The sequence below is a fragment of the Musca domestica genome, unplaced genomic scaffold (genome assembly GCF_030504385.1).
Source record: "Musca domestica strain aabys unplaced genomic scaffold, Musca_domestica.polishedcontigs.V.1.1 22, whole genome shotgun sequence".
NCBI lineage: Eukaryota > Metazoa > Arthropoda > Insecta > Diptera > Muscidae > Musca > Musca domestica.
In genome coordinates, this window is record NW_026712262.1 from 10,843,848 (window position 1) to 10,915,936 (window position 72,089).

The window sequence follows — 72,089 nt, forward strand, 5'->3', positions numbered from 1 at the left end:
TCACGATTTTATTTGTGAGAGTTGTGGATAAGCTTAGAATGTCCCTGTTCAGTAGGGTACTTTACTTTCTCTACCTGAACCAATCATTAATGAACAACCAATCTCGATAGTGAATCGGTTTAGGAAAGTCCAAACACTTGCTTATCACTTCTGTATCCGTTGGAATATCTGAAAAATTTGCATTTGCGGTACAAGAGAAAGCAAGGAAGGGAATCAGATATGGTTGGTTTAGTCGTTTTCGGCGAGTAAATCTTATTGCGATCACGTGTAAGTATGGTCGTGATGAAAATGGACGGACATGTTCGTATCTGCAAAAAGTTTTGTATATGGTTCAAAATCTAATTTGGTCATTCCGACAGACCAATCAGCGACTGAAGAAAATTAAAATATGTTTCCTTCTTAGTGTAATGGATGCTCGACAACGTATTAGAGAGAGCGGATGAGCTATCTGTTACCAAACACATATTGCATCCGAAATTAACGGAATCCGTAACTGTAGATTCAGTGGTGATACCGACCCTCTTTATATCGCGATGATTCATAATGATCTGTACCCAGCTCGGGTATGGTTCACACTCGTCCGTTTATATCATATTGTTTGGTTTTCACACTGGTTCTGCCCATGTAGATGATCCACTGGTGGCATGAGAATACAGAATGTCGCAGTTCTCAGACCAACATTCTGAAAGGTATGCGTATTCTGCCGCTGCGTGGCACTTTTTTTTGTAGCAGTAGCAGTAGTGTAGCAGGCCGAGCTAAAAATAAGAGAGAACTATTTTATTACTCACTAAACAGAGTATAAATAGTAACTTACATTATAACACCTTACAAATAAAATTAAGAACATAATATAGCGGCTCTTCAGTCCAACAAAAAGAAAAACACCGACGCAACCACTACAAAAACATATCCTACATATTAAGGCAAAGATACTCAATTACCTTGAACCTAAACAGATAATTGGTATAGACAAAAGTACGTAAAGCCAAAGGAAACCGCCCTAACCACAAAGGATCTCTCACCAATGGAGAACGAAAACCTTGGACCCAACACTTGAGGATTTCGATATGATCTACAAAACACAAAGTTGACACGAAGAGGTGAGTCAAAATTGGACATAACACTGCATCATTGCACTACACGCCTGAGGAAAAGTAGATGTCATAAAAATCGAGTAAACAAAATGCAGGAAATAACAGGAAATATATGGAAATATAAGTTTAAAAAACTTTACTGGCACGCCATCAACCCCCACAGCTCCCGACTTAACTTTGTTCAATGATCTTACAACATCAGAATAAAATATGCAATAAAACCGAAAAATATCATCTCCCGCATAACCCTCACTATGAAGAGACTGACCACGCTCACCCGGAAAACCAGGATTCCCACTGCAAAAATAATGATTAGCAGCATTGACATCAATTGGCGGAGCATCATTACCATTACCCAAAACACCAAACGACTATAGAGATTTCCACAGCTGTTTGTTATTCAAAATAATCATTATAGTACTTACGCCTCTCATTCCTCATCACAGTCTTACAACGATTCCTATATATACAATATATTATATATATATATATATATATATATATATATATATATATATATATATATATATATATATATATATATATATATATATATATATATATATATATATATATATATATATATATATATATATATATATATGGGGCTATACGAAGACGTGTACCTGCATTTGCAATTCTTTGTCAAAAGTTGTAGTACTTATTAATACCGAAAATACTGAAAATTGGGAGGAAGCATCATATGACGGGCACGCAATCGACTTAGAATTTTACGCTGAACAAGAATATATACGCTTTGTTGGGTCTGACAAAGTTATTATACTATCCACAGTATCGTGGAGGAAAAAAATGTACATGTTTGTTTCGCAAAAAATAGAGCAAGTGCAATGTTTAGATTTCTCGAAATCTTTTGACAACAATATATATATATATATATATATATATATATATATATATATATATATATATATATATATATATATATATATATATATATATATATATATATAACATTGCTAATGAGATCAAAACAAATAATTACATTACATGACTATATTCCCAAGGCAGGACCCAGCATATCAACAACCAACAGAGCAAGACTAGATGCCGATTTTCCGTAACTTCTTTTAGGGTTACCTTCCCTCTTTTAACAAATTGGCGGATAAGGGAATCTCTTGTCTGAATAGAATTAAACTTCACCAAGACCGCTCTTCGTTCAGATATGTAACAGCACTGCTGCATGTCACCAAGAGATAGTTGCAACCCACACAAATTAGCAACCTTAACAACAAAGCTCCTAGATCTTTAATATTCTCCGGCAAACCTCTTATAATCATATCAGCTCTGTTAAGCCTTCGCTGGAGCACATTATTAAAAGACTCAAGCTCAGAAACACTTTAAGAAAGTTTCTTTTCTGCTAACAAAGCCGTACTTTTAACTTCAGAGACTGTCATCTTCAACTCAACTACGGTCTTTTTAAGCTCAACCACATCACGCATCACTTCACATATTTGTGCATTATAAAGATCAAACAGACAATCAGAGTATCAAATTATCCTGCAGCTCTCGCAGAGCATCAGAATTCTCAACAACATCACACGCAGCAACACCCACTGTCGCATCACCACCATTCAAAGAAGCATCAGCTGTGGCACCAACCCTATTTCCATCAACTGCAGTGTTCACTTTTGTTCCGCGATCGACCACACCAGCATCACCACTACCACCAGAAGCCTGTGTATCTGGGTTGCTTATTTATTTTAGGCTCAGCCTTGGAAATGCCAACGCAATCCAACTGGAAAAAATTTGCATATGATTTGCATATGATATTTGTGGATATGGCATGCAATACTCTTGTGTTGTTGTGAAGACGTTGGAGGTAAGTAAAGCCTCAAGTGTTTAATACTAGCAACTATTTGCGTGGCTTTCGAAGCCGGACCACTCTAGGGCTCGGAACCAATGAGAGTTACGAGAAGTTAAGGACTTTAATGAGATACCCGACTCCCAGTGTATTCAGCTGTTTCAACATAACCATTAAGATTCCGCCCGGCTCCAACGCCTTGTGTGACTAGACGTTCCGGATGACATTTGCAACATCACCCATTATAATATACTTAACTTTATGTATATAACTTTATGTAGTATATTAACTTTATCATTCAGTTTATAACTCCTCGAAATACTCGTTCCAGGCCCAACAAAGCATATATATATTCTTGATCGATTTAGCGATCGACACCTTCCAATATTTTGACCTGATTTGTTCGTTTCCTTACTTTTAATATGTTCACTCGAGAATCCCATATTGAAATAAAAAAATCGGTGAAAAAAAATTTGGGTTTTGACCAGGAAAATCGATTTCTGAACTATTGTTCGAAACATTCGCTTCGCCCTATCGCTCTCAGAGCACTCGATAAATTGTTGTTTATAATAATTAGCGGATGGGGGTATCCTCATTTACCATCCAGAATGTGAAGCAATCAATCCGCTCCGCCAAAACTGATCCATATACAAAATGATTAGCAGAGAATAGCTTAGACGAGATAGGTCTGTATTGCACAGAATTAAGTGATAGGAACACAAATCGGCCACCTCGACTTTTGATGCGACCCTTCCTCAATACGTTGTAATCAAAACAATGTTGTAGGTTGAAATATTTATTGAATTGAAATTGGTTTCTTGCGTTAAATTATCCTTCGATGCATAAATTCCACTGACGGCTCTGATGAGGACGACGAAGATATTGATCCGCTGGGGACTACCCTGATGCAGCACGTTGCGACTTAACTTCTATCGCCGTTGTCTCGCAACCGACCTGTTCCGGAATAATTTAGGAGTGCATCCACTAACTTCATCGTACCGAGACTGATCGTTTATGGAAAACGTTTTGACAACCCAACAGACTCAAGTTCAGAAACACTATAAGCAAGTTCCTTTTCTGCTAACAAAGTCGTACTTTTTAATTCAGAGACTGTCATCTTCAACTCAACTACGGTCTTTTTAAGCTCAACCACATCGTGCTTCACTTCACATATTTGTGCATTATAAAGATCAAACAGAGTATCAGTTTTGGTACGGAATTCGGACAGACATCTAGCCATATTTGTGTCCATTTGTTGCTTCATAGGCAAAATCAAATTTTCCTGCAGCTCTCGCAGAGCATCAGAATTCTCAACAACATCACACGCAGCAACACCCACTGTCCCATCACCACCATTCAAAGAAGCATCAGCTGTGGCACCAACCCTATTTCCATCAACTGCAGTGTTCACTTTTGTTCCGCGATCGACCACACCAGGGTTGCTTATTTATTTTAGCCTCAGCCTCGGAAATGCCAACGCAATCCAAATGGAAAAAATTTGCATAGCCTTTGCAACGAATCTTATGTTTGGATTTGGCAATTTGATCCTTACACACATTACACTCAATTTGTAAATTTCTCCAATTTTAAATATTTAATTATTTCCTTGACAGAGCTCAAATTTAATGCTTGTTCATTGCAGGATCTATAGTTCAGAAGTCATTGTATTCACAAACCACACTTGAGCCACATAGACTTACAGATGTATCATCAGGCCTCGTACAATCATCCACATACATTAAGGCCCTTATACCGTTTGGAAAGCGATCAATTCTTCTGAGTAGAGTTAAACAGTTCCAGAGATATCACCCCAACTTCGGGAAATCCCCTTTTTATCCGGAGCGTAGTTTTCTTCACATCCGCAAACTGTGTGACTTGATTGACTTTATCCAACGCCTTAGATAAGTCCAGGGCCACAAATATTGTTCTATGAAACGGCTTGTTCTGGATTAATCCTCGTATGATATTTGTGGATATGGCATGCAATACTCTTATGGTGATGTGAAGACGTTGGAGGTAAGTAAAGCCTCAAGTGTTTAATACTAGCAACTATTTGCGTGGCTTCCGAAGCCGGACCACTCTAGGGATCGGAACCAATGAGGGTTACGAGAAGTTAAGGACTTTAATGAGATACCCGACTCCCAGTGTATTCAGCTGTTTCAACATAACCATTAAGATTCCGCCCGGGTCCAACGCCTTGTGTGACTAGACGTTCCGGATGACATTTGCAACATCACCCATTATAATATACTTAACTTTATGTATATAACTTTATGTAGTATATTAACTTTATCATTCAGTTTATAACTCCTCGAAATACTCGTTCCAGGCCCAACAAAGCATATATATATTCTTGATCGATTTAGCGATCGACACCTTCCAATATTTTGACCTGATTTGTTCGTTTCCTTACTTTTAATATGTTCACTCGAGAATCCCATATTGAAATAAAAAAATCGGTGAAAAAAAATTTGGGTTTTGACCAGGAAAATCGATTTCTGAACTATTGTTCGAAACATTCGCTTCGCCCTATCGCTCTCAGAGCACTCGATAAATTGTTGTTTATAATAATTAGCGGATGGGGGTATCCTCATTTACCATGCAGAATGTGAAGCAATCAATCCGCTCCGCCAAAACTGATCCATATACAAAATGATTAGCAGAGAATAGCTTAGACGAGATAGGTCTGTATTGCACAGAATTAAGTGATAGGAACACAAATCGGCCACCTCGACTTTTGATGCGACCCTTCCTCAATACGTTGTAATCAAAACAATGTTGTAGGTTGCAATATTTATTGAATTGAAATTGGTTTCTTGCGTTAAATTATCCTTCGATGCATAAATTCCACTGACGGCTCTGATGAGGACGACGAAGATATTGATCCGCTGGGGACTACCCTGATGCAGCACGTTGCGACTTAACTTCTATCGCCGTTGTCTCGCAACCGACCTGTTCCGGAATAATTTAGGAGTGCATCCACTAACTTCATCGTACCGAGACTGATCGTTTATGGAAAACGTTTTGACAACCCAACAGACTCAAGTTCAGAAACACTATAAGCAAGTTCATTTTCTGCTAACAAAGTCGTACTTTTTAATTCAGAGACTGTCATCTTCAACTCAACTACGGTCTTTTTAAGCTCAACCACATCGCGCTTCACTTCACATATTTGTGCATTATAAAGATCAAACAGAGTATCAGTTTTGGTACGGAATTCGGACAGACATCTAGCCATATTTGTGTCCATTTGTTGCTTCATAGGCAAAATCAAATTTTCCTGCAGCTCTCGCAGAGCATCAGAATTCTCAACAACATCACACGCAGCAACACCCACTGTCCCATCACCACCATTCAAAGAAGCATCAGCTGTGGCACCAACCCTATTTCCATCAACTGCGGTGTTCACTTTTGTTCCGCGATCGACCACACCAGGGTTGCTTATTTATTTTAGCCTCAGCCTCGGAAATGCCAACGCAATCCAAATGGAAAAAATTTGCATAGCCTTTGCAACGAATCTTATGTTTGGATTTTGCAATATGATCCTTACACACATTACACTCAATTTGTAAATTTCTCCAATTTTAAATATTTAATTATTTCCTTGACAGAGCTCAAATTTAATGCTTGTTCATTGCAGGATCTATAGTTCAGAAGTCATTGTATTCACAAACCACACTTGAGCCACATAGACTTACAGATGTATCATCAGGCCTCGTACAATCATCCACATACATTAAGGCCCTTATACCGTTTGGAAAGCGATCAATTCTTCTGAGTAGAGTTAAACAGTTCCAGAGATATCACCCCAACTTCGGGAAATCCCCTTTTTATCCGGAGCGTAGTTTTCTTCACATCCGCAAACTGTGTGACTTGATTGACTTTATCCAACGCCTTAGATAAGTCCAGGGCCACAAATATTGTTCTATGAAACGGCTTGTTCTGGATTAATCCTCGTATGATATTTGTGGATATGGCATGCAATACTCTTATGGTGATGTGAAGACGTTGGAGGTAAGTAAAGCCTCAAGTGTTTAATACTAGCAACTATTTGCGTGGCTTCCGAAGCCGGACTTTAATGAGATACCCGACTCCCAGTGTATTCAGCTGTTTCAACATAACCGTTAAGATTCCGCCCGGCTCCAACGCCTTGTGTGACTAGACGTTCCGGATGACATTTGCAACATCACCCATTATAATATACTTGACTTTATGTATATAACTTTATGTAGTATATTAACTTTATCATTCAGTTTATAACTCCTCGAAATACTCGTTCCAGGCCCAACAAAGCATATATATATTCTTGATCGATTTAGCGATCGACACCTTCCAATATTTTGACCTGATTTGTTCGTTTCCTTACTTTCAATATGTTTACTCGAGAATCCCATATTGAAATAAAAAAATCGGTTAAAAAAAATTTGGGTTTTGACCAGGAAAATCGATTTCTGAACTATTGTTCGAAACATTCGCTTCGCCCTATCGCTCTCAGGGCACTCGATAAATTGTTGTTTAAAATAATCAGCGGATGGGGTATCCTCATTTACCATGCAGAATGTGAAGCAATCAATCCGCTACGCCAAAACTGATCCATATACAAAATGATTAGCAGAGAATAGCTTAGACGAGATAGGTCTGTATTGCACAGAATTAAGTGATAGGAAAACAAATCGGCCACCTCGACTTTTGATGCGATCCTTCCTCAATACGCTGTAATCAAAACGATGTTGTAGGCTACAATATTCATTGAATTGAATTTGGTTTCTTGCGTTAAATTATCCTTCGATGCATAAATTCCACTGACGGCTCTGATGAGGACGACGAAGATATTGATCCGCTGGGGACTACCCTGATGCAGCACGTTGCGACTTAACTTCTATCGCCGTAGTCTCGCAACCGACCTGTTCCGGAATAATTTAGGAGTGCATCCACTAACTTCATAGTACCGAGACAGATAGTTTATGGAAAACGTTTTGACGACCCAACAGAAACATGGAGATGGGTATTGTATACAACAAATTTCAATAACAATAACAAGTATAAAACCAGTAAGTTCCAGCCGGATTGAACTTTTAATACCCCCACCCTTTGGAAGAAACATGAAAATAATAAAAAAAATCTGACAATTCCGCTTAAATGAAAACCGTTATATGGGGCTATACGAAAACGTGTACCTGCATATGCAATTCTTTGTCAAAAGCTGTAGTACCTATTAAGAACTTTTTATAAAAATACCGAAAATTGGGGGAACCATCATATGACGGGCACGCAAAATCGTCTTATAATTTTACGCTGATCAAGAATATACATACTTTGTTGGGTCTGACAAAGTTATTATACTATCCACAGTATCGTGGAGGAAAAAAATGTACATATTTGTTTCGCAAAAAATAGAGCATATGCAATGTTTAGATTTCTCGCAAATCTTTTAACAACAAGGGAAGACAAGGCCAGAATTCGCATCCTTTTGTGGACAGATGGATTAAATGTTAAAAAATCAAATTTAAAAGTTGAATCTTGTAACTTTAAATTTACTAATAACAAATTCAACAAGTTGTTTTGTTTTTTTCACACTTTAAATGATCGGACGTCCTTCATTGTAATTCGATGTATTTCCGCAGTGGACGTGCACGGAGTTCCACCTCAAGGAAGCATTGTATACTTGCTTGTTCGCTTGTTTCAAGCTCACTTATCGTTTTATGTCCAGCCGCTGCGGCTCCTGCTTCTTTTACTGCTAACGAGGTTAACAGTTATGATATCACCCCATCGCGTCCTAATTTAAATGGTTACCTTTCTTAAATAACATACACGCGTTTCCTGTTCTTCATGCACTTGTTTCTTTATTATTTTTTTGTTGTTGTAATTATTTGTTGTGTGCTTACTTGTTGGAAATATAATTCAGCACACTTATGCTGTTGACCCCAGAAATTGCAACTTTAGGGCGAGGGCGAAGGAGCTAATCAAGTAGCTCTTAACAACAGGAGATCTGCTCTGGACATCTTTAAAAATAAGATGCCAGAGCCAATGCGAACAGTATTAGCTTGTAGAAATCCTGAAACTTTAGAATCCGTGATGGATATCCTATTTGAAAATGGTTATGAACGTATGGGAAAGGACGGCCGAATTCTAAAAAAGACCGACAAAATAAAAAAACATAATAGTGAAGAACTAGACGGTAACCGCGGATCAATGGGAAATAAAACAAATAATAATAGAAAACAATACTTTAATAAATCTAACAATCGTAACAATTATCATCGAGATACCCAATACAATTATAGACAGGACAATCAAAATAGTTATTACCAACGCAATACGGATAATTACCACCAAAATCATCATCGCAACGGCGAAAATTATAACCAAAACCATAACCAATACCAACACCGTAATATGCATAAATATAATCAACCCCAAACAGTAGAAATGGAAATGGAAATTAATAACATACAATGGAAATTAATAACATACAATATTTTCAACCGACATCCTCAACTAAGGGTTACCAATGTCATTACAATCAGGACAACAAACAGAAGGGAACAAATACAAAAAAATGTCCAAAATTTTCAGCCGAAGGCCTCGACGGAAACTTACCATATATAACAATAAAAACCAAACTAGGAAGTCTAAAATTCCTAATTGATACGGGAGCAACATATTCCATAATTAACCCTGGAATCTGAAACCCTAAGTGGAAGGTACCTTGTAATGTCACAAACATTAAGACCCTCCAACACACTATTACAATTTCAGAAAAAGTAGCCATACTAGCATTTAAAGAATTTGGAACAAATGTAGATACAAAAATAGAATTCCTCGTTTGTCAATTCCATAACCAATATGATGGAATAATTGGCAATAATATATTAAGACAAATTAAATCAATAGTAAATCTGAAGGACAACTTTTTAGAAACTGGAGAAATTAAAATACCTATTCAATATACCAATGACGGTGTTGAATACTATTTCGAAAAAACGGGTTTTCAGAAAAACGGACTTGTATATAACCCCCAAACCATATATGACGATAAGAATATCGAAATAATAGAAGGTGTATATAAAGCAGAAAATTATAAAATTAATGCTTTCATTAAAGTTAATGGAAATTTACCAAAACGAGTTATTTTAGAAAGCCAGAACACAAAAGAAATAACCTCTGAAAATTTGTATATATTTGATTTTGGCGATAATACAGACAAACCAATATTAGAACAAGTTCGTTTGGACCATCTAAACGAAGAAGAAAATAGAAAACTTGTACCGATTATAAAAAAAATATAAAGATATATTCTACTGGGAAGAAAGTGACCTTACATTTACAAAAGCCATTAAACATGAAATAAGGACCATGAATAACATCCCTATTGCAACAAAAACATACCGATACCCGTATGTGCATAAAACTGAAGTAAAAAAACAAATTGAAGATATGCTACATAAAGGTATAATAAGACCCAGTCATTCACCTTACTCAGCGCCGGTTTGGATTGTCCCGAAAAAGATGGATGCCAGTGGTAAACCTAAATGGAGACTCGTGATAGATTACAGAAAACTCAACGAAGTAACCATAGATGACAAATACCCAATACCAAATACTGATGAAATTTTGGAAAAACTTGGACGCTGTCAATATTTTACCACACTTGATTTGGCGAAAGGATTCCACCAAATCGAAATACATTAAAAAGATATTCCAAAAACAGCATTTAGCGTGGAGGGCGGACACTACGAATTTTTACGTATGCCATTTGGACTGAAAACAGCTCCAGCCACCTTCCAACGCCTAATGAATGAAGTTTTGGTCGATCTTATTAATACAATTTGTTTAGTATATATGGATGACATCATCATATTTTCAACCTCTCTTCAAGAGCATATAGAATCAATAACAAAGGGTTTCCAGAAACTCAAAGAAGTTAATTTGAAAATCCAATTAGATAAAAGTGAATTTATGAAAAGGGAAACGAAATTTCTCGGGCATGTAGTATCAGAGAATGGTATCAAACCAAATCCTGAAAAGATAACTTGTGTACAAAATTTTCCCCTACCGAAGACACAAAAAGAAATAAAGCAATTTCTTGGATTAGCAGGCTATTACCGAAAGTTTATTAAAGATTATTCAAAGATAGCCAAGCCAATGACAAAATGCCTTAAAAAAGATTCTGTTGTTGATATTGAAAATTTAGAGTATATAGAATCTTTTGAATCACTTAAAAGATTATTGACAAATTCACCTGTTCTAGCTTATCCTGATTTTAACCAAAAATTCGTACTTCAAACCGATGCTAGTAAATTCGCTCTGGGAGCTGTTCTATCGCAGAATGGACATCCCATTTGCTATGCTTGTCGTAGTCTGAATGGTGCCGAACAGAATTATAGTACTATAGAAAAAGAACTACTTGCAATTGTATGGGCAACAAAGTATTTTAGACCATATCTCTTTGGAAGAAGATTTTGATCGAGACCGACCATAGACCGTTAGTCTGGTTATTTTCTATAAAAGAACCTAATTCTAAGTTAGTTAGATGGAGATTACGCTTACAAGAATACGACTACGATATCAAGTATAAAAAAGGTATTATGAATGGAAATGCAGATGCATTATCCAGAATAGAAATTAATTTCAATGAAGATGGAAGTGCACCTAGCACTATTTCAGAAACAAATAACCCTCTAAATTTTTACAAGAGACAAATTATAATTCATAAAACACAGTCAGGATCGTTGAAGATAAAAAATGAACAGACTTTTAATAATAACAGGAAGACAATTTATGCTAAAACTTTTGACGAAAATACTTTAATCACTCTATTAAAAACCCATTTTAATCCAGAGAGAACTAACGCAATTTTTGTTAATGATGAATTAGTTTTTAACGAAATGAAAAAGGCTTTTGACAAATACTTTGGGGAAAACGAAAACTTTAAGATCATACGTTGTAAATTTCTCCTTAAGGATATTACAGACGAAAATGAGTTGACGGAAATAATAGAAAAAGAACATTTAAAAAATAACCATAGAGGAATTAATGAAAATTTTGCCGAATTAAAAACCGAAATCTATCACCCACAACTAAAGTTACGTATAACACAGTTCATTAACAATTGTGACGTTTGTAACAAAGAAAAATATGAAAGAAACCCCATTAAACAACAATATAGAATTACTGAAACACCTAATAAACCCGGAGAAATAATTCACGCGGACGTCTTTTATAGCTTAGATAAAACACTATTTCTTACCTTTTTAGACAAATTCTCAAAACATGCTCAAGCTATTAGGATAAAAAATAGATCATGGATCGAATTTAAGAAAGCACTTTCTCAATATCTTTCTGCAGTTGGAAGTATAGAGAAATTAATTATGGACAATGAACTAGGCTTTAAGACAATACCCCTTCGAGAGTTTTTAAGGGAGCAGGAAATTGAAATTCACTATACCTCAAATAATAACCATACTTCAAATGCAGACTACGAAAGACTCCACAATACCATTAATGAACATATCCGAATTTTAAAACATGACCCCAACCGAGAAACAGAAAGTGTTGAAGAAAAAATGTATAGAATCATAATGTATTATAATAATACTATCCATTCAACAACTAATAAGAAACCAATAGATTTTAAAAATGGAAAAATAAGCCAAAATGAATATCCGCTAATTAAAGAAAAAGTAATGAAAACCAAAGAAAGGATCATAAACAAACTAAATGAAAACCGCGAGAATGTAGACATTCAAACAGGTCCAGTCTATTTAAATGTTAAACGTGGTGGGAAAAATCATTCTAAATTTCGAAAAGTTATTTTGACCGAACTAGACTCTGACCATGTAATAACAGATAGGAATCTAAAATATTATAAGTCACATATAAAAAGAAAAAAGAAATTTCAAAACATTAACTAGCAACAGACTTCAACATAATATAATTACTACATTATATTTTTTAGATGAAATTACAAATAAATCTTTTATTACTCACTTCAATTGTGAACATTATCAACTGCCAACTAATGGAAATGCACGACTTATCTATGAATGAAGGATACATCCCAATTAAAGACGGCAACATAAGGATCATCGATCATTACCGAAGAATTTATCATATTATTAATGTAACAGATTACTACAATACTATAGAAATAATAGAAAATAATATTAATTCGTTACATGGCTCACTATTTGAGTCAACGTCGTTATTGGATACAACTATAAATAATTTTCATATTTTGAAAATTAAATTAGGGAATTTATCACCAAATTTTAGAGTTAGACGAGGTTTAATAAATGGTTTAGGCAAAGGGTTGAAATTTATAACAGGAAATATGGATAGTGATGACGAACAGGAAATCAGATCCTATCTTACAAATTTAACGACAATTTCTAATTCTAACTCAAACGATATAGCAAACATTGCGCGCATAAGTAAAATTCTTCCTACACAGATTCAAAACATAACAACTCATATTAATAGACAACAATATATAGTTAAAACGTACATCAATAAGTTCCGTAATGAAATTGAAAATAAGATATCTTCATTAGAAGACGAAATAGATTTTATTAAACACATTTACCAAATTAACAACGACATAAGTTTACTCAGAAATCATATAGATGACATCGCAGGAGTTATATTTACTAGTAAATTATACATAATACCAACAGACTTACTCGACGAACAAGAAATTGAACTAATAGACGACTTTGAAAAATATACTAAGACAAAAGTTGCCGTTTCCTTTGAAAAAGACCAAATTATCATCATCCTCTCCATTCCCCAATTTTCCAAATAATCCTCGAACCAATGCCTAATAACATGAATAAATCAATTCTTCTTAAAGAAAATAAAATTTTAATAGACGATAAGCAAAACGCATATTATTCAAATAAAACTTGTTTATATAAAAACCTTAAAAAAATTACCGACCTATGTATCTCGGGCATTTTAAAAAATAAAACAGCAAATTGTTATAACCCAAACCAAAATGCCTTTCCAATGACTTGGCAATATATTCATATTACAATTATCGTATTCATATTACAATTATCGTACCATCTGTCATTTAGAAAAAAAAGCCACACCCTTCTTGCAAATCACACAATCGATCGTATTTCAAATCATACGATCGAATCAAAAGACCAATAAATAATCATACGATGTATCTAGAATTAAAATAAACAATTATGTATATTGCACTCATTCACAAATAAAGAGTTAGTTCTATTCCAACAGCAAACTTTAATTGACGTGTTATTTTTTAACGCGAGTTTCGCCAAAGGGAGGAAACTCACTTTAGTTTTTAAAAAATATAATACTATAAAGAATGATAATAATTGGCGCAGTCGGTAGGATTACCATGATCGTTTGGTAGTCCGTGAAACGAAATCCTACGTAAAAGGATAAGTCCTCCGGAAAGGGACAATAAACTTAGTGATTAAAGAAACATTTTAGTGAATAGTAAAAAAGAAACAAGTTAACAAAATTACGTTAAACAAGAAAACTAGGAAAAGTTAAAAGTGGACATCACATCCTAATAAGAGAGAAATAAATTTTTAAGATTAACAAATTGTTACAAATTTAAAAAAGCAAATAATTACAATATAAGAAATAATTACGAAACTTAAAAAGTGAAAGTGGTAAAACATTAGAGGAAAACTAAAAAACATTAAAAGACTTACAAATAGCCAAAAAATAGCAACGAAGTGAAATTTGGAACATTAATAAGATTATAAAAAAATTGAAACAAAATGAATAACGCAAATCAACTAGCCCTTAACCCAGCGCAAAACAACATACAATTACGTACGCTAGACATCAATCCCCTTACATATATTGAAAAATTAAGGGAATTTGATGGGAAGAAGGAAGACCTCACAACATTCATAACAAATGTAGATGACATAATTCCTACATTAATGTTATACAACGAACAAGCTCAAAGAATGTGTATGAACATCGTAAAATCAAAACTAACTGGAAACGCCAGAAGAGCAATGGAGGTTCATCCCCATTTGACCCTTTGGACTGACATAAAAGCGATGCTAAATACCAACTTTGGTGGCTTTGCCACTGTGGACCAATTATATCAGGAACTGAGAGCAGCGCAGTATAAAGGAGATACTATGGATTTCTACAACCACATCCAACACAAACTAGCAATTCTTAACCAAAAATGTGGTCAGGAGAATCGATTGGATGAAGTCGATAGGAATATCCAAACTGGTCTGAAGACTTTTATAACACGTCTTCCAATCCATATGAGGACTGTATTATGCGCATTAAAACCACAAAGTATGGAGGAAGCTTTGCATGAATTGAGCTCTGCGGGATTCCTGAACAACGAAAAGAAGAAGGACAAACCACAACCAAGTCCCCAACAACAACATTGGCAACCAAAAATAATGCAGCCACATTACCAACAACAGCAACATTGGCAACCAACGATAATGCAGCCACATTACCAACAACAACAACAACATTGGCAACCAAAAATAATTCAGCCACATTACCAACAACAGCAACATTGGCAACCAAGGATAATGCAGCCACATTACCAACAACAACAACATTGGCAGCCGAGAATTGTACAACCAAATTTCCAGCAACATGGATCGCAACAACCTTACTACAAGCCTCAGCAACCACAAATCAGACAACAGCCTCCAACATCATATCAACAAAAGCATGAATCAATGGATGTTGATGCATCTCAACAATCAAAAAGGCAGACACACCACCAGGAGCAGAAATCATGTAAGAATTTAGAAGGTATTAACAATAAAATAGAGATAAGCGAAATGTATCAAGATGATTTGTATCAAGACAGTGTATATCAGGATAATAAAGAAGATCAATACAGTTCTGAATATGAGTATGGTACTAATGAAAATTTTGAAGCCAAAGCGGAAAATTTTCGGTTAGTTCCTTACAAGGAGCCACCGGACTTCCCTATACCATACTCAAAGGAAGATCAAGGAAAACAAGATTACTAATTGACACGGGTTCCACAGAAAATCTAATATGTAAAGATCATTGTCCTCCACAGTATATAAAAAATTCTCACACTCCAATATACATTAAAACTGCAGCAGGTGTCATTACGGTTGACCGCAATGCCCATTTTCCAAAAAATTCTATTAAGATTCCCCTTAATTCAGGTACAACATTTAGGGTGTATACCTTTCACAAATTCTTCGATGGAATATTAGGCAACCAAACATTACAAGAAAATTGTTCTGTAATTGATTATAGGAAAAAAGAAGTAAGTATTAACGGTCAAAAGTTCAGGATATATTTTGAAGGAGATTCTGAAGATGACGAATTTTCACTACAAACATTGCCAGAACTCCATCATATTAACATACTAGGAATTACTGAGCAGCTAAGGACAGACCACCTAAATACAGAAGAAAAATCAGAGCTCCAAAGATTAATAACTAAATATGAAAATGCCTTTTACCATCCGGGAGATGATCTGACCTTTACCAATGAGATAAAGCACAAGATAGAAACAGGAGATCATGGCCCTGTATATACGAAATCATATAGGTATCCAGCAATACATACTGAAGAGGTAGATCGACAAATGAATGAAATGCTAGAACAAGGTATAATAAAGCATAGTTCATCTCCATATAATTCTCCTATCTGGGTAGTACCCAAGAAGGAAGATAAAGTAGGAAACAAGGAATGGAGAATTGTTATAGACTATAGAAAATTGAATGCTATCACTGAAGATGATAGATATCCAATACCAGTAATTGACGACATACTAGATAAACTAGGTCGAGCTAACTATTTCACAACATTGGACTTAACAAAGGGATTTTATCAGATTGAGGTAGATCCAAAGATAGGGAAAAAACAGCATTCTCTACAACAAATGGACATTATGAATTTATAAGAATGCCATTCGGTCTAAAGAATGCTCCGGCAACTTTTCAGCGAATGATGAACAACGTGCTCAGAGAGCATATAAACAGGATATGTGTGGTATACATGGATGATATTTTAGTATTTTCGACTTCATTACAGGAGCATATGGAAAACTTGGGAAAAGTTTTGAAAACATTAGAAGTTGCAAATCTAAAAGTATCCTTAAATAAATCAGACTTCTTGAAAAAAGAGACTGAATTTTTAGGACATGTAGTGACTAATAATGGGATAAAACCAAACCCGAATAAAATAAGATGTATTAAGGAGTTCCCCATACCAAAAGATGTTAAGGAAATACAAAGTTTTCTGGGATTAACGGGTTATTACAGAAAGTTTATCCCAAGTTATGCAAAAATTGCAAAACCCTTGACCATGAGACTTAAAAAAGATGCAATAATTAATACTGAAGATGCTGACTATGTACAAGCATTTAAGAAGTTACAACAGATTCTGATGTCCGATATGGTACTTCAATACCCGGATTTTGAAAAGAGTTTTACTCTGACTACCGATGCTAGTAATTATGCATTAGGAGCCGTCCTGTCACAAAGCAATGGACCAATAGCGTTTGCTTCACGCACTTTAAACCGTCATGAGATTAATTATTCCACAGTTGAAAAAGAATTACTTGCAATTGTTTGGGCAGTTAAGCAATTCAGACATTATCTTTACGGTAGGAAATTCGAACTAAGAACCGATCATAAACCCCTTATATGGCTGGCAAATCTTAAGGACCCTAATTCCAAACTAATCCGTTGGAAAATAAGGTTAAATGAATACGAATTTGACATCAAACATGTAGAAGGAAAGGATAATAAAGTAGCTGATGCTCTCTCAAGAATTAGAGAAGTTAATGCAATCACAGCTAAAAGAAAACATAAATGTGAGATATGTAATAAAATGTTTAGTAAGAAGAATCTGCTTAGGAAACATTTGGATGAACATTTAAAGAAAAGACCACCTTCACCTACTTCTACAATACACAGTGCTGACGAAGATGGCCATAATTTCTTTAAGATATCAGAGAAACCTCTTCAGCACTACAAGAACCAAATAAAAATTGACAATTCCAAGGACAATAAGACGACACATGAACGGATATTTGATAGGAATAGGAAAATATACGCTTATGAAACATTCGACGACGAATTAATATCACGAATATTGAATGAAGCCATGGAAAATAATCTTTCAGCATTGTATTGTGAGGATACGGAAATTTTATTGAAATTACAGGAAAAATATAAAACCATAAAAGATAATCCTTTAAATACAAAACAATTTGAAATCATATTAACAACTAAATTTCTGCAAGATGTTAGATACGAAGAACTCCTAGAAATCATAAATAGACACCACCGATTTGAAAACAATCATCCAGGAATAGATAAAACATATATTGAATTAAAAAGGAAATACTATTATCCGAATATGAAAAAGGAAATTGTTAAAATTATAAATAACTGCGTTATATGTAATTTCAAAATAGAAAGAAACCCCGTCAAATTACCATTCGAGAAAACGGAAACACCACATGGACCTTATGTTCATTACCACTTGGATATTTGGTATCTTAATAACCAAATATTTTATTTGACCATGATTGACAAATTTACAAAATATGCAGCAATGGAAGAATTATCTGACAAAACACCATTACAGGCTATAAAAGCTGTAAATAAATTGTTCCTCATCATGAAGAAACCCCAAAAGATTACTATGGATAATGACCCGACGTTTTCTAATCCAGTATTTACGGGACACCTTGAAGATAATGATATTCAGTATCACTTTACAACACCTCATAGACATACTGGTAATTCGGACATTGAACGTTTTCATAGCAGTTTAAATGAGAATATTAGAATATTAAAAATTAGGGAGGAAAATAATGATGTAGCATACAACTATGATTTACCTTTGCAGGCATTACAGGCATACAACAATAGTTTACATCTTTCTACGAAACAGAAACCCATTGACCTTCATTTTTATAACTCAGATATTCATATGGAAAAAGTTTATAATGAAATTGAAACAGCAAAGGAAAAGATGTTAAAATACAGAAATAAAGAAAGAAAGGATGAAGATATTAATCCTAAATTTGGAAGAACAGCAATCCCTCATAAGACCGAGACTAAAATAAAACAGTTGACTACACGGAAAATTAATGACAAAAAATATAAATTAGATAACCGAAATACAATACTTCATAAAGACCAGTTCATTAAAAGGAAATGTCTTTCCAGGTCTCTGGAAGTCCTTGCTGGCGATTTTCTTGATGATATCCCCAGTGGTAGCGCAGAAGCTCGAGGTAGTCGATTTGAATAAAGGCAACGGATATGCAATGATACAACTTAATGACAAAATGTTAATAGATGACTATATTAAAATTCTTCACATATTTAACACCACAAAATATATGGATTTTTTGAATGAATTGGGAGAGGAAGTTTCGCATATTAATGATTCATTTTTATCGCATGAAATCGAGCACATACATTTACGACTTAAAAGTATTATTCCCCATCAAGCTAGAAATAGAAGAGGTTTAATTAATCTTTTTGGTACAGGATTAAAATATCTATATGGTACAATGGATAATAATGATAGAGAAGAGATTGAAAGACAACTGCAAAATTTGGAGAAGAATGAACATAATATAATAACGCAAACTAATAATCAAATACACATAAATACACAATTTGACAATCAATTAGCTAACTTAACAAAATTATATAATGACCAAACAAAACTGTTGATTAAGAGCATGTCAAACGTTAAATCAATTAAAGATAACACAGCAAAAGCTGATAAAGTTTACCGTCTTAAATACCAAATTGATCATATGGGCAAATTATTAGATAAAGTAAGAGACCTAATCTTGGCTTCCAAATTAAATATTCTCACTCGAGATATCCTGAGTGATGAAGAAATTAGAATATATAATATAACCATAGATAAAATGAAAGAAATTAAGATGAATTTAGCCCTTTACAAAAATAATATAGTATTTGTCTTAAAAGTACCCCAATATAATCCTAAAATATTCCAAGAAGTATATATTCAACCAATACCTAATAAAGAAAAAATGCAAATTAATATTGCAGAAAAATTGTATATCACAAAAGATAATAAAATTTATTATGATGTTAATGAAACACCAAATCTAAGGGAAGTTGAGGATGATTGTATATCCAATCTGTTTAATTATAAGCTCATGAAATGTCATTATATACAAAATACTAAACCAAAAGTTGTCGAAATTGGCTTAAATATTATAATTGCTATAAATACTAATCAAATTGTTAATCATACATGTAACAAATACCCATTAAAATTATCTGGAAATCACATGCTGATCATAGAAAATTGCAAAGTAAAATTGGACAAATGGTACAATAAAGTAATGTTTCAAAACATGTTAATAATTCCAAATCCCTACAGAGACATACATATGATAAATGATTCATATGATTCTTTAGAGGAAATACAGTATCATCATATTAAAAATACCGAATTCATATCAGAAATAAAATTTGAACAGAAAGTAACTAATTACACAGTAATAGTCTTGACAGCTGTAATTATACTTATTATAGCATTGTATCTGTATGTAAAATATAGATCAAGCACAGTAAAAGTAAAAGTAACTATGCCCTTCCCCTCAGCTCCTTTGGAACACGGGAAAGAGTCTTCGTCCGGGGGTGTTATAACCCAAACCAAAATGCCTTTCCAATGACTTGGCAATATATTCATATTACAATTATCGTATTCATATTACAATTATCGTACCATCTGTCATTTAGAAAAAAAAGCCACACCCTTCTTGCAAATCACACAATCGATCGTATTTCAAATCATACGATCGAATCAAAAGACCAATAAATAATCATACGATGTATCTAGAATTAAAATAAACAATTATGTATATTGCACTCATTCACAAATAAAGAGTTAGTTCTATTCCAGCAGCAAACTTTAATTGACGTGTTATTTTTTAACGCGAGTTTCGCCAAAGGGAGGAAACTCACTTTAGTTTTTAAAAAATATAATACTATTAAGAATGATTATAATTAAATTGTATCCTTAAAGATAATAAGAACAAAGAAGTAAAAAAATTGAAGGAAGGAATAATTCTGAAAGAAAACATACTAATATAAGTAAAAACTTTATAATTAAATTCGAAAATTGTTTAATCAATGTTGGAAACTTAACATTTAAAAATGAAAAACTAATAGTTAAAGAAAAATTAATACAAACCTCTCTTTTAAAAGAAATAAAAGAAAATAGAACATATAATGAAATAAATCTAGAAGACCTATATATAAAACAAATAATATATGAAGATAATTTTACCAGAACTCAAGAATTAAACAGAATATATAACATAGCTACAAATAGCACCACAATATCAATATTAATTATATTGCTAATTATTATTCCTATATTTTGTAAAAGAAGGGAAACCATTCTCCAAATTTCGTCGGAGCCTCAATCTAACAGAGGGGGAGTTATGATATCACCCCATCGCGTCCTAATTTAAATGGTTACCTTTCTTAAATAACATACACGCGTTTCCTGTTCTTCATGCACTTGTTTCTTTATTATTTTTGTTGTTGTTGTAATTATTTGTTGTGTGCTTACTTGTTGGAAATATAATTCAGCACACTTATGCTGTTGACCCCAGAAATTGCAACTTAAGCAATTTACCTGGCAAACTAAAATGTTGCGAAATATAATTTAATATAACACGCGTATGCAAGTAATCAATATTTTTGAAATAAAATAATAAACGTGCAGAAGAACAAGAACGCTTAATAAGCACTTTAATTTAATAAATAAAACCGAAATTATGTTTTTCAGTTAGTCTAAGAATAGTACTCAAATAAAGTGGTAGCAGAAGCTACAAGAAAATAAAACAAAAAGTATTTTGTTTTTTTTTTTATTGACTAGTAAAAGTCAAACTAAAAGTGTTAACATCGTTCCGGGACGATGTATTTCCGCCTGGGCACCGAATACACAATTGAGACCGGTTCATCAGATACGGCCTCGTTTTTAACTCAGAAGTCTAGTCCTAGTACTAGGTATTCTGTTGCTTCGGGCATAACTTAAAATCTGACGGACAATCGCTGATTTTCAAAGATGAATTGGGTATGAACCGCTTCTCGTATTTGCCTTTGGGATCCGTCGATCAAGGTATCATTAGCAGCATGTGAAGGGCTTTAAAGCTCCGTGTCAATGGTGTGGGAAGTTTTTCACTGATGTGATTACTGGTGGCTCCAGTGTCAACCGTGGCAGTTAGGAGCTAAACAGAACCTGTTATAGTAGCAACCAGTTTAGTTGTTTTTACGTGGAGGGAAATTATTAACTGAGGGGCAGGCCATTTTCAATGGATCCGTTACCCCTCTGCTCATTCGGATCCCATTGCTGTTTCCCGACATAATCCGGCAACAATCTATAGTGTGCATTCCTCATCGTGCACAATCCCAGCAAAACAGCACCTGGGAACTTCTACAACCCGATGCGAAATGTCCTTCTTGAGAACAACACATACATGCAGTCCTTGGATCAATGCGGTCCTGTTTGTTTCCTAAGTCGGTCGGGTCTATTATCCGGTGTTGTTCGTGCATGGAACCCATTTTGAGTATGAAAGTATCAATGTCTTATATACCAAAGGTTTTCGGGACGGCAAATCTAAAAATCCTTTCGAGTTTTTGGCCTACTATGTGTGCGTCGCAGCGCAATAAGTTTTACATACTTAAAGTATTTGCTTTAAAAGTTTCCCGGAGCTCATGTTGCCTTTTCTGAATCTCGTCCTCCAACTGTTCGAACTTTCTCGAGGCAAAAAGAACCGGAGGAAGTCTTCTCGAAATTGTCTCCATCTTGTCCATTGCTGATTGTTGTTCTGGTACCATGCAAAGGCATTTTTCGTTAATACTTCTGGCTTCATCTGGTGCAAATATTCCGGGTTAACCTCATACATGACGGCCAGCTTTTCTAGTCTTCAATGAATTCTAGGGGACCTCGACTACCGTCATAGCTAATGTTACAGTTTCGGACTTGGACTGCTAGGGCCCGAGGAATGCTACTCGCAAATAAGTATAGTTTATTTCGGATTGTTTGGGGTATAGATTACACGTCCGCCACTTTGACACATCTGTCTCCTTCGCTGTTATTCAATTCAGGATAACGCTCAATCTAAAATCACTTCTAATGCGATTTTCTCCTTTTCCTGGGCCTCTGCATGTCCCCTGATCTCAAAGGCTTTCTATGCTTGCGTTCGTTGGTATGCTTTACCTTTGTTGGTATTGATGCCCAGTGAGTCTTGCTTGTTGTTGTACGTCTATGCACCTATTTTGTGCAATTCTTGTTTCTTGTTCTGCGTTTTTCATCGATTTTGTGCATTGCTTTGATTTGATTGATAACTGTTAGACTTGTTTGTTGTAGGCTGTCTATGCATTGGTGTAATGTTTTGCCATTGCAGTTGAGTGTGGATTAAGGTTGTTAGTTCCTGACTCGCTGCTTCTGCGTGGCCCTGAATATGGCGGTCACTTAACACAACTGTCCATTGTAACAAATCAATTCCAAGGTCTGCCTAGGTAGGGACTATCCCCTTGTATAGACCAGTTATTCGGGTGGCGTACATTTTTTGAATACTACTTTGAAGTAAATCTAATAAGAATTATTCGTTGGGCACAATATACCTAACACTGTTCGAAACTTTTGAAAGTTATAGTGAAGGAGATCGACAGGTATATTATTGGATGGATCCGATTGTTTTCTTGTCATTGCTTCGAAACCCACCTTAAAATTGGTCTACATCTATTACGAAGAAGGTGGGTAGTATTAAAGAAATTGTTGGAAACAATAACTGTTATCACGTTCGACCTAGGATATTGAGGTGTAAACCTTCCAGATCTAGCGTCTAGTTCCCGTTAGTGACATGGACTAAGCGGGGTCAGCCGAAATAAAGCGAGTTGATATATTCGAGAACTAACTCCGCTTGAGATTGCCAGAGGAATGCGTTCGGTGCATTATCATTTCTCATTTTTTCCGTTGACCTTGACATATATTTCAATAAGATACTCGTTATTCTTTTAAAGGACTTCAAGCAGTCGTTTATAAGTTTAGACTTTTGCATCAACACCTTCTCGCTATAGCTGTAGATATTGTTACCCTCAGAAAAGGATTACAACTTTTGAATTTAATGAGGTTCGGTTATTGTTGATAATCATTTCTTAGAAGATTAATTGTGTAATGAATATAAGGATACCTACTTTCTCTACCTGAACCAATCATTAATGAACAACCAATTTCGATCGTGAATCGGTTTAGGAAAGTCCAAACACTTGATTATCACCATTGGAATATCTGAAAAATTTGTATTTGCGGTACAAAAGGAAACAAAAAAGGGAATCAGATATGGTTGATTTAGTCGTTTTCGGCGAGAAAATATAATTGCGATCTCGTGTAAGTTTGATCGTAATGAAAATGGACGGACATGTTCGTATCGGCAATCCGTTTTGTATATGGGTCGAAATCTAATTTGATCATTCCGACAGACCAATTAGCGACTGAAGAAAATTAAAATATGTTTCCTTCTTAGTGTAATGGATGCTCGACAACGTATTAGAGAGAGCGGATGAGCTATCTGTTACCAAACACATATTGCATCCGAAATTAACGGAATCCGTAACTGTAGATTCAGTGGTGATACCGACCTTCAATTCGCAGTTTTCGGAATCCATATCTGCGGATTCATATCGCGATGATTCATAATGATCCGTACCCAGCTCGGGTATGGTTCACATTCGTCCGTTCATATCATATTGTTTGGTCTTCACACTGGTTCTGCCCATGTAGATGGTCCACTGGTGGCATGAGAATACAGAACAACAGACCAACATTCTGAAAGGTATGCGTATTCTGCCGCTGCGTGGCACTTGTATTCATCGCATAGACTTACAAATGTATCATCAGGCCTCGTACAATCATACGTATATATTAAGGCCCTTATACCGTTTGGAAAGCGATCAATTCTTCTGTATAAAGTAAAACAGTTCCGGAGATATCACCCCAACTTCGGGAGGGTAGTTTTCTTCACATCCGCAAACTGTGTGACTTGATTGACTTTATCCAATGCCTTTGATAAGTCCAGGGCCACAAATATTGTTTTATGGAACGGCTTGTTCTGGATTAATGCTCGTATGATATTTGTGGATATGACATGCAATACTCTTGTGTTGTTGTGAAGACGTTGGAGGGAAGTAAAGCCTCAAGTCTTTAATACTAGCGACTATTTGCGTGGCTTCCGAAGCAGGACCACACTGATTATACACTAGGGTTAGGAACCAATGTGGGTTACGAGAAGTTGATGACTTTAATGAGATACCCGACTCCCAGTGTATCCAGCTGTTTCAATCCATTAAGATTCCGTCCGGCCCCAACGCTTTGTGTTACTAGACGTTCCGGATGACATTTGCAACATCACCCATTATAATATACTATTATATTAACTTTATGTAGTATTATAACTTTATCATTCCCTTTATAACTCCTCGAAATACTCGTTCCAGACCCAAAAAGCATATATATTCTTGATCAGCTTAAAACTCTAAGTCGATTTAGCGATCGGCACCTTCCAATATTTTGACCTTATTTCTTCGTTTCCTTACTTTCAATATATTTACTCTAGAATCCCATATTGGAATAAAAAAATCGGAGAAAAAAATGGGTTTTGGCCAGGAAAATCGATTTCTGAACTATTGTGCGAAACATTCGCTTCGCCCTATCGCTCTCAGGGTACTCGACAACTTGTTGTTTAAAATAACCAGCGGATAGGGGTATCCTCGTTTACCATGCAGAATGTGAAGCAATTAATCCGCTACGCCAAAACTGATCCATATACAAAATGATTATAATAATATCGAAGTCATCATTTGAGTTTGGGTTTGTTTTTTTATGAATTAAGCAGATTCGACATTTTCGTATGGTTTGTTTGACTAGCGACTTGAGTCCGAATATCGAGAATTCGGACCTTAATACTCGGGTCATTAATTGATTACCACCATGCAAGGTAATCTTATGAATAAATTCGACTAACAATTTGCTAAGTTTTGCTTCATGTGGTAGTATCATTGGATGATGTTCGCTATATGTAAGGGCTTGTACCAATCTGCCATTTGCTCTAATAATACCGTTTGAGTCTAGAAACGGGTTGAGTGTCAATGGCTTTAATTGACCATCCCAGTCAATTTTGTCTAGACAGATTAGCTACAACAACCACCGGCGCCAGCCATCCACATGGGTCAAATAATTTGGCAATAGTTGATAAAACTTCTCGTTTTGAAGATTTATTTTTATTTTCCATTGAAGGTGGCGTAAAGGAAAAATTATCGCCTGAGATATTCCATCGAATTGCAAGGGATTTAGTAGAAGCATCTTCGGAAATGTCTAGCCAATTGAGTGGTAGTAAATGTTCATGTGGAACATCTTGTATTATTTTGTAATCATTTGACGCCCATTTCATGAGTGTGAAACCAGCAGAGTCTAAAGCGGCAGTTAATTTCCTTCCGAGCTTTTATTGATTCATCTTCAGTGTGGCCGCCAGCTAATACACCATCAATATATAAATTATTCAAAATTATGTTTGCGGCTCTAGGATACGAATCTTTTACATCCTCCGCTAGTTTAAGAAGAGTTCTCAATGCTAAATATGGTGTGCAGTTAACTCCAAATGCAATTGTTAGCAGCTCATAATCTACTGGGTTTTCAGGAGACTGTCTAAATAAAATTCTTTGATATTTTGTTTGCTTTGAATCCAAAGGTATTTGGCGATACATCTTTATTATATCTGCATTGAAGACATATTTAAAAAATCTCCATTTTAAAATTTGCAATACTAAATCTTGTTGCAAAATGGGTCCAGGATATAGTATGCCATTTAGACTTGTTTTGTTTGATGTAGGACAAGAAACATTAAATACGACTCTTAATTTCGTTGTGAGTCGATCGGGTTTTATCACAGCGTGATGTGGTAGATAATAATTTGGCATTTTATCTATTTCATTCGGATTGCTTTTCCTCATATGACCAAGTTCTAGGTATTCAAGTATTGGGGCATCATATTGTTTTTTGATCTCCGGTGTTTTCAAAAGTTTTTTCTCCATTCTGTAGAATTGTTTCGGGAATCCCCCAATTCTTCGCATTTTTTTAAAGGGAGAGTCACCACATACTTTCCATCCTTATTCCGTGTTGTTGTTTCAGTGAAGATTGGTCTTCTTTTGACCGTAAAACTTTTTTAAGGAGTCTCTTCCACCTCCCAAAAAACGTGTAAGTACTTTCTCTATTGAAGTTGTATTTAGAAGTGATATTTGTTTTCGTTGAAGGGTGCTTCCCAGTATAGATCCTCCAACTATCCATCCAAAATTTCGTTGAAGTCTCAGAAACAAACTGACTTAAGCCAGTGACATGAATTAATTTGTTTCGTGTAGGTAACTTCAAAAAGTTTTTCATCTTTTCCGAAAAGTAGTGTTCCTTCAGATTGTCGCTAACAAATTTGCTTATCTTGGAGGGTCAAAGTAGTAATAGTAGTTGGCTCTAGGTTTGTAGTGGACTATATTTGGTTTGGCACCAGCACAAGTACTGTGTGAGTTTCTTTTCCCATGTGTAACAAAGTATTGTGTTTCATAGTACAAATATGGCAGCCAAAGCGACTTTTGCAATCCCTTACTCCGTGAATTCCATCCATCCATCATTAGTTAGAGGGACATGCCAAATAATTTCTCTAGCTTCTCCTGCTGTATGAATAATTTTTCGACATTGCTTCATTTTGAGTTGTTTATGTAAATTGTCTAAAATAGATCTCTGAAAGTTGGCTATTCTCTATAACCACCTTTAATGTGTATGTATCGCATGGAGGTAGCCGCGATACATTAGTGAAATGCACTTCCCTTCCTCGTTGTGACACCTCTGACTCTCTTTTCATTTTTCCTGGGCTTTTCATCCAAAAGATTTTGAATTTGTCCATTTATTGAACTCAGCGCTTTTTTACGATTCCATGGTATCCATATATTGCTTCCTCACTTTATTTTTATCAATCGGCTTTCCTCCCTCTTCTGGAACATAATCCCGGCTGTCTATATATGCTCTCTTGACCTGGTCCCATGCAGAGTCCAACTTCATTCGTGTTGTTTCCAATGTATGTACCGTGTCATCAGGTTTGGTTATTGAAAATATTGAAATATAATCCAAAAGATCGTTTATCCATTTTGAAAGCTGTGCGTTAACTTTTACGAAATTTTGTTGTGTTACAAAAAAGGAAGGTTGCCCAATGAAAAGGACTAACTTGGTTTAGAATTTAAACTTTTATTCAAATTTTTATTTTTAAAATGAGGATAAGTTTCTTTCCCTAATTTTTGTCGACGAAAAGATCGTTTTGTTGTTTTGTGTTAAATTATATTCCGTCTCTTTTCAAAAATTTCCAAATTTTTGAAAATTTTCAAAAAAATGTCTTTGTAATTGACACCGGACTGATTTGATTAAAAATGTTTGTTGGGTTGCCAGAAGGAGTCAACTTTTAGCCAAAATGAGCAAAAAAAAAAGAAAATCAAATCTCTTAAAGTCCACTTACAGGAGGATTTTATTTTTTTAATTCGAGAAATATTTCAAATTTTTTTTAAAAACAGTGAAAACATGATTGTAAAGGCAAAAATTAACAGGGATATTTTGTTTCAATAAACGACAATTTTTTTCCGAAGTAAAAATGTGCGCTGGGTTGTCGAATAAAAATCCAAAATTTTCATCTCAAATCGCTTAATATCCTATGACAGGAGGACTTTATTTTAAAAGCCAATAATTTTGATTATTGCTGTAAATATTTGTTTGATTCAACAAATTTTTTAAATTCGCTAAATTTTTGATCAAATTCGCAACGAGAGTTAGAGAAAATAATTTTGAAAAATTTCTCGAAAATATTTCAAAAAAATTAATTCGGGTCAGAATCCAAAATTTTTCGCAAAAAAAAAACAAAAAGTGTCGAAATGTTTCAAGTCGCAAAAGTAGAAAAACCAGCAAAATATTTCTGCCAAAAATTACAGACAATTTTGGGTCCCAGAAAAATATTAAGCTTTTTAGAGAAAGAGAGGTTTTTATAAATTGTAAAAGACGTTAAAATTATAATTAAAATATGTAGTTGTAAATAGATGGGATCGATTTTATGTCTGTCCACCCGACTTTATATTTTTTTTTCAAAATTTCAAATGAATTTGTGGATTATGTATCACATGTATGTCTGTCTACCAGACTCTTGCTTGTTTTAAATTTTTTTTCTCAAAAATTGTTTAAGAAAATTTAGGTTAATTTTTGTCTGTCCACCAGACGTTTTTTTTTAACGGCAGTTATTTACTTTTTTGTGTTTTCGATAGACGCCAAAATTTTCCAAAAAATATGGCGACTATATATTCGCTTTGTATTTAAATGACGATGAATGTAAATCTCCTTTTTTCAAATATGGCGTTTATGTATTATTAGTAACGCCAATTTTCCAAGTCTAATTTACATAGACACATTTTTTTCTGTTGAATGTCCGTCCAAGATAGCTGCTTAAAAAGAGGTTTTGTGATGTGTGAGTCAAGGCTAGGAGCTTATGGTAATTTTTGAGTCTAAGTCTAGGCAATCTCCAGTTTCAAAAGAAGTCAGCATGTGTGTATGTAATTTATTTTACAAAGCGAGTATAATTTTCAAAGCAAATATCAAGAATTTTCCTGCTCCTTTTATGCCCTTTTCTCTAAAATAATTTAAGAATTTCCACGAGTACTCACTTTGTTGCTGGTTTTGGATCTCAGGTTTGATTGCTGTTGTTGTGTCGTCGCCGCTTCTGTAAATCGGCTGCTATCCACTCTGCTCTCACAAACCGTCTTGATGGGTCTCAATTTGTTTTGTTCCAAATTGTGTCCCTGTATAATGACTTTTACTTTTTTTCTTAAATTTTTGTTAGTTTCATAAATCAATGTTTTTTTTTTCTTTTTTGTGTTTCACTGTAGTGTCACTTCTGTATTCCAATGTATTGTCACTCACGGTATCTATGTATTTTTTGATTTGTATTTTTTTCTTTTTTGTTTTAAATATTTAAAAAAATTATTGTATTTTTTATTCAAATCAATACAATATAATACTGAAAGTCGTCTGTTAACCCTAAAGTTCTATAAAAGTGAGCGCTTGGATAGGGAAATATTGACAGTTCTTTCAGTGAGAGTTAGCAATTTCTTGCTGGAAAAATTTTTCTTGAAGAGAATTCATTTTTTTTCATGAAGAGTAGACAGACGGAATCCTTCCAAAGACCTGCAATCATTTTTTTTTTTCAAAAGAAAACAATTTAACCGCAATAAAAAAGAAATGAAGGAAGTAAAAATTTAATATGAGCCGAAAAACAAAAAAGGTTTGCGATTTCTAAAATAAAGATGTTTTAAAATTGCATGCGCAAATATAGCTCTCCGAAAGGAGAAGAAGAAGAGTTGCAAGTGATTGCAAGAGGAAATTTGCAGTTCTTTTTTTGTTAACTGTTACAATTTTTTTTTTTGGTAACAAGACACACCATATCCTTGATCGATCCAACTATTGGTTTGTTGCAAACATAGACTAAGTTATAGAGCTAATAAAAAGTCAAATTGATAACAAAAATGGTTGTTTCATTATCCTCTTGACCATTCAAAGAATTTTGACTCAGTGGATCATGCACACTTGAGTATGAACACATTTACGAATTCAGCTGTACGACATATAAAATATTATTTAAGTTCTCACTACTAAAAATAGATTTGCCGCTGTCAATGGTTTATTACTGAATCCCGAATAGTCTAAATATTTTCTAATCCTTAAAATAAACAATTCAATCTTCGCGATCTGGATATCGTTATTAATGAGAAAAAAATGATATTGTTTCGCAGGCAAAAAATTTGGGGTCATTTTAAAATATCGGTAACATATTTATTATTAAAGTTAAGTAGCCGGACAAACATGTGCAAAGCTGTATGCGTTATGGATAACACATCCCTTTACTCTAATAAAATATGTTTTCTATAGAATACTAGCAAAAACTTTCCTGGTATGGATGTGAGCTTTTCGCAAATTCTGATTCAGCAACTTAACTAAAAGGTAGCATTTAACAGCATGATTCAATACTTATATCGTATTTTCATTTATTTGATATTTTCACTTAATTGTATGATCCTGCACTTTAATTGTGGGATACATAAACAATGCGAGTTGCCTTCACTAGTAATTGACAAGCAATCATCAGACCATTCATCCAAAATTATGTCCTGTATGTGTTTAAAGCATCTTCTGTTGGCATATATGCCTTCAAGAGTCCTATTAACTGTGGGGTTTTGGTGCTTGATCTACAATGTCATTCTGGGTACTATTTGGATGACCAGGAATGAATTTTAGCAACGATTTAATTAAATATGCATTAAAAATGTTTATAAATTGATTTATGAACTGATTTTTATGATGTTTTGACTTAATTGATAGTATTCCGCTTAAACTATTAGTTATGATGGCTACTTTTGGTAAATTATAATCCCGAACGTTCTTGCTTCGGCAGAACATATACTAAAAATTGGAATGATACAGAGAAGATTAGCATAGCCACTGCGCAAAAATGACACTTAATCGTGGCCTAAAGTAGCACAAAGATAAAAATGTTTTCTTTGTGGATTATAAAGCCGCATTTGTATAAGTTTACGCATAAAAAGTTGTTAGCCCAAAAAAATATAGTTTTTCCCAAAAACTCATTGCACACTCATAAATTCCAATGAAACTGCATTGCAGATATTCGTCTGCCCTAAATATTTTCCCAAAGTTCAATTCCTTTTAATTAGAAGCAAATTAATTTTAGAATTGAATTATAACATAGTTTTAAGTCACTCTTTAATCAGCAGCCAAACAATAAAGTCGGTTTAAATAAAATAATCGTCTTTTATTTCTGGTAAAAAGGCAGATAAGGTTCACAAAAATAAGTTACAAGATTAAAAGTAGTCCGCGATAAAGTTTCGCATAAGGATCAAGTTGATACTAATTTTTTTAAGACCTTAACGCACAAAGGTCTAACTGGCGTCCGAGCAAATCAGTGTCGTGTAAAGTGTAAAGAAAAAGGCCCCGCTTCACCCGCGAATAAATAATTAAAAACAAAGTACTAAGAAATTTTTTAAATAAGAACTTATATTTAAATCTGAAAAAACAAGTGAAATCAATAACATTCTGTTAAAGCCAAACGTTTTTTAAGAAAAATTCATACTAAAAAGATGAGCAAACCGAGGGAAATTATTAAAACTCGGTCGAAGACAAAACGTTTAACATACGAATTACGGCCGAAAAAATACAGAAAACATCTGGAAGGAAAAAAATCTCAAAATTGGCTTAATTTAAAATTACCAAACACAGTCTATGAATTACCAAAAAAACAAAAAGTTTTGGAAAAATAGAAGAAAAAAATAAATATTTTCCCAAATAAGTTATAAAAAAAAAAGGTCTATAAAACAAGAACATAAAAAGTGCTGATTGTGGATTTTACAATATAATGTAATATTAAAGAACCACAACACAACTCAAACAATATTGAAAGAAAACTAGATGCTACACAACGGATAAACAGTGTTTTTACCAATAACAGCCTTGCAAAAGGAGTGCCCACCATGATGATACTATTGTAAGTTATTTTTTTATTTATAATAAATTACAAATAGACATAAAATAACCGTATATAATCCAAAACATACAAAAATATCTGTGAACGATATTGAAAAAGCAGCCCTACATACTTAAATACAACTTTAAACCCCCTGTTAAAAAGAAGAATAAATAGTAATTAAGAAGAATTAAATTCGAACGCTATTCCAACAAACGTGGTAGATAGGTGACTTAGATAGTAGTAGTAGGTGACTTAGATAAAATTCCGATCTTGTCAAATGCCTAAGGGAATTTTCAGGCAAATTAGGAGAGTTTAAGTATTAGAGAAAGAGCGTGGGAAAAATTTTAAGAATATATGAAAATCTGAAAGGTATTCCAAAATACTACGGTATTTTGAACATAATTAGAGATACAATTGTAGGTAACGCAGAAATGGCGTTGGAGTCGTACAACACTCCTTTAGATTGGCTAGCAATTTTCAAGTACCTTACCCTACACTACACCGACAAATGAAATGTATCAACATTAGAATACAAATTGACAGTTTTGATTCAAGGGAACTAAACAGTTCAATAATTTTATAAGGCAGTTTATTCACATCGTTCCTTGATACTTAATTAGGAGGATTAGAAGCTGGAAACGAGGGTCAGGAAAATAATTTTCACACAATGAAACAGAATCAGAACTTGATGACATTCATTTTTTAGAATGACAAGCTCTTCGCTTCCATATTTTTAATGTCGGACTAAGAGCGGGAAAATCTTTAAAATCTTAATAGACACAGAATCTAGTAAAAATTATATTCCACCGGGCTTAGTAAAAAAATAATTTCTAACGAAATTCCATTATTTGGACGACAAACTAAAATTCCTCCTTTAGACGCAGTCATTTACACAAATAAAAATTACTTGATCGTTCATCAGCATACTAAAGTTCGACTTAAACAACATGCCAGTCAAAGTGTGAATACTATAAAATTACGAGATGACTCATATAGTCAGGCAAATAGAAGCCATGAATTGTTAAAGTGGTTGGAGAGATCCGTACGACAAATGATTTTCCAGTGTATACCAAATTTTACTCTTATCCGGCTTCATTAAAGCGCGAAGTCGAGATGCAAGTGCAAAAACTTTTAAGATATGGAATCATACAACCATCAGGATCCCCGTACAATTCACCTGTATGGATAGTAGATAAAAAACCTGATTCCCAGGGGAATAAACAATATAGAATGGTCATAGACTATCCTGAAATATCCGATGTTTTAGGGAAGTTAGGAAATACCAAATTCTTTTCTGTCTTGGACTTGAAAAGCGGATTCCACCAAATTCTGTTAAAAGTCTCTGTGGATGTGGAAAAACTGCATTTTCTATTAATAATGGTAAATGCGAGTTTACTCGCTTACCATTTGTTTTAAAAAAAGCGTCGTCGATATTCTAACGAGCTCTCGATGACATTCTCCGCGAACATATAGGGAAAATATGCTACGTATATATCGATGATATAGTTATATACAGCAAATCCGAAGAAGACCATATTAGTGACATTCATAATGTTCTCAAAACGTTAGAAGAAGCAAATATGAAAGTAGTAGAATTCCTCGGATTTATAATATCCGAGGCAGGCATAAAAACCAACCCAGAAAAGTGGAAGCTATCGCAAAGTTTCCCCAACCCAGAACTATAAAAGAACTTCGACCTTTCCTAGGTCTCACGGGACACTATCGCCGTTTTAAAAAAGATTCGAATATCGAAAAACAATCGTCTAAAATTTCTATAGAATTTAATACAGCGGCGGTAGAAGCTTTTACAATGATAAAAAAATTCTCTAATATCAAGAGATATATTGTTGTACTATCCATTGTTGTACTATCTATTAGAAGCCCTTCGACCTAACAACTGATGCGTCAGGTTATTCTCTCGAATTAGTTTTGTCTCAAGGAGACAAGCCCATTACCTTTATATCAAGAACTCCGAATAAGGCAGAAGAGCATTACGCAGCGAATGAAAAGGAAATGCTCACTATTATATAGACCCTTAACAGCCTTTTCTATATGAAGTGGTAAAGTGAAAATATACACAGACCACCAGCCACTCACATACGCTCTTAGTAATAAAAACAAAAACTAAATCCCTCTGTCATAAATGATTGATGCCATTGATGGGAAAATTTTCCACAGCACTTTGCAAAATATCGCATTAGATATCCAAGTGGAAGATATTAAAGGCAATCACCAACAGGATGAAATAATTATCAGCACAAAAAAGAGCTCATAGAAATGCCAGAGGAAATAAAATACAGATACTCGAAAAATGTTATTTTCCCAGCATGAACAATGTTTGCAAAGAAAATAAATACGAAAGGCATCCACCGAAACCTGAACTAAGGGCAACAACAATACCCTTATATCCTGGCGAAATCTCCATATTGATACTTTTAAAACGGGGAATAAACTTGTCCTCAGGATTATTAAGTCAAGAGTCATTGAAGATATTAAAGAACCTATAACAGAATTAGTTGTTGTTGTTGTAGCAGTAGTACATGCATGTGTTTGCGTTCTGCTAATCTGGTTCCAGCTCCAGGTTTAGAAATTCGGCTACTTTAATGGGCTGTAGCCAGAGATCAGAGAGTCAGTTGGGTAGGTTTGACTGTGCAGTTAAAGAGGTGCAGCATATTGTGCGGGCTTGTATCACACGCCGGGCAGGCGTCACGCACCTTTTCATCAATTCGTGCCTAATACGAATTGGGACGACTACACCATCCTGAACGTAATTGCGCCAAAACTACCCTGGTTTGTCTAGGCAGCTGACGTTCTTCAGGTGCTATGGATGGGGGGGGGGGGGGGGGGGGTGTACTCCGAGGACGGCATTCATTTTATAGTTGCTAATAGCATCTGCCTGATAGACTTGATCTTGAGGTTCTCTCTTGTAGCGCTGGACCACCCTCTCTAGATCATGTATGTCCTTCCTGAGACGCCTGGGTGGGGGAGATTTATCCACCATATGATGGTTGGGATGACTCTCATGGTAACATCCAAGCAGGTACTGCAAAGAAAGCATATGCCCAGTCCTCTACTAATATATGTGGATATGGCGTGTAATGCTGTTGTGGTACTATGTTGTGGATGAAATCCGTGCTGGTGGTTGGCAACTGTATAGCTTTCTCTAATGCTGGGGAGGAGTAAAGCTTCAAGAGTCTTCGCTACTGGTGACAAAAGCGAAATCGGCCTGTACGATTCACCTTTACTGGCTTCAGTTGCGGGACCACCCGGCCCATTTCCATGTTTCGAGCACTATGTGGGTGGCTAGCGACAAATTGAGAACTTTCGTTAAGTACTCGACTCCCGGTGTACTCAGCTGCTTCAACATTACCATTGAGATTCCGTCCGGGCCAACGCTTTGGATGACATAGCGTTACGGATGACATTTGCAACATAACCCATCGTAAACTGTAGTAGTTCCTCCTCGGAGATCATCACGCTCGTTTGCTAATCCCGCTGCCTCTGCTGGGAAGTTTGGTCTTATCTCGGGTATTCGACCAGCAGGTATATAGTAAGCGGCTGCAGCTTTGATGATGTTTCGGCGGTTGGTGAATTCTCTGGTTAAGAAAAGTGCGGCGTTCAGAGGTTATGAAATCGGTCGACCTGCTTATGAAGACGACTATTAGGAGATGGCCTGAGCCAAGAGAAATGAGTCACGTCATTTATCAGACCGGGTGACACTATGGTTAAGTCTGGCGAACTCCTCTTATTCGGGTGGGGGCATCCTCGCTAACCGTGCAGAATGTGGAGCAGTCAATCTGCTCTGTCAGCGCTGATCCCCTCTGGTCATTACCTGGGACGGAATGCCACAACTCGTGGTGGGCATTAAAATCCACTAGTATCAGGCGGTTATTGCCTACCAACAATGGGCTAATATCAGGCAAATAACGCGGTTCACAGCTATTAATCGACGGGATGTACACATTAAGCACCTCTACATCGGCAGTTCCACACTTGACTGCTACCCCCATACATTCTATGTATGGGTCACTAGAGACTAGCTCAAGCGAGATAGGTCTGTACTGAACAGAATGGTGTAACAGGAACGCTAATCCCCCACCTCCATTTCTGGTGTGATCCTTCCTTAGTACGTTGTAGCCATAACAACGTTGTAGGCTGCAATTTTCATTCAGCTTGGTTTCCTGCACCGCTGCGATCTTAATATTCCTCCGACTCATAAATTCGACTATCTTATCTATTTTGCTTCGGGGTCCGTTGCAATTGAATTGCATGAATGAAGCACAATCCGGAGTTGGAACAGCAACATGTGGCGTTAGGGGTTGCGGTGTTGGTTGCTGTTCCGTAGACTGTGGTGGACTCCGACGACGTCTCTGATGAGGACGACGAAGAAGTGGACTCGCTGGGGACTACGTTGCTGCAGCAAGTCGCAACATAATCCCTTTCGCTGTAGTCTCGCAAACGCCTTAGTCCGAAACAGTTCTTAAAGTGCACCCATTCTCTACATCCATTGCATCGCACCGAAACAGATCTGCGGTGGATGACGTTCTGACAAACCGAGCAGAACCAAGGTCCGGGGTTTTCTTCAATCCCGGCGCGGACAAATAAAATCCGGACCAAGCATTCCGGGATATGCTTTCTGAAATCTTTTAATTCAGCTTCAATAATTTTTATTTTACAAGACCAATTAAATATAGAAATCTACAAAGCTCCACCATATACGAGTGTCGTGAACGGTCAGGTTGAGCGATTTCACTCAACCCTAGCTGAAATTATGCGTTGCCTTCGAACTGAACGGACATACCCTACTTTCGTAGAAATTTTAGACAGAGCAATTTATGAATACAATACATATCACAACAGGACAAAGACTATTCGAGAAATTTTTCGGACGATAAGTTGGCATAGACCCCGAAATGCATGATAAAGCAAGAAAAGACAATATCCAAAGATTACGAGACAAACAAATATCTGACCTTAAAACTCATAATAAAATACGGGAAGCAATCAAACAATTTGAGCCAGGTGATGAAATTTATGTAAAAATCCATAAGCGTTTAGGGAATGAATTGTCTCCAAGATTTTAAACAGAAATAGTAAAAGCAAATAACTCTACTACAATTATTACAGAATCAGGAAAAGTAGTAAATAAAAGGAACATTAAGAGCTGAGACCAACTTTATACTTCTTTTTACGGAAACTTAACATTCTTTGCACCTCTTCAGAAAACAACATACATTTTTTAACTTCACACAGTCATACCTTGTACCTATTCACCATGGACTCGCAAAAATACAGGATGGAACATTTAACATTATTCATATCATAGACATAAATAGATACAGGAACCTCGTTAATGACATTCAGAGGAAAAATACACAAACCACAACTAAATTCAATCTTATTTTCCCACTCCTAACACACGAATTATCACAAATACACGATATCCTTGAAACCATAGAACTAATAGAAACATACGGAAAGAAATGAGCCATTAATATGATAGGCATAGCCTGGAAATATATCGCGGGATCTCCAGATAACGGCGACTTTGAATTAATTACAAAACATTTAGACCAAACTATCCGAAATAATAATCAACAAATAATAATAAATCACATTTTTACAGAGAGGTTACAAAACCTTACTCAAATTACAAATAAAATAACAACAGCCATAAAACAAGACAGTAACTATGTAAATGAAGCTGCACTCAGCTTGCATGCTGAAAACTTAGATTTACAAAAGAAGAACTTACTAATATTAAATTTGCAACACAATGGGCAAAGCAAAATATTGTAAATTCCTTTTTGTTAAATTAAAATAAAATGAAAATTGCATTAGAAAAAAACAAAAGATGATAATATTATTGTAACATCAATAGAAGAAGCCCTACAATTAGCAAAAATTAAAGTATTGTATAATTAGAAAAAAAAACTTTATATATTATTGTAATTCCTCTAACTAGCAAAGAAAACTTCCAAAATTTTTTAATCAGAACTGTAAAAAGGATTAATAGAATATTAAATACTAAATTTAATGAAATTATAAAAATAATAATAGTATATACGGCGTAAAAAGCAAATGCGTAATAACAAATTAGTAAACATATCCAATGATTCTTGCATCCACTATTACTACACGGATTAAGTTCATCTTGTCCTAAACTCACGGGTATTATATTCCTCGAATTGAAAATATTTCACCCAGTATTATTTTTCTTAATGATTTTAGTGAACAGTAAATAACAAAAATTAAAACGGAAAATTTTTAATAGAATTCCACAATGTAGCGCTACGTATTAATGACAAATTGTACAAAAACTTAGAAGATTCATTTTCAAAAATTAGTCTTCCAGCAATACAACAAGCACCTGTCGAAGATGAATTCATAAGACTTCTATCCTTCGAAACTATTACATATGGAACTATGTGCATATTTATAACACTAAGTCAATCCCTGAACTTAAGTTATAAACAATTGTTACCAAATTTACCTCTGGTTCTCTATTTTCCATTTTTGCTAATAATTTTATAATTGGGTATTTCACGAAGAAAAAACAAAAAGTAGTCATTCATACAATTGCCCCTAATCGCATATTAATGCAGATCCCAGTCACTCGAACCAAAGTGCAATTACCAGATCCACAAAAGGTCGATAGCCTACGATATTTCTAACTATTGGAGACAATGGTTTTTAAAGGGGAGGAGTTAACGCATAATAGGTTGTTGGTCCAATAAAATATAGTTTTTTCTAAAAACTCATTCCAAACTTATAAATTGCAATGAAACTGCATTGCAGACATTCGTCTGCCCCAAACATTCAATTCCTATGAATTATTTAAATAAAACCCAAAATAAAAAATGGATTTCTGGAAGTTAAATTCGTCAAACCATGCAACCCTTAGTGCGTATAGACAAAATTAACAAGAATTGCTTTTTGGTAACAGCAACTAATTTCTACGCAACAGAGTGGAATGATTTCAGGGAATATAAATTTGTTAAGTAAGCAAATTAATTTTAGAATTGAATTCTCATTTAAAAATTGTAACATAGTTTTAAGTCACTCTTTAATCAGCAGCCAAGCAATAAATTAAGTCGGTTTAAATAAAATAATCGCCTTTTATTTAGGTAAAAAAAAGGCAGCAGTGAAACTTTTGATAAGTTTAACAAAAGTAAGATCAATTATGACAATTGAAAGTTACAAGATTAAAAGGAATCCGCGATCCTTTTTGATAAGTTTCGCGCAAAGATCAAGCTGATCATAATTTTATTTAAGACCTTAACGCAAAGATCTAACTTATACACGGTGTACATGAACATTTACGAGAAGTACAATAATGAATTGTTTTATAATCAACTGTGAGCAATTAGTTCCTGTTGATTATGTTTGATTTCTTATATTTAAGGGAAAAGAAGGGCATTAGATGCTGCATTTTACAATTTTTTTAATAAAACTCTTACCGAATTACAAAATATAAGCATTGAATTCTGCTCATTGGCTGATAGATTTGAAAAATACAAGAGAATGTTAGATAAAACAAACTACTTAGATTAGTTCTTGCAGTCTCTATCCTTCTTGACCATTCAAGGACTTTTGAGTCATACGCACTTGAGTATGAGCACGCTTACGAATTCAGCTGTACGATTTATAAAATATCCTTTTATTTTTTGTCTACAGTCGGTGTTGGTAGGAAATACTACATCAACAACCACTGTCAATATTTTGTTACTGAAATGTTTTCTAATCCTTAAAATAAACAACCAGCATTCGCGATCTAAATATCGTTATTAATCAGAAAGAAATTTATATTGTTCGCACGCAAAACATTTGAAGTCATTTTTAAAATATTGCTAACATACTAATCATTTAAATTGCGTAGCCGGACTAACATAAGTTATATAAGAATATAATATAGCGCACCCACAACAGAGACCTATGCTAATTTAAAGATAAGAATTACAACAATGTATTTCTTCAACTTTGTTGTAAAGTATTAATTGCGACACTTTGTTAATTCACGAAAATCGTAAGGCCACCATCTGTGGCATTCTTATGCATTCACCTTGTTTATCCACGAAAAACGTAAGACCACCAACAGCTCTCTTATGCAATGATCTCCGATCGACACCATTGTAATTACTATTTGATACAATTCCCAAAGTAAAGACTACCAACAATGGCACTTCTGATTACATCGTAAAGTAAAACTGAATGTAGATTCGACTCTGGGATAGAATTGAGTTTATATTTTAATAGTGAGTTTATATTATTTATATTATAATTAATTGAGTTTATATTATAATAATAAAAATTAATTTACTTAACTGTTGAACTTACTTGTGAGTTAAAATTTATCAAGTTACATACCTTTGGGAAATAAACCTGAATAAAGAAAACTTAAATCAATTATTTGAAAAGTATATAAAATTATAAAACCAAAATCTTTCTACAACCCATGTTAGAACGTAAAGTCATGTAATCATATGTCTACAATTTTTTTCCAATTTATACATTTAACAAAATCTTACTGTCAAAATCTATATTCATTAATCCATTGCATAAACATAAAATCAGAGATGGGAACTGTTTCTTATGCATTGAAATTTGACAAGGTAAATTACAGAAAATTAAGAGCTGGGAATACTAATATGAATTGAATTTACCTTTATTTCATTGTACCATGCTACGACCTCTTAATTAGCACAAAACTTTATTGTGAAAATAAAGTGACAAATTAACCCAAACATTATTATAACAGTGCCAGTAACAAGAGTTATACATCTGTCAATAATGACTACAATAGATACAACAATTATGTCGATTCTAATAATGACTCAAACCAACATAATGAGAATTATAAAAGTCAGGATCATATGGATATAGTTAATATTAATAGTGGCGGAAATTTCCATTTACCTCCCCAAAATCCTACTTACCAATAATACCATTATCCATAAATGGAATAAAAGTGAGATGTCTGATAGATTCTAGTGTCGCCACGTCATTAGGCGATAACAGGATGTTTGGGGTACTTGCTTTAAAGCGCGAAATTATATATAATCTAAAGTAAAATACCCTTACGGGCACTAAGATAGTTACACTATCGCCGTTTTAAAAAAGATTCGAATATCGAAAAACAATCGTCTAAAATTTCTATAGAATTTAATACAGCGGCGGTAGAAGCTTTTACAATGATAAAAAAATTCTCTAATATCAAGAGATATATTGTTGTACTATCCATTGTTGTACTATCTATTAGAAGCCCTTCGACCTAACAACTGATGCGTCAGGTTATTCTCTCGAATTAGTTTTGTCTCAAGGAGACAAGCCCATTACCTTTATATCAAGAACTCCGAATAAGGCAGAAGAGCATTACGCAGCGAATGAAAAGGAAATGCTCACTATTATATAGACCCTTAACAGCCTTTTCTATATGAAGTGGTAAAGTGAAAATATACACAGACCACCAGCCACTCACATACGCTCTTAGTAATAAAAACAAAAACTAAATCCCTCTGTCATAAATGATTGATGCCATTGATGGGAAAATTTTCCACAGCACTTTGCAAAATATCGCATTAGATATCCAAGTGGAAGATATTAAAGGCAATCACCAACAGGATGAAATAATTATCAGCACAAAAAAGAGCTCATAGAAATGCCAGAGGAAATAAAATACAGATACTCGAAAAATGTTATTTTCCCAGCATGAACAATGTTTGCAAAGAAAATAAATACGAAAGGCATCCACCGAAACCTGAACTAAGGGCAACAACAATACCCTTATATCCTGGCGAAATCTCCATATTGATACTTTTAAAACGGGGAATAAACTTGTCCTCAGGATTATTAAGTCAAGAGTCATTGAAGATATTAAAGAACCTATAACAGAATTAGTTGTTGTTGTTGTAGCAGTAGTACATGCATGTGTTTGCGTTCTGCTAATCTGGTTCCAGCTCCAGGTTTAGAAATTCGGCTACTTTAATGGGCTGTAGCCAGAGATCAGAGAGTCAGTTGGGTAGGTTTGACTGTGCAGTTAAAGAGGTGCAGCATATTGTGCGGGCTTGTATCACACGCCGGGCAGGCGTCACGCACCTTTTCATCAATTCGTGCCTAATACGAATTGGGACGACTACACCATCCTGAACGTAATTGCGCCAAAACTACCCTGGTTTGTCTAGGCAGCTGACGTTCTTCAGGTGCTATGGATGGGGGGGGGGGGGGGTGTACTCCGAGGACGGCATTCATTTTATAGTTGCTAATAGCATCTGCCTGATAGACTTGATCTTGAGGTTCTCTCTTGTAGCGCTGGACCACCCTCTCTAGATCATGTATGTCCTTCCTGAGACGCCTGGGTGGGGGAGATTTATCCACCATATGATGGTTGGGATGACTCTCATGGTAACATCCAAGCAGGTACTGCAAAGAAAGCATATGCCCAGTCCTCTACTAATATATGTGGATATGGCGTGTAATGCTGTTGTGGTACTATGTTGTGGATGAAATCCGTGCTGGTGGTTGGCAACTGTATAGCTTTCTCTAATGCTGGGGAGGAGTAAAGCTTCAAGAGTCTTCGCTACTGGTGACAAAAGCGAAATCGGCCTGTACGATTCACCTTTACTGGCTTCAGTTGCGGGACCACCCGGCCCATTTCCATGTTTCGAGCACTATGTGGGTGGCTAGCGACAAATTGAGAACTTTCGTTAAGTACTCGACTCCCGGTGTACTCAGCTGCTTCAACATTACCATTGAGATTCCGTCCGGGCCAACGCTTTGGATGACATAGCGTTACGGATGACATTTGCAACATAACCCATCGTAAACTGTAGTAGTTCCTCCTCGGAGATCATCACGCTCGTTTGCTAATCCCGCTGCCTCTGCTGGGAAGTTTGGTCTTATCTCGGGTATTCGACCAGCAGGTATATAGTAAGCGGCTGCAGCTTTGATGATGTTTCGGCGGTTGGTGAATTCTCTGGTTAAGAAAAGTGCGGCGTTCAGAGGTTATGAAATCGGTCGACCTGCTTATGAAGACGACTATTAGGAGATGGCCTGAGCCAAGAGAAATGAGTCACGTCATTTATCAGACCGGGTGACACTATGGTTAAGTCTGGCGAACTCCTCTTATTCGGGTGGGGGCATCCTCGCTAACCGTGCAGAATGTGGAGCAGTCAATCTGCTCTGTCAGCGCTGATCCCCTCTGGTCATTACCTGGGACGGAATGCCACAACTCGTGGTGGGCATTAAAATCCACTAGTATCAGGCGGTTATTGCCTACCAACAATGGGCTAATATCAGGCAAATAACGCGGTTCACAGCTATTAATCGACGGGATGTACACATTAAGCACCTCTACATCGGCAGTTCCACACTTGACTGCTACCCCCATACATTCTATGTATGGGTCACTAGAGACTAGCTCAAGCGAGATAGGTCTGTACTGAACAGAATGGTGTAACAGGAACGCTAATCCCCCACCTCCATTTCTGGTGTGATCCTTCCTTAGTACGTTGTAGCCATAACAACGTTGTAGGCTGCAATTTTCATTCAGCTTGGTTTCCTGCACCGCTGCGATCTTAATATTCCTCCGACTCATAAATTCGACTATCTTATCTATTTTGCTTCGGGGTCCGTTGCAATTGAATTGCATGAATGAAGCACAATCCGGAGTTGGAACAGCAACATGTGGCGTTAGGGGTTGCGGTGTTGGTTGCTGTTCCGTAGACTGTGGTGGACTCCGACGACGTCTCTGATGAGGACGACGAAGAAGTGGACTCGCTGGGGACTACGTTGCTGCAGCAAGTCGCAACATAATCCCTTTCGCTGTAGTCTCGCAAACGCCTTAGTCCGAAACAGTTCTTAAAGTGCACCCATTCTCTACATCCATTGCATCGCACCGAAACAGATCTGCGGTGGATGACGTTCTGACAAACCGAGCAGAACCAAGGTCCGGGGTTTTCTTCAATCCCGGCGCGGACAAATAAAATCCGGACCAAGCATTCCGGGATATGCTTTCTGAAATCTTTTAATTCAGCTTCAATAATTTTTATTTTACAAGACCAATTAAATATAGAAATCTACAAAGCTCCACCATATACGAGTGTCGTGAACGGTCAGGTTGAGCGATTTCACTCAACCCTAGCTGAAATTATGCGTTGCCTTCGAACTGAACGGACATACCCTACTTTCGTAGAAATTTTAGACAGAGCAATTTATGAATACAATACATATCACAACAGGACAAAGACTATTCGAGAAATTTTTCGGACGATAAGTTGGCATAGACCCCGAAATGCATGATAAAGCAAGAAAAGACAATATCCAAAGATTACGAGACAAACAAATATCTGACCTTAAAACTCATAATAAAATACGGGAAGCAATCAAACAATTTGAGCCAGGTGATGAAATTTATGTAAAAATCCATAAGCGTTTAGGGAATGAATTGTCTCCAAGATTTTAAACAGAAATAGTAAAAGCAAATAACTCTACTACAATTATTACAGAATCAGGAAAAGTAGTAAATAAAAGGAACATTAAGAGCTGAGACCAACTTTATACTTCTTTTTACGGAAACTTAACATTCTTTGCACCTCTTCAGAAAACAACATACATTTTTTAACTTCACACAGTCATACCTTGTACCTATTCACCATGGACTCGCAAAAATACAGGATGGAACATTTAACATTATTCATATCATAGACATAAATAGATACAGGAACCTCGTTAATGACATTCAGAGGAAAAATACACAAACCACAACTAAATTCAATCTTATTTTCCCACTCCTAACACACGAATTATCACAAATACACGATATCCTTGAAACCATAGAACTAATAGAAACATACGGAAAGAAATGAGCCATTAATATGATAGGCATAGCCTGGAAATATATCGCGGGATCTCCAGATAACGGCGACTTTGAATTAATTACAAAACATTTAGACCAAACTATCCGAAATAATAATCAACAAATAATAATAAATCACATTTTTACAGAGAGGTTACAAAACCTTACTCAAATTACAAATAAAATAACAACAGCCATAAAACAAGACAGTAACTATGTAAATGAAGCTGCACTCAGCTTGCATGCTGAAAACTTAGATTTACAAAAGAAGAACTTACTAATATTAAATTTGCAACACAATGGGCAAAGCAAAATATTGTAAATTCCTTTTTGTTAAATTAAAATAAAATGAAAATTGCATTAGAAAAAAACAAAAGATGATAATATTATTGTAACATCAATAGAAGAAGCCCTACAATTAGCAAAAATTAAAGTATTGTATAATTAGAAAAAAAAACTTTATATATTATTGTAATTCCTCTAACTAGCAAAGAAAACTTCCAAAATTTTTTAATCAGAACTGTAAAAAGGATTAATAGAATATTAAATACTAAATTTAATGAAATTATAAAAAATAATAATAGTATATACGGCGTAAAAAGCAAATGCGTAATAACAAATTAGTAAACATATCCAATGATTCTTGCATCCACTATTACTACACGGATTAAGTTCATCTTGTCCTAAACTCACGGGTATTATATTCCTCGAATTGAAAATATTTCACCCAGTATTATTTTTCTTAATGATTTTAGTGAACAGTAAATAACAAAAATTAAAACGGAAAATTTTTAATAGAATTCCACAATGTAGCGCTACGTATTAATGACAAATTGTACAAAAACTTAGAAGATTCATTTTCAAAAATTAGTCTTCCAGCAATACAACAAGCACCTGTCGAAGATGAATTCATAAGACTTCTATCCTTCGAAACTATTACATATGGAACTATGTGCATATTTATAACACTAAGTCAATCCCTGAACTTAAGTTATAAACAATTGTTACCAAATTTACCTCTGGTTCTCTATTTTCCATTTTTGCTAATAATTTTATAATTGGGTATTTCACGAAGAAAAAACAAAAAGTAGTCATTCATACAATTGCCCCTAATCGCATATTAATGCAGATCCCAGTCACTCGAACCAAAGTGCAATTACCAGATCCACAAAAGGTCGATAGCCTACGATATTTCTAACTATTGGAGACAATGGTTTTTAAAGGGGAGGAGTTAACGCATAATAGGTTGTTGGTCCAATAAAATATAGTTTTTTCTAAAAACTCATTCCAAACTTATAAATTGCAATGAAACTGCATTGCAGACATTCGTCTGCCCCAAACATTCAATTCCTATGAATTATTTAAATAAAACCCAAAATAAAAAATGGATTTCTGGAAGTTAAATTCGTCAAACCATGCAACCCTTAGTGCGTATAGACAAAATTAACAAGAATTGCTTTTTGGTAACAGCAACTAATTTCTACGCAACAGAGTGGAATGATTTCAGGGAATATAAATTTGTTAAGTAAGCAAATTAATTTTAGAATTGAATTCTCATTTAAAAATTGTAACATAGTTTTAAGTCACTCTTTAATCAGCAGCCAAGCAATAAATTAAGTCGGTTTAAATAAAATAATCGCCTTTTATTTAGGTAAAAAAAAGGCAGCAGTGAAACTTTTGATAAGTTTAACAAAAGTAAGATCAATTATGACAATTGAAAGTTACAAGATTAAAAGGAATCCGCGATCCTTTTTGATAAGTTTCGCGCAAAGATCAAGCTGATCATAATTTTATTTAAGACCTTAACGCAAAGATCTAACTTATACACGGTGTACATGAACATTTACGAGAAGTACAATAATGAATTGTTTTATAATCAACTGTGAGCAATTAGTTCCTGTTGATTATGTTTGATTTCTTATATTTAAGGGAAAAGAAGGGCATTAGATGCTGCATTTTACAATTTTTTTAATAAAACTCTTACCGAATTACAAAATATAAGCATTGAATTCTGCTCATTGGCTGATAGATTTGAAAAATACAAGAGAATGTTAGATAAAACAAACTACTTAGATTAGTTCTTGCAGTCTCTATCCTTCTTGACCATTCAAGGACTTTTGAGTCATACGCACTTGAGTATGAGCACGCTTACGAATTCAGCTGTACGATTTATAAAATATCCTTTTATTTTTTGTCTACAGTCGGTGTTGGTAGGAAATACTACATCAACAACCACTGTCAATATTTTGTTACTGAAATGTTTTCTAATCCTTAAAATAAACAACCAGCATTCGCGATCTAAATATCGTTATTAATCAGAAAGAAATTTATATTGTTCGCACGCAAAACATTTGAAGTCATTTTTAAAATATTGCTAACATACTAATCATTTAAATTGCGTAGCCGGACTAACATAAGTTATATAAGAATATAATATAGCGCACCCACAACAGAGACCTATGCTAATTTAAAGATAAGAATTACAACAATGTATTTCTTCAACTTTGTTGTAAAGTATTAATTGCGACACTTTGTTAATTCACGAAAATCGTAAGGCCACCATCTGTGGCATTCTTATGCATTCACCTTGTTTATCCACGAAAAACGTAAGACCACCAACAGCTCTCTTATGCAATGATCTCCGATCGACACCATTGTAATTACTATTTGATACAATTCCCAAAGTAAAGACTACCAACAATGGCACTTCTGATTACATCGTAAAGTAAAACTGAATGTAGATTCGACTCTGGGATAGAATTGAGTTTATATTTTAATAGTGAGTTTATATTATTTATATTATAATTAATTGAGTTTATATTATAATAATAAAAATTAATTTACTTAACTGTTGAACTTACTTGTGAGTTAAAATTTATCAAGTTACATACCTTTGGGAAATAAACCTGAATAAAGAAAACTTAAATCAATTATTTGAAAAGTATATAAAATTATAAAACCAAAATCTTTCTACAACCCATGTTAGAACGTAAAGTCATGTAATCATATGTCTACAATTTTTTTCCAATTTATACATTTAACAAAATCTTACTGTCAAAATCTATATTCATTAATCCATTGCATAAACATAAAATCAGAGATGGGAACTGTTTCTTATGCATTGAAATTTGACAAGGTAAATTACAGAAAATTAAGAGCTGGGAATACTAATATGAATTGAATTTACCTTTATTTCATTGTACCATGCTACGACCTCTTAATTAGCACAAAACTTTATTGTGAAAATAAAGTGACAAATTAACCCAAACATTATTATAACAGTGCCAGTAACAAGAGTTATACATCTGTCAATAATGACTACAATAGATACAACAATTATGTCGATTCTAATAATGACTCAAACCAACATAATGAGAATTATAAAAGTCAGGATCATATGGATATAGTTAATATTAATAGTGGCGGAAATTTCCATTTACCTCCCCAAAATCCTACTTACCAATAATACCATTATCCATAAATGGAATAAAAGTGAGATGTCTGATAGATTCTAGTGTCGCCACGTCATTAGGCGATAACAGGATGTTTGGGGTACTTGCTTTAAAGCGCGAAATTATATATAATCTAAAGTAAAATACCCTTACGGGCACTAAGATAGTTAATCAAGAAGCTATTGTAAACGTCCCAACTGAATTTAATAGAACCGGTGAAAGTATATCTATTAAACTAATAGAATTGACTTTTAAAACAAAAAACTTGTCATTGCTAATATATCCATACCTTTATTAACAAGTCGATCTCGAATAAAGTATGAAGAAATAACTGTCTTGTCCACATACATATGTCCCGATATTTAAAAACTCGAAAGACGGAAATTGGTTAGATAAGTTTTCGACTAAATTTTTAAACACCTTTTATTTGGAGGGACAATCACTGCCTATAACCACTGAAGTAAAACATTCTATCTTTACTACCATATTCTCAAAAATATATAGATATCCAAATATTCGTGAGAAAATTGAGAATCAGATTACCTAAATGTCAAATCAAATAAGATAGAGTAAAACACTTTATAATTCCCCACTTTGAATAGTACCCAAAAAAAATGGATCTGACGGTATTCAGAAATGGCGTTTAGTCATTGGTTACCGTCAACTTAATTCTGTCACTGTAGATGACAAATTTGCTATGCCTAATATTGAGGCATTATTTAATAAATTGGGAAGGGCTCAATATTTTTCAACAATAGAACTGGTGAAAGGTATTCATCAAATTATGATGTATGAAAAAGATATACCTAAAACGGCTTTCTCTTCACCAATGGACCATTTTGAGTTCATCAGGATGCCACGTGGTCTAAAAATGCACCTGCCATCTTCCAACGAATGATGAAACACATTTTAAGAGAATATATTAATAACAATTGCGTCATATATATGGACGATATATTGTTATTCTCAACCTCATTCTGTACCGTGATGATTTCATCACGTACATTAGTACGAACAAACAACCGCACATATTGCACAATAATAACAACAACAACGACCACTGCAAGAATACAACGAGTGCGACGCCAAAAGCACCAACCAATCACCACCACTACGTTCACACAACACGGCCATAGGCAGCACACAAGGCGACAACAGCACCAACCAAAAACCACAGCATTCGTTGGGCTCGTAGTGAACAAATTACATTTCGGTGGTATGCCGTTCACAGCATAAGGCAAATAATTCGCAATGACTTGTTAGGACTGGTCACATATAGTGTTCGGTTTGCGGTGTGATGATAGGCTTGCTACTGCAGGAGTTTGCCACAGGGTAGCTAGTGATTTTCTAAAGATCATCGGCCGTCCTCCGACTAATAAAAGCGTTAGTCGGGAATACTTTTTCAAGACAGGCTCTCATTAAGTTGAGTGGCTGGTAATTCATTTACACAGGAGTTTCGGCTCGCTGTTCCAGGAGTTTCGCCTCGCTGTTCCACAGAAGCTTCGGCTTGCTGTTCTACAGGAACTTCGATTCGCTGTTCCACAGGAGCTTCGGCTCGCTGTTCCACAGGGGTTTCGGCTCGCTGTTCCGTATTATAGTCGAACGTTGGTAGTGGAGTAGACGTAGTTATAGAATCGTAGCTAGGCCAGTTACCTCGCCCCTGTAGCCGACCCGAATAACAAAAACCCGAGCTGCCGAACGAGCCACGATCCATCTACAAAGCGTAACCCATCGGTTGCCGAAACTACCTTCAACGAGCTGCCGAGCCCGAACGAGCCCCGATCCATCTACAAAGTCTAACGCATCGGTTGCCGAATCTACCCTCAACGAGCTGCCGAACCAGTACGAATGTCAATCCGCTCACGAAGACCTGGACAGCTGCTCCCAATTACCTTCAAATCGTCAACAACAGTCATCACCCGAACACCAACATCGTATTTCCTGGTCGTAGCCAACCGACGACCACAATTACCTTCAAATCGCCAACGACCATGAGTTCCCGATTACCGTCAAATCGTCAACAGAACACATCACCCGAACACAATCATCGTAATTCCTGATCATCGACAACCGACGACCACAAGTTCCCGATTACCTTCAAATCGTCAACGACCACAAGTTTCCGATTATCGTCAAATCGTTAACAGAACGCATCACCCGAACACAGTCATCGTAATTCCTGATCATCGACAACCGACGACCACAAGTTCCCGATTACCTTCAAATCGTTAACGACCACAAGTTGCCGATTACCGTCAAATCGTCAACAGAACGCAACACCCGAACACAATCATCGTAATTCCTGATCGTCGACAACCGACGAACACAAGTTCCCGATTACCTTCAAATCGTCAACGTAAGCGTCACCCGAACGCAACACCGTAATTCCCGATCTTCCCCACAATCAGCCTCCGACGGTCATCCCCGAGTATCCGATCGCCTTCAAGTCGTCGACTAATCATACCTCACATCAACCACCGAGTACTCATTGTGTACACCCGACATCATCGTTCTCGATTGTCCACGAGTCGTACACCCTCCTGCCTACGATACGAGTTAACATCGAACTCCCGATAATCAACTAAGCATCAGTACCTTGAAATCACGAACATCTCCGAAGTCCATTTGCCATCCTATATTCCATATTTATCTTATTGTATTTCAACCCGAGTAGATTGTAATTTAGCATTAAAGATCAATAAAACATCCGATTTTTACCCCCAGGAAAGGGAGAAATCTACTCTTATTATCTCATAAGATTTAGTGGGTCCTTATGGAGACACTGGGCACAGCTGAGCTTACCTCAGCCGATGAGAAAACCACGTTACAATTCGAGGAACATTTTGATAGTTTAACGAAAATGGTTTATGTGTTGAAAAAAAATTAATCTGAAAGTACAATTGAACTGAATGAATGCAAAGTTAAACATCGAGGATCCGTTATATATATATGCGCATTTCACCAATTAAAGTATATAATTACGAATCCTCCAGTTTGAGCCTATCCCAATTTTGAAGAAATTTTTATTCTTACCGCTGATGCAAGCAATGGAGATCGTGGCGCGGTATTAAGTCAAAATTGTAGAACAATATGCTATGCAAGTAGGACTCCTAATGACCACGAAAAGAATTATAGCGCAATAGAAAAGGAGCTTCAAGCCATTGTGTGGGCAATGAAATATTTCAGGGCTTATCTATTTGGCACAATTTTTTTAATTTAAACCGATCATCGACCTTTCAAATGGTTGGCCTCCCTAAAGGAACTCAGTTCAAGGTTAATAAGATGCCGTATAAAATTATGAGAATACGATTTCAATAGAGAATATCTCAAGGTCAAGAACAACAAGGTTCCAGATTTTCTTAGTCGTCTAGAATTAAGTGATAAAGATCAAGAACTCGTTGACATATCGTCACATCGTCAATAAGTACAGAACCCAAATCAGAATAACTAATTATAAACCCTATGAGAACAGAACTATATATGGAAAACACCATATTTTATATTTGGATAAGGAAAGTCTTCGAAATAAAGAATACTTAGATGACATACTAAATATGCATATAAAAAAGGAAAAAGTGGAATTTATTCTGAAAAAGGAAAGGTTCTGGAGTCAAACTTGAAAAACTTATTCAACAATTACCAACATTTGAAATTTGTTAAATGCGAAAAAATTAGCTAAAGACATAGCAAGAGAAGAAGATTTATATAGCATTATAGATGACATCCAAAAATCTACAAACCATAGAGGTGCCCTATAAGACTATGAAGAATGAAAGCAATACTTATTTCTACCCAAATTTAATAAAGTTTATAAACAGCTTTATAAATGCGTACAAAATTTGTAACGAAAATAATTGGACAGAAAGCCAATAACCTAATATGATTCTCCATATGGACATATTTCATGTCGAATTCCCAACAACTGTAGATAGGTTCACAAAAATGGAATCTGTACATAAGATTCCGATCAAACATTTGGCCCTCTTAGCGCTCTAGACGAAGTGTGTCCCAAATATGTCCGATGGAAGTTTGTAAACTAAGATATGGCGTGGACTTAAAATACGTTTTTGACTTACTACACCATTTACCGTTTTCAATGTATATGGGACATAAAGCATGCACCAGTATGTTCTCGTAACTATACGGGCTTTCTAAACAAATCGAATTGCGCCACAGAAAAGAATAGAGTTGATATTTGTTTTTAAAATATTTACTTTCTTGCCCAATAAAGCAAAGAAGAGTGAGCTTCCTAAATTAAAACTCATTTACATGCATATTCTCGGTGGCCTCATGTACATAACGTAATTCCAATCAAGGATTAATATTTTCTTGTGACGCCGTAAGGATGTTTTTTAATTCAAATCTTTTAATCGGGCATAAATCGATGCAGAAAATATAGAAATCTGTAATAAATTGCATAGAGTAAATGTCTAGTTTACTTACTGTCGTCTCAATATCGTCAACAGCACCATATAAAGTAATGAATGAAGAAAATTATGTTCGTTAATTTTTCTAATTGATCTATTGTTTTTCAAATTTAAATAAATATGTCTTTTTTTGAAAACGGAGAAGTATTATTGACATATTATTGACATTGATTGATGCAATCGTCATAAATAATACGCTATCAATTACCATTTGATCATCAAGATGTAATTTTTTACTTTTAAAACCATGTTGTTTTTACATGCGTTGGAAAAAGCCTAAATAATGCGAGTTGCCTTCACTAGTATTTGACATGCAATCATCAGACCATTCATCCAAAAATTTGGTCCTGTATGTGTTTATAGTATATTCTATTGGCATATATGCCTTCAAGAACCCCATTTACTGTGGGGTTTTTGCCAATTGATCTGCAATTTCATTCTAGATACCATTTGGATGACCAGGAATGAATTTTAACAACGATTTAACTAAATATGCATTCGAAATATTTATAAATTGATATATCAACTGATGTTTATGTTGTTTTGATTTAGTTTATAGTTTTCCGCTTAAACTATTAGTTAAGATGGCTACTTTTGGTAAATTATAATCCCGAACATTCTTACTTCGGCAGAACACATACTAAAAATTGAAATTTAAACAAGTAAAAGAACATTAAGTTCGGCCGGGCCAAACTTTTAATACCCTCCACCTTAGGGTAAAGGAAACATTAGAAGAAATGTGGCAAAAACATCAAAATACCGAATATCGGAGGGTACCTACAAATACCGATTTCCAGACAAATACGTGAAAAAATGTGGCGAAAATCATCAAATTACCGAATACAAAAAATGTGTCAAAAATCATCAAAATACCGAATATTTGGAGGTACCGAAATATGGGGACTATACCAAAACGTGGACCTATACATACAATGTTTCGCCACACGAACTAGGACCCATTATGACTCACAAATACCAATTTTTAGACAAATCAGTGAAAACATGTGGCAAAAACCATCAAAATACCGAATATCGGGAGGTACCGTTATATGGGGGTTATACCAAATCATGGACCCATACATGCAATGTTTGGCCACCGGAGCTGAAAACCATTATGACCAACAAATACCAATTTTTAGACAAATCCGTGAAAAAATGTGGCAAAAATAATCAAAATACCGAATATAGGGAGGTACCGTTACATGGGGGCTATACCAAACCGTGGACCTATACGTACAATGTTTCGCCACACGAACTAGGACCCATTATGACTCACAAATACCAATTTTTAGACAAATCAGTGAAAACATGTGGCAAAAACCATCAAAATACCGAATATCGGGAGGTACCGTTATATGGGGGCTATACCAAATCATGGACCCATACATGCAATGTTTGGCCACCGGAGCTGGAAACCATTATGACCAACAAATACCGATTTTTAGACAAATCCGTGAAAAAATGTGGCAAAAATAATCAAAATACCGAATATCGGGAGGTACCGTTATATGGGGGCTATACCAAACCGTGGACCTATACGTACAATGTTCCGCCACACGAACTAGGACCCATTATGACTCACAAATACCAATTTTTAGACAAATCAGTGAAAAAATGAGGCAAAAACCATCAAAATACCGAATATCGGGAGGTACCGTTATATGGGGGCTATACCAAATCATGGACCCATACATGCAATGTTTCGCCACTGGAGCTGGAAACAATTATGACCAACAAATACCAATTTTCAGACAAATACATAGAAAAAATGTGGCAAAAATCATCAAATTACCGAATATCGGGAGGTTCCGTTATATGGGGGCTATACCAAAACGTGGACCTATATATGCAATGTTTTGCCACACGAACTAGGACCCATTATGACTCACAAATACCAATTTTTAGACAAATCAGTGAAAAAATGTGGCAAAAACCATCAAAATACCGAATATCGGGAGGTACCGTTATATGGGGGCTATACCAAACCGTGGACCTATACGTACAATGTTCCGCCACACGAACTAGGACCCATTATGACTCACAAATACCAATTTTTAGACAAATCAGTGAAAAAATGTGGCAAAAACCATCAAAATACCGAATATCGGGAGGTACCGTTATATGGGGGCTATACCAAATCATGGACCCATACATGCAATGTTTCGCCACTGGAGCTGGAAACCATTATGACCTACAAATACCAATTTTCAGACAAATCCGTGAAAAAATGAGGCATAAATCATCAAAATGCCGAATATCGGGAGGTACCGTTATATGGGGACTATACCAGAACGTGGACCGATATATCTCATTTTCAATACCAACCATCCTAGACACAATACCAATTACTTTGGCGCTCTACGTCAAATAGTGTGGGCTGTATGGTGATTTCAACAGACAGACAGACGGACATCGTTAAATCGACTTAGAATTTTATGCTGATTATGAATACATATACTTTATGGGGTCTACGACGAATATTTAAGGATGTTACAAACGGAATGACAAAGTTAATATACCTTCCTTTCCAAGGTGGAGGGTATAAAAATTGGTCTCTGCGCAAGAATGACAAAAATCGTGGCCTAAAGCAACGCAAAGATAAGTATGTTTCGCATTCTTTGTGGATTTCATAGCCGCATTTGGCAACGTATTCAGAAAATCTTTTATGCATAAGCTTTTACAGTTCAGGATATCGCACAAATTCATTAAACTCTTAGAAAAATATATACAACAACGACACTGAATATGCAGGATTGGGCAGAAGAAGAAGTCATGCAATGGTGTCTTCTTTGGCCTATTCTATTCTCGCTATATGTTAACGATACATGAACATTTACTAGGAGAAAAAACCATTGACAATATGAATATACGGTATCTGCAATCCATGATTCTAAACCTTGAAGAATATTGTCGTGTGTGGAATATAACACTTAATATGTCAAAATCTGGAAATGAAGGGGTTACGCCTTCATTAAACACAAAATCAGAGATGGGAACTGTTTTTTATGCATTGAAATTTGACAAGGTAAATTACGAAAAATGAAGATTTGGGAATGCTAATTTGAATTGAGGTTACCTTTATTTCATTGTACCATGCTACAACCTCTTAATTAACACAAAAACATTATTGAGAAAATAAAGTGACAAATTAACCCAAACATTATTATAACAGTGCCAGTAACAAGAGTTATACATCTGTTAATAATGACTACAATAGACACAACAATTATGTCGATTGTAATAATGACTCAAACCAACATAATGAGAATTATAAAAGTCAGGATCCTATGGATATAGTTAATATTAATAGTGGCGGAAATTTTCATTTACCGCCCCAATATCCTACTTATCAATAATAAGATTATCCATAAATGGAATAAAAGTGAGATGTCTGATAGTTTGTGGTGCCGCCACGTCATTAGGCGATAATAGGATGTTTGGGGCAATTGCTGTAAAGCGCAAAATTAAATATAATATAAAAAATGCCCTTACGGGCAATAAGATAGTTAATCAAGGAGCTATTGTAAACGTCTGAATTTAATAGAACTGGTGAAAGTATATCTATTAACTAATAGAATTGCCATTGATAATATATTCATACCTTTGCTAACAAGTCGACCTCGAATAAAGTAAGAGGAAATAACAGCCAAAGACGACAAAAGGTTAGATAAGTTTAAACTCCTTTTATTTGGAAGGAAAATAATTGCCTATGACCATTGAAGTAAAACATTCTATCGTTACTACATCTGATAAACCCATGCTCTCAAAAATATATAGATATCCAAAAATTCATGAGAAAATTGAGAATCAGATTACCGAAATGTCAAATCAGAGGATTATAAGATAGAGTAAAACACTTTATAATTCCCCAATTTGAATAGTATCCAAAAAATTGGATCTGACGGTATTCAAAATGGCGTTTAGTCGTAAACTTAATTCTGTCACTGTAGATGACAAATTTGCTATGCCTAATATTGACGCATTATTTAATACATTGGGAAGGACTCAATATTTTTCAACAATAGATCTGGCGAAAGGTATACACCAAATTATCTTCACCAGTAGACCGTTTTGAGTTCAACAGGATACCACGTGGTCTAAAAAATGCACCTGCCACCTTCCAACGAATGATGAAACACATTTTTAGAGAATATATTAATAACAACTGTATTATATATATGGACGATATATTGTTTTTATATATAATATATAAAAAACACAATCTGAAAGTAAAATAGAATTGAATAAATTCAACTTCCTTTCAAGAGAAACAAAACTTGTGGGTCATCAAGTCACTAAGGTCACCCTGTTCAACCAAAATAGAAATCATTCAAAAAAAGTCAATTCAAAATATACAAATAAAAATTAAATCTTTCCGGGCCTAACAGGCTGTTATAAGAAATTTATTAAAAAACTATTCGCATATTGCTTCATCTATAATAAAATATTTCAAGAAAGGCGCAAAGTTAAACATCGATGATCCGTTATATATAGGCGCACCAATTAAAGTATATAATTAAAAATCCTCCAGTTTGAGCCTATTCCAACTTTGAAGAAATGTTTATTCTTACCACTGATGCAAGCAATGAAGGTCGTGGCGCGGTATTAAGTCAAAATGGTAGAACAATATGCTATGCAAGTAGGACTCTTAATAACCACGAAAAGAATTATAGCGCAAAAGAAAAGGAGCTACTAGCCATTGAGTGGGCAATGAAATATTTCAGGGCATATATATTTGGCACAATTTTTTTAATTTAAACCGATCATCGACCTTTCAAATGGTTGGCCTCCCTAAAGGAGCTCAGATCAAGGTTAATAAGATGGCGTATAAAATTATCAGAATACGATTTCAATAGAGAATATCTCAAGTTCAAGAACAACAAGGTTCCAGATTTTCTTAGTCGTCTAGAAATAAGCGATAAAGATCAAGGACCCGTTGACATAAGCCCACTTTTCAAATACCTAATTATACTATAAATAAATGATACCATAAACTATCGATTATGAAAGTGAAGGCAGCGTCAATAAGTAAGGAACCCAAATCAGAATAACAAATTATAAACCCTATGAGAACAGAACTATATATGGAAAATACCATATTTTATATTTGGAAAAGTTTTCGAGACAAAGGATACTCAGATATCATGCTAAATATGTATATAAAAAAAGGAAAAAAGTGGAATTTACCTTGAAAATTCCAAATTGAAAAACTTATTCAACAATAATCAACAATTGAAATTTGTGAAACGCGAAGAAATTAGTTACAGACACAGCAAGCGAAGAAGAGTAATATAGCATCCACAAATCTACAAACCATAGAGGTGTCATTGAGAACTTTGAAGAAATAAGATACAAATACGACAGAAAGCCATATAAGAAAATGTTTAATTTAACTTTCACACCTAATAAACCTTATATGATTGTCCATATGCACATATTTCATGTCGTATTCTTAACAACTGTAGATAGGTTTACAAAAATGGGATCTGTATATAGATTCCGAACAAAAATATGTCGACAGACAGGAAGAAAAAATCTGTCTACTGGCTCAACCACATTCTTTGATAATGAATAATGAATTTAATAATGCACTAATTAAGCTTTATTGCGATGAAAATAATATAGAAATTCATTATACTACTCTTCACTCTCATACTGGAAATTCAGATATTGAGCGAAGGCATTCCAGTTTATTGGAACATATTAGAAGATTAAAACGGGAAGATGAAAATATGAACACTGAGGAACTAGTAATATGGACAATAGACTTCTATAATAACACAATTCATTCTACGACCAATCACAACCCAATAGACTTCTTAAACGATGTGATCTTAATTTCCCTAAAATTTCAGTTTACATGACAAAGAAAAAAGTCTATAGAAAGTATCAATGGCAAAAAGGAACAAAGTTCTCGGAACTCGGGTAGGAATTATTCGTTAAAACCCCATTAGCGTAAAGGCAAAAAACAGTTAAAATTATGTTAGATACAGTCATACACCCAAATAAAGTAGATTTGACTATTATCAAAAGGCCTTTAAAACTTTTACAGATAATCCACAAGTGGTTATTTCTGATCCTATTGATGCTCGCATTAACGCTTAATGGCACATGTGACGTGCAATTTAACAAAATTGAAACCCAAGCAGGATATATTATTCTTCAAGGAGAACCCATGAATGTCATTACTATTTATACCGAATTAATACATGTAATTAATCTAAATTAAGTATTTCACAATCTGATAATGTCAATGATGGATGGATTGTTCTAAACCTTAACAAGAAAATCAATGAGGTAGAATACTTATTAAGAAATGTAAAGACACATTTTGGCGATAAAAAGAGAAATAGACGTGGTTTGATATATAAGGCTATGAATTGGGTATTTGTAGATATGGACGACCAGGACAGAATCAGAATTGAGGTTCATCTTAAGGAAATAGATTACAATCAAAAAAGTTTAATTAAACAGGTAAAGTTTAATACGGAAATGCAATAATACCTCTAAAACATAAGGTTAGTTTTGGAACAAAATACATTTTGGTTTAATCGAATTTACAACGGTTCAATAGAAGAATCTATAAAATTGCAAAGTATAACAATTTAATGCTTTTGATTAATGAAGTTAGAAAGGAAATTGAACAAGTTCAACAAAACATAATAATGTCTAAAATAGGAATTTTTAACAATTTCTTTTTAAAAAATGAGGAAATTGATCATTTTGCCATTAATAGCTTGAAGATACGATACCTATAACATAATATAGGGCGAATGGAGGAAAACAGGCATTTCGGAAAAAAAAGCCACGCAATATTGCCTATTTCCGTCCAATATGGTATACAGGTTAACATAAAGATAACAAAAATTATAAATATACATAATGTGAAAATATATTGAATAAAATGAAAACTGCAGATATCTTATAAAATTCAAGCATTCTAATTGTTCCAAAATTAAAATGAATATGAAAGAAGTAAAGGAAATTGATATTGGAAATATAATTGTTATAAATGCCAACGATACAATATACAATTCTTGTTCTAAATTTTCTTATCCATTAAAAGAGCATTATTTAATATTGATAAATAATTGTGAAATATCAATACATAGCTTTAAAATTCTAAGATTTGAAAGTCGTTACATCGTAATAACACCAAATTTAAACATGCTTCCTAAGAATGTTACTCTAGAATTACCTACTATAAATTTAATAACATGGAAGAAATGAAATTTATATATAAGTTACCGAAATAAACATTCGTCGCTGAGAAATGCTGTACGTATCATGGCGGGCCGCAGCAAAAGCTGCACATAAGATTCATGAAAATACCGTGGGGACGGCAAGGTATTATCAGGCTGCTCTGATAATAAGAAATAACATTGTTGGCAATGCTAATGACGTCTTAGCATCATTCAACACAGTTTTAAATTTTAAAGCAATAATAGCACGCCTTGATTTTACTTACGCTGATAAAAGACCCATATACTTAATCGAACAGGAACTGTTCACATTAAGACAGGGGGAATTGTCAATTTCAGAATTTTGTAGTGAAGTAGAAAAAAGAGTGGCTATGTTAGTGAATAAAACTACAATGACATACGGGGAAAATACGCAACTGACTATTAACCTTAATACAAAATACAGACAAGATGGTCTGCGCATTTTTATTTCAGGATTAAAAAAAAACACTTTGTAACATTCTGTTTTCGTCTCGTCCCGAGGACATGGCCACAGCATTGGCCCTCGCACAAGAAGTTGAGGCAAATCATCAACGATATGTTTTTGCAAATAGCTTCGCCAAGAGAAATGAGATGAAGGATAGCAAGAGTCAACCGTATAGACTTTCTTCGAAAACTCAAGGTACAGTGAATAATCAGCAAAAATCAGAACCCATGGATATAGATCCATCTTCATCAAAATTTAGATACAGCCAACGTTCAAACTCTCAAGCTCCTTATGTGACACCGAAACCTGATAGTTCTAACAAGGTGTTATACGGAGGCGATGAGTCAAGAAACATTAATAATTTACCACCAAAAGCTGAAAAACGTTATCTAGATTCTGGTAGATTTTCTAATGGCAATGTTCAAAAATGGCAGAGATTGAACCATATTGAAGAAACTCGTTCCAATAATGAAACTTGCGATAGAAATAATGAAGTATTCGCAAATGAGAATAGGCAACTAGACGAGGACACTTATGAGGTGTTTTCATGTGAGGCTGACGAAGACATCGAAGAGCTTAATTTTTTAGGCAAGGGTCCTTGCTTCCTTGGATCCCAAGGGTGATTGCAGGCAAAACAAGAAAATTTTTAATAGATACTGGCACCTCCAAAAACTACATTAAGCCATTCAACGGACTCCAGGGAGTGACATCAGTTAATCGACCATTTTTGGTAAAATCAATTCATAATACAAACAGAATTAAGGAGAAGGTCCGAACAAACATATTTGGAATATTTACTGATTTTTTTGTTCTTCCTAGTTTGGAGACGTTTGATGGGATAATCGGACTCGACATTTTAAAAACTTTGAACGCATCAATAGACCTGGGAAAATCGAAAATTTTTTATGCAAATAACGTCGAACCACTTTACTATGATTCCTGTAAAGATGTTAATTATTTAGAACTAAATTCTTTAGCAGTTCCATTAGGTATTAGAGGAAAATTTAATGATATGATTCAAATAAATATTTAAGCATTTGCGGATCCTGACGAAGCACTTGCTTATAATACTAATGTAATTGCTAATATTAGAACTACTGACGAAGAGCCGGTTTACTCGAGGCTTTACCCCTACCCATTGGGTGTAAGTGATTTTGTCAAAAACGAAGTTGAGAATTTACTAGCCATCGGTATTATTAGACCGTCACGATCTCCTTACAACAACCCAATATGGGTGGTTGATAAAAAAGTAGTAGACGAATTTGGTTGCCCAAACAAACGTCTGGTTATTGACTTCCGTAAAGTAAATGACAAAACCATTAGCGACAAATATCCTATACCAGACATAACAGAGATTTTGTCTAATTTAGGTGGGGCCAAGTATTTTACAACCCTAGACCTAAAATCCGGTTTCCATCAAATAGAGCTAGCTGAGCGGGACAGAGAAAAAACAGCATTCTCCGTGAGAAATGGAAAATACGAGTTTTGTCGTTTGCCATTTGGCTTAAAAAACGCACCTAGTATTTTTCAGCGTGCCATTGATGATGTTCTACGAGAACATATCGGGAAGTGTTGTTTCGTCTATATTGATGATGTAATTATCTTCTCGACGTCCGAGGAAAATCATATTCGGGATGTGGAATCAGTTCTAAAAAGTCTTTTAAAGGCAAATATGAAAGTTTCAGCGGAAAAATCGAAATTTTTCAGACAAGAAACAGAATATCTCGGATTTATGGTAACAACAAATGGCACAACAACCTGTGCTGATAAAGTAAATGCTATGAAAAATTTTCCACAACCCACAACGCTACGTGGGGTTCGTTCTTTTTTAGGTTTAGCAGGGTACTACAGATGTTTTATTAAGGATTTTGCAAAAATCGCAAGACCTTTAAGTAGTATTCTAAGAGGAGAATTTGGCAATGTCTCTGCGTCTCAGTCAAAGAAAATAAAAATTACTCTGAACAATGAACAAATCCATGCATTTAATGCATTAAAAATATTTTGATATCGGAAGATGTGTTATTAAACTATCCTGATTTCAAAAAACCATTTGACTTGACAACTGATGCTTCTTCGCACGCTATCGGAGCTGTTTTATCCCAGGGTAGAAGACCGATTACAATGATATCGCGGACACTGTCTGATGCCGAAGAGAATTATGCTACAAACGAACGTGAACTTCTTGCAATAGTTTGGGCTTTAAAAACTCTACGGAACTACTTGTATGGAGTTCAAGACATTCGTGTTTTTACCGATCACAAACCTTTAACATTTGCTGTATCCGATAAAAATCCTAACAATAGGATTAGGCATTTGAGGGCTTTCGTGGATGAATGCAATGCCAAGGTCTTTTATAAGCCAGGCAAAGATAATGTTGTAGCAGACGCTCTTTCCAAGCAGCAAATTAACAACTTGAGCGACAATTCCAGTGTTATAACCGAAGCGACAGTTCACAGTGAAGCTTCATTTACAAACACAATATTATCGGTAGACAAACCTGTAAATTGTTTTCGGAATCAAATCATAATTGAGGAAGGAACTGTAAAAGGTGTGAAATGTTGTATCATGTTTGGGAAGAAAACTCGATATTTTATTACTTTTAAAAATGACAGAGACTTATTTGAGATGTTGCAACAAGTTGTGAAGCCAGATGTTGTAAACGCAATTCATTGCGATCTACCAACGTTGGCAAGAATGCAACATAAGTTAATTGAGCTGTTTCCAGGTGTTAAATTCAGATATTCGAAATCATTTGTCACCGATATCACGAACCTGAATGATCAAAAAGAAATCATTGCGGCAGAACACAACAGAGCACACAGAGCTGCGCAGGAAAATATTAAACATATTTTAGAGGATTATTTTTTTCCAAAAATGGGTAAAAAAGCCAAAGAATTCATAACAAACTGCCGAATTTGTTTGCAATCAAAATATAATCGACAACCTACCAAATATCAGATAGCTCAAACTCCCATCCCAACAAAGTGTGGAACCCTCCACATTGACATTTATTCCACGGATTCTAAACACTTTCTCACATGCATTGACAAGTTCTCTAAATTTGCTGTAGTTCAGCCACTAAGATCGAGAACTATAGTAGACGTACAGCCTCTACTCCTCCAGATTCTAAATTTGTATTCTAATACAACGACTATTTACTGTGACAACGAAAAGGCATTCAATTCAAACACAATAAAGTCGATGTTGAAGAATATGTTCAACATTGAAATTGTAAATGCGCCTCCATTACATAGTACTTCTAATGGATAGGTGGAACGTTTCCATAGCACCCTTACCGAAATCGCTCGCAGTCTGAAACTTGAGAGATTATTATATGATACGGAAGAAGTTATACTCATGGCTACAATAGAGTATAACAGATCCGTACATTCAGTGATTAGGAAAAAACCTATTGAAGTATTTCGTACAAACGATTTCGACGGAGAAGTTGTAAATCGGCTTCAAACTGCTCAGCAGAAAGATCTGACACTACATAATGCAAGCCGAAGAATTCAGATATATGAATCAGGAGATAAAGTTTTGGTTAAGACCAACAAAAGATTGGGCAATAAACTTACTCCTTTATATGTCGAAAAAGATGTTCAACAAGATCTAGGAACTACTCTATTAATAGGAGGGAAGAGGGTCCATAAGGACAATATAAGAACCTAAACTGAGTTAATTATTTTTTTTTCCTTATTTTTTCTTATCTTAGGTTGACTTTCGGATTTATAAGCCTTTTGGCACTCTCAATCGCAGAGATTCTTGACTATAATAATGCGAATTATATTCCAATTTATGATGGAAATTTAATAGTTTTTCAAGAATAGGGATACCTTAAGCACATTACGAATTTGACACTATATTCGAACATGAAGGATGAGGCGGCCCATGCATGCAATTTATTCCCGGAGACGCATATGAAAAAAATTATAAAAGCAGATTTGGACGAAATTGACAGACTATTGAATTTAGTAAATTTACACCATAGGTATAAAAGAGGATTAAATGCCCTAGGGACTGTTTTCAAATACATCACTGGAACCCCAGACCATGATGATTTTGAGAAATTACAAGAAATTTCAGATCAACTTATAGACCAAAACAATAGACAGATTAACATTAACACGGCAGTGCAGCTACAAATAGATGAACTCTCTAAAAAACTTAATCAGATTTTGGCAATAGAAAAAAGGAAAGAATTAATACGGGAAACTTGTTTGATTTATTACTATCGAGAAATAGAGCCATTATTTCTGATCTTAATGGCATAATTCTGTCACTCACTTTATCAAAAATCGGTCTTATTAATCCGGCCATTTTGGATGCCCAAGAAATAAAACTTATTGAGACGAATGATTACTCTACCGCGGATATTTTAAGGGTATCTAATATTAAAGTTATTCAAGTAGATAACGTAATTTTCTTTTTAATTAAATATCCTAAGCATAAGTCAACATGTAGAAAACTTGTCATCTTCCCTGTAGCTCATAATAACAAGATTCTTCACCTTGAAGAATCAACAATTGCCGTCTGCAAAAATTTTACAATAGCCGTTAAAAATTGTACTGCAACCATCCCCACATTTTGTCTACCTTCATTGGCATCGTCATGTGCTTTGCAACTAGTGTCGGGAAAAAGAGCTATGTGTCGCACTAAATTTAACAACATACCACCCATAGTCGAAATTGATGATGGCGTTGTTGTGGTCAACAACCAAACAGTAAAAATTGAGGAAAATGGAGAGCCACCGCTGATTTTTAGCGGAACATACTTGTTATTGTTTGAGGAAGAAGTCAAAGTCAATGGAACAATTTATAAGAATCGAAATGGTTCAGTGTCCTTAACACCAGGAATACCTAGGTAGGCTGTCGTCAACCTGACGGAGGATATAGAGGTGCTAAATATCCCTTATCTGCACCGTTCGAACCTAGAAAATTTGCAGCATATTCAAAATCTTCAGCGCAAAGTTGCTGAAAACCACTATGTAAGTTTAACCTTGGTCATCTCTCTTTGTGGAGTCTTTTCTACATTTTTTGTGGTTAAACGAATTCTAAAAAAACGAAAATTAGCTGCCTTCAATAAATCTCTGCAAGCAGTAGTATCTCAAACAGCCACTGTATCCGGGGACGGCTCCAACTAAGGAGGGGAAGAGTTACCGAAATAAACATTCGTCGCTGAGAAATGCTTGGTTAGCATTTTCCCACAATAAATGACTGTAAGTGCATCGTCGACACATTTTGAAAAAGCACCACCATGAAATGAAAGACAAAACTAAAACTCGACAGTCTTCCATCGAAACTCAAACTTAAAACAAGCAGCACCAACAAGTAAAGGAACTTGAGCAGCAACAACAACAATAACAACAACATTCAACAATCAACATTAATAATAATTAATAATTTAAAATAAAATAACTAATACTTAAGAAATAACAACAATTAATATTACTCTAATAATTTTAGTGAAACGCTTAATACTTAATAAATAATAATTAAATAAAGATAATCAAGAAGTTAAAACAAATAACTTATACAATAAGAATCAACATCATAGCTTTTATATTTACGTATTAATTGAGTTTAAGAAATGTATTACCATTCGAAGGGACTCGAATCTTAACGGGGGGAAGTTACATTTGAATCCAATATAACGCACCCGCAACCGAGATCTATGCAAATTTATAGATAAGAATTACATCAATGTATCTCTTCAACATTGTTGTAAAGTATTAATTGCGGCACTTTGTTTATTCGTGAAAATCGTAAGACCACCATCACTCTTATGCATTGATCTCCGTTCGATATCAATGTAATTAATATTTGATACAATGTCTCAATGTAAAGACAACCACAAATGGCACTTCTGATTACATCGCAAAGTAAAACTGAATGTACATTCTACTCTGTTTAAGCACTCATGAGTATCCGTTCGTCTAGTACCGGAAAAAATATTTTATTTAACAACACAAAACTCTTATGCAAAGCTGTGTACGTTATGGATGGCAAATCCCTTTAATTCATTAAAATATATGTATTCTAAGAATATTAGCAAAAACTTTCCTCGTATGGATATGAGGTTTTCGGAAATTTTGATTCAGTAACCCAACTAAAAGGTAGCATTTAACAGCATGGTTCAATACTTATTTGCTAGTTTCATTTATTTGTAGAAATCGAATTACGCCACAGAATGGAATAGAATTACTATTTGTTTTTAAAATATTTATTTTCTTGCCCAATAAAACTAAGAAACGGGAGCTTCACGAATTAAAACACATTTACAGGCATATTCTCAGTGGCCTCATGTACATAACGTAATTCTAATCAATGATAATTATTTTCTTGCGAAGTCGTAAGGATGCAGAAAATATTGAAATCAGTAATTAATTGCATAGAGTAAATGTCTAGTTTACTTGCTGTCGTAAAAATGTCTTTCAAGGAAAACGGAGAAATATTATTGTCATCTATTGTAGTTGCCAGACGAATTAAAATTATGTTGAGAATAAACGTATCAGATGATCTTACCTGTCAACCTTATTATTTATTTTATGATTATGTTCCACTTCACTCTGAAAGGAATGTTATTTGGTTTTTTTTGAGTTTTTTTTTTTAGTTTTGCCTTGTTAAGGCGAATATCATATATTTATGATTTATGTGTTTGTTTCTCTTTCGAGACGAGCTTAATGATCTGAGATTTGCAGTGAAAAGGAAAGCCAGATAGACACTATCACACACTCACCACTATTCGACGGGTTTCGACGTTGGTTTAGCGGCTCATCAGGCATATTTGGCGTTGATGATGGCTTACAAGGGCCGTTCTGTGGAAAGTAGTAGTATATGTGAGGTCTTCCTTCTGGCTCAGGTAAGGCAAGATAAATTAATAAGAAAAAGGGGAGGGGGGTAAACATCAATGGACACCTGTGTAAATAAGATAAGGTGAGGGGGATAAACATCAATGATCACCTGTGTAAAGGGATAAAAGAAAGAGAAGCGGTTAGCGGTAATAAATTATGACAAGAATAATTCAAGAATGGGAAGGGGATTTGGGGCAATAAATTAATGTTCTTGTGTACGAGTTGTGTGTAGTAAGAAAACAAATCGTAGTTGTTTATGTTGTTACAAAAGAGACATAGAGCAATCCAACATACATTTTTGAGATGCGGTAAGAATGATGTGGGGTTAGATAATTTTGTTTGACTTGTGTGTCGATGAAAAGTGACGCTGAGGTGTTTTCTTCGCACCAACAGCGTGTTTACGTTGTTGTTATCTAGAAAATTACTAGTGGTTTCTTTAAACAATTGTTTAAGTAGGAAGTCATTTTTTAGATATGTGACCAGAAAAGATTTTTTTTCACACTCAAGTGAACATATTTGAGTAAATATGGTTTTATAAGAATGTTTACTTTATATTTACTGTTGGATAGTTACTTGCTTTATCCTTATTTAATAGGACAAATGCTAGTTGTAAATGCTACAATATTGAGATAACATAAATGAAAATGTAAGATTAGAATTGTATTCAGAGTTTTTATCGGAAATAATGCTTCCTCTAGGACTTTTAAAACTGCGTACAATTTGTAGATAGTCATTCAGTCTTCAAAAACATTCTCCATACACAATAATGGCAGCAAGGAAATTTTCACAATGCGAGTGGAGTGATTTGAAAATGTGTGAGGTTTTTTTTGTGGACTTTGATGTGGATGGAGAGGTGGTAAAATATTTTAAAAAAGAAAATGAAGAGAGAGTTGCCAGAAGAAATGAAGAAGCCCCTACAAGTGGGCTTAATGATAATGAAGGAGATTCGGTTGAATTACGTGAAGGTGAGAGGATTGGAGGACCTAACCGAGACTTTGTCAGCTGATATGTCAGAAGATTTTTTAGCATTCTCTGGGGAGCCCTGCGAGGAAGATCAGACAACACAAGAAGTCTATCAACGTGTTTTTGATTACTATCTCCCCCTCCTTCCCCAAGACATACTGAACACCATCAATGCTATAGAAGATGACCGTGGTGGTGAAATAAGTGAAGCAGACGAGATCTTACAAAACGGACAGCAGTTGGTAGCCATTCAAAACATCCTGTCAAAACATTTATAAAAATTTTTAAATAAATAAATAAAACAAAAAAAATATCTTTCTTTTTATTACATTTATGGGGATAGGAAAGGTGCAAACATATTTTATGTAGGAGGGAAAGAGAAAAATAGTGAATCTTTTAAATATAAATAGCTAGTGATGTCGAGTCTCAGTTTAATATCAAGACTCATAAAGAATGGATTTAATTAATTCCTTCAATAGTCTAAACTACAACAAAACCCGTAGTATGAAGGAAATGGAATAAATAAGCAATATGCAATTGTAGGAGCATATAAAACGCAAACAAAATATGGAAAGAAGATGGTATTGAAATTAGATGATTCAATTCTATACCTGCCTGCGAGATTCCTTTCCGTAAGAAATGATGCCAAAACACATTTTTTTCTATAAATGTTGAATTCTACCGTAAAAGAAAGTTAGTACGTAATCCAGCTTTCACCATTAAAATGCATCGCTTCAATATTGTAAATTTAAAAACGCCAAATATCGTAGAAAAGTATTTCCATAAAGATAATGAGCGATTAAAGATATTTCACTCATGGCCATTAAAAATTCCTAACCCCAGCGAGATGCCAATGTTTGGATATTGTTATAATGGCGAAGCTGATAGAGTTGCAGGCTATTTCTGTCGAGTAGAAATATCTTCTTGGAAAGAAACAGATTCACCCCTTGCCGAGCATATGCGTTGGTCTAGCAACTGTCCTCTTATAAGAAGATGTAAAACCAATAATGTAGCTATATGTGAAAGCGAATTTAATAGTTTATTACCAGAAAGAAGTTATGATGTATGTGGATTGCATAAATGTAATGTTTCAAAAGATTTATATTTAAGATAAACAAAAATATCTATAATATTGAATAGTTTGAAATGTTTATTCTATTTTATATCATCAAATTTCCGATTATCTGGAGGTACCGTTATATGGGGGCTATACCAAACCATGGACCTATAATTACAATGACTCACCATTCGAACTGGGATCTGATCTACAACTACCAAATTTTCAGAGAAATTCGTTAAAAAATGTGTCAAAAATCATCAAAATACCGAATATTGGGAGGTACCGTTATATGGACGTGGAGAGAATAAACGTATCAGATGATCTTACCTGTCAACCTTATTATTTATTTTATGATTATGTTCCCCTTCACTCTGAAAGGAATGTTATTTGGTTTTAATGCCACCACAAATTGTGTCGACTTTTTCGAATCTTGTATTACCGTATAATCTATTGAATTGATGCTTCTCAATGATGTTTTTTTTTTAGTTTTGCCTTGTTAAGGCGAATATCATATGTTTATGATTTATGTGTTTGTTTCTCTTTCGAGACGACCTTAATGATCTGAAATTTGCAGTGAAAAGGAAAGCTAGATACTCAACACTAAGCGACGCGTTTTGTCGTTGGTTAAGCGGCTCATCAGGCATATTTAGTGTGGATGATGGCTTACAAGGCCCGTGCTGTGAAAAGTAGTATATATTTCGAACTTATTGCGAATTAGCATATGCGAATTAAACACTTTAAACTCTCCAAGTTCGACTCAAGTTCTATTAGCAGATCTTTTTCACAGCAAAGTTTATTTTTGTAGTGATGGATTTTTTGTCCACAACAACTATATTGCCTCCAATGCATACACTTGTTTTAGTGCTGCTTTAGGAAGACTGGTTAATGGCTCTTCTTCTAGTTGGCTGCACACCGATGTCCGCTCGGCCAGGCTCGGCTGAATTTAATTTTTGAGTTTTGTCTTGTTAAGGCGAAGATCATATATTTATGTTTTATGTGTTTGTTTCTCTTTCGAGACGAGCTTAATGATCTGAGATTTGCAGTGAAAAGGAAGGCCAGATAGACACTATCACACACTCACCACTATGCGACGGGTTTCGACGTTGGTTTAGCGGCTCATCAGGCATATTTGGCGTTGATGATGGCTTACAAGGGCCGTTCTGTGGAAAGTAGTAGTATATGTGAGGTCTTCCTTCTGGCTCAGGAAAGGCAAGATAAGTTAATAAGAAAAAGGGGAGGGGGTAAACATCAATGGACACCTGTGTAAATAAATATGGTGAGGGGGATAAACATCAATGATCACCTGTGTAAAGGGATAAAAGAAAGAGAAGCGGTTAGCGGTAATAAATTATGACAAGTTCGGATCGATCTAGTTTTAAGTGAGGATTTATTTCACACCAAAAACAATTCAAGAAAGGGAAGGGGATTAGGGGCAATAAATTAATGTTCTTGTGTATGAGTTGTGTGTAGTAAGAAAACAAATCGTAGTTGTTTATGTTGTTACAAAAGAGACATAGAGCAATCCAACATACATTTTTGAGATGCGGTAAGAATGATGTGGGGTTAGATAATTTTGTTTGACTTGTGTGTCGATGAAAATTGACGCTGAGGTTTTTTCTTCGCACCAACAGCGTGTTTACGTTGTTGTTATCTAGAAAATTACTAGTGGTTTCTTTAAACAATTGTTTAAGTAGGAAGTCATTTTTTAGATATGTGACCAGATAAGATTTTTTTCACATTTAAGTGAACATATTTGTGTAAATATTGTTTTATAAGAATGTTTACTTTATATTTACAGTTGGATAGTTACTTGCTTTATCCTTATTTGATAGGACAAATGCTAGTTGTAAATGCTACAATATTGAGATAACATAAATGAAAATGTAAGATTAGAATTGTATTCGGAGTTTTTATCGGAAATAATGCTTCCTCTAGGACGTTTAAAACTGCGTACAATTTGTAGATAGTCATTCAGTTTTCAAAAACATTCTCCATACACAGTAATGGCAGCAAGGAAATTTTCACAATGCGAGTGGAGTGATTTGAAAATGTGTGAGGTTTTTTTGTGGACTTTGATGTGGATGGAGAGGTGGTAAAATATTTTAAAAAAGAAAATGAAGAGAGAGTTGCCAGAAGAAATGAAGAAGCCCCTACAAGTGGGCTTAATGATAATGAAGGAGATTCGGTTGAATTACGTGAAGGTGAGAGGATTGGAGGACCTAACCGAGACTTTGTCAGCTGATATGTCAGAAGATT

General features: G+C 34.9%; 1 non-coding gene across 1 annotated transcript; it reads left to right on the forward strand.

Moving 5' to 3' along the window:
- The first annotated feature begins 31,455 nt into the window (after positions 1 to 31,455).
- LOC131802676 (U6 spliceosomal RNA) lies at positions 31,456 to 31,564 on the forward strand. The gene has a single exon (XR_009342327.1). It is a non-coding gene; the product is annotated as a U6 spliceosomal RNA (small nuclear RNA).
- The last annotated feature ends 40,525 nt before the right edge of the window (positions 31,565 to 72,089 follow it).